Source organism: Sciurus carolinensis, chromosome 10 (genome assembly GCF_902686445.1).
Source record: "Sciurus carolinensis chromosome 10, mSciCar1.2, whole genome shotgun sequence".
NCBI lineage: Eukaryota > Metazoa > Chordata > Mammalia > Rodentia > Sciuridae > Sciurus > Sciurus carolinensis.
In genome coordinates, this window is record NC_062222.1 from 33337566 (window position 1) to 33409654 (window position 72089).

At 36.7% G+C, this 72089-nt stretch overlaps 1 protein-coding gene and 1 pseudogene across 3 annotated transcripts; one reads left to right on the top strand and one right to left on the bottom strand.

Annotated features, from left to right (window-relative positions):
• Window positions 1-5116: 5116 nt before the first annotated feature.
• On the bottom strand, window positions 5117-54909 carry Gask1b (golgi associated kinase 1B). Of its 3 annotated transcripts, XM_047567376.1 has the most exons (6): window positions 54806-54909; window positions 52303-52361; window positions 49925-51069; window positions 35145-35359; window positions 12526-12752; window positions 5117-8311 (listed from the first exon to the last, which is right to left on the bottom strand). In XM_047567376.1, exons 3-6 carry the CDS (start codon window positions 50832-50834, stop codon window positions 8104-8106), a joined length of 1560 nt encoding a protein of 519 aa, XP_047423332.1. In that variant the 5' UTR covers window positions 50835-51069; window positions 52303-52361; window positions 54806-54909; the 3' UTR covers window positions 5117-8103. The 3 variants fall into 3 exon arrangements, with proteins under 3 accessions (XP_047423332.1, XP_047423333.1, XP_047423334.1); XM_047567377.1 differs by lacking the exon at window positions 54806-54909 and having other exon boundaries at window positions 52303-52447; XM_047567378.1 differs by lacking the exons at window positions 52303-52361; window positions 54806-54909 and adding an exon at window positions 51758-51879.
• On the top strand, window positions 13594-17878 carry LOC124994779 (60S ribosomal protein L26-like; annotated as a pseudogene).
• Window positions 54910-72089: the final 17180 nt, after the last annotated feature.

Genomic DNA, 72089 nt, shown 5'->3' on the forward strand with positions numbered 1-72089 from the left:
AAAGGGGACAAAAGGTGAAATAAGTATAGACACTCAACTCTTTAAGAGGCCAAAGTAAGAAAGGGTTGCACACACTTCTTTGCATAAGTGTCAAGGAAGTGAGTCATTGGCAAAAGTTCATGTATTTATTTAGGAAATTATTTTATAAAAAGTGGGAACATTATGGTAATACCCAGTAAGCCCCAAGCAGTAAATCAAGTAACTTCTTTGAATACTATATATTAACTTCTCTCACATTCCAAAACACTATACAAATCATAGCAAATAAGTGAACTGAGAATTTTTAATAAGTTAAAGCATTAAACAAAAATAAACTCAAAAGGATTCTATTCTACAGTTTATTGAATAAATGGTAGTAGATTGGGGACTAATAGCATGGGCTGAAAATAGTTAAGTATCACTAAAGTGAATGATCCTTCAAATTTCATTGGTGAATAAAGTATTTTAATTAAATAATATTTGCCCAAAGTTTTCAGGTTGGTATAAAAACAAAACAAAACCCAGTGCAGTGGCAAGCACCTGTATTCCCAGCAGCTCAGGAAACTGATGCAGGAGGAACCGAGTTCAAAGCCAGCCTCAGCAACGGTGAGACTGAGCAACTCAAGGAGACCCCGTCTCTAAATAAACACAAAATAGGGCTGGGGCTCAGTGGTTGAGTGCCCCTGAGGTCAATCCCCATTACCAAAAAAAAAAAAAAAATTAAGCAAATATTTTTCTAGAGTACACAATGAAATTTCCCATCCTCCTAACTTCACTGGAAAGCAATAGACTGGGAGACAATAGCTACTAGAATGAAGATTTCCATAAATGAGTATCCACAGATCTGAGGATTCCTTGAAATTATATGGAAAACTATATAGGCAGGCTGTCCTTTTAATCAGCTTCTCAAAGTGACCCAGAGCTCATAAAAGGTTTACTGCTACTGATACAATACAAAATTTAAATTAATGCATTTTTGACTAATCATGGTATCATTATGAATATCTTTTGTCTCCAGCATCTACCACACCGGACAGAGAGATGCACATAAGATATTGTAGTGACTAGGTTGATTTGTTCAGTCACAAAAAGACTCTGAATTATTACTTTGAACAGTACTGGTCAAAAATAGACTACAGATACAGTGAAACTTCTGAGTACCAAAACACCTCTCTAGTCTTAAATTCTCTGTTATGATTTAGATATGAGGTGTCCCCCAAAAATTCATGTGTGAGACAAGAATTTTCAGAGGTTAAATGATTACATTATAAGATGTAGAACTTAATTGGTGGATTAATCCACTAATATGAATTAACTGGGTGGTAACTGAAGGCAGGAAAGGTGTGACTGGAAGAAGTGGTCACTAGTGGGTTCAGAGTTTATCCTTGGTGAGCAGAGCTCTCCCTTTCTCTCTCTTAATCTGCTTCGTGGTTTCCATATTCTGAGCTGCTTTCCTTCCCCAAACCCTTCCAACACCATGTTCTTCCTCACCTTACGCCCAGAACTATGCAGTCAACTGACAATGGACTGAGTCTCTGACACCATAAGACAAAATAAACTTATCCACCTCCAAATTATTTTTGTCATGTCTCTTGGTCTCAGTAATGAAAAGTTAACTGAAACAGAAATTGGTACTAGGAGTGGGACCATTGCTATGACTAACCTGACTATGTGGTTCAAAAACCCTGGGACCTGGTTTGTGAAGATAGGAATTGTGAAGTTTAGAGATGCAAGTTGTAAGAGTTTTATATTGTTGTAAGCAGAGCTTAATGTGTGATTCTGGTGGGAGTTCAAAAAACCTGAATGCCTTTAGGACTGTGGATAGTAAAGATTGGCTCATGAAGTTTCAGATGAGGTGGAAATTGGACTAAAGACCGTTCATGTTTCATTCTGGCAAAGAAGTTGCCTACATTTTCCCCCATGTCCTGAGACTTTCTGTGAGACTGAATTTAAAGGTGATGGACTAATTGGCAGAGGAAACTTCAGGTTATCACAGCATTCAGGATGGAACATGTATACTGCTGGCAGCTTTTACTCAAGTTTACTGAGATAAGCACGAGCAGAAAGCAAAACAGAGGTATTTGAAAAACTCGAAGTTTGGTTAGAAAAGTGCAAGTAAAACTAAAACTAAGAAAGCTGTAGTTGTTAAAGAGATTACAGTCAATAAAAATGCTAAGTACTTTACAGAGAAACAATAGGAAAGATAGGCTTGAGGGCATCTGAGGAATTGGCAAGAACTTATCCATCTCAGGCTCAAGGGTATAAAAGTAAAAATTCCTTTGAGAATAGGCCGTGTGAACACCCTGCACAGAGGGCCCAGGAAGTTGTTCACAGTGCTCAGTTGCCCAGGTACTCAGAAGCAACTGCAGCCTGGTCCCAGGAGACTTGAATATAGCTCAAGGTGATGACAGATCTTGATATCAACCACATGGTACTGGTTCTGCAGGAATGCAAAATTCTGAAGTTGGGGTCATGGAGACTAACACTGAGATTTAAAAGGAAGACCTAGAAAGTCAGGGAAAGTATAGCAGGGTCAGAGTCCCTGAGGGCTGTCCCTGAGAGGGTGATATATGAAGGTGTGAGAAAGAAGTTGAAACTGCAGTAGAGACCCAGAGATGCCAGTAACATGGAATGTCTGCCAAGGAAAACTGTAGGAATCTAGCAGAAACAAGCCAAGAGAGAATTTGTGGTTTATAACCAGTAAAACCATAGATGCAAAGCTACACAAGCCCTTTGGAGAGAACATTGCAATGCCATGTGCACCAGATGCTGGATATGGAGCCTTGGGACTTGTTTTCCTAGCTGGATTTCAGTCTTGCTTTGGTCCCATCCCTTATTTCAATGCCCCTATTTCTCCATTGTGGAATGAAAATTATATTTTGTGTAATTATATATTGGATATATGTAACTTGCTTTTGATTGTGTAGAGAGACTCACGGTATGAGTTTGTCTTGAGTTTCAGAGGAGATGATGGACTTAGACTTTTGGGAAATCCTGGAACTATTAAGACTATGGGACTCTTGGAAATGAACTAAATGTATTTTGCATTGCAAGATGGGCAGGAGTTTTCCAAGGCCGTGTGGAATGTTATGTTTTTGATATGACATGTTCCCCAAAAGCTCATATGAGACAATGCAAGAATTTTTAGAGGTGAAATTATTAAATTATGAGAGGTACAAACTAATTGGTGGATTAATCCACTGATATGAATTAACTGGGCAGTAACTGAAGGCGGAAGGGTGTGACTGGAGAAAGGAGATCACTTGGATTGTGGCCTTTGGGTTAATATTTTGTCCTTGGCTAACAGCTCTCTCTCTCTGCTTTTTGATTGCCATGTTCTGAAGTGCTTTCCTCTACCATGCCCATATTCTTCTCTTCCTTGGGCTCAGAGTTATGCAGTCTGCCAACCATGGACTGAATCTCTGAAACTGTGAGCCAAAATAAACTTTTCCACCTTTAAGTTGTTCTTGTCAGGTCTTTTGATCAGTTACTAAAACCTGATTTAAACAATTTCTGTTCCTGAACATTCCTCAAAAGAATTGCTTTCTGGGCTGGGATTGTGGCTCAGTGGTAGAGTACTTGCCTAGCATGTGAGAGGCACTGGGTTCAATTCTCAGCACCACATATGAATAAATATTCATCAACTAATAAAATTCTTTAAAAAATTGCTTTCCTACACTTTTGCCACTGAGGATGTAACTTAAAGCCTAACTACAGGTCTTACCTGATGGTTAATATATTAAAACTTTCCTGGTTAGTTTGTATATCTGTATTGTCCAGCACAGAGCATAACACATGGGAGATGTCCAGTCAACTGGGCAATGTGATTATCAAAAGTTTCATAGAATGAGTAGCTTCCATATTAATTTCATTCTCAACAGGTTCATAAAAATATGTATCCTACATTAATCACTACATGTGCTTTTGTAATACCTTCATGGTTGAAGTTGGAATTTTTTGTCTTGGTAGATAAAAAACTACCTCTGAGAAAGTTTTGGCATTCTAACTTTCTAAGTCATTTCCACACTGTATATTCTAGGTCAACATCTGTGTAATTTGGGGAGTCATTATGCTTCACTTCATCTAGAAGATGAGGGTGTTGAACAAGGTACTGATCCAATGGTACAATTCAGTTATAAAATTATGTAACTGTTTTTAAAACTTGGTAAAATAAAGTTTTCAAAAATATAAAATCATGACTCAAGCAAATAAAATTAAATGACCCTGGGAACAGATATTAAAGCAATTTTTTAATAAAATGTTAAAATGATACTTATACAAATAGGAAATAAATATGTGTCCAAGATCTATTCAAATAATTAACTAATGAATAGAATAAGATTATAAAATTATTTAAAGACTATCTCAAAAACTATTTATATGTAATATTAAGATAAAATTGCTGGACTAGATACAAAACTGGTTAATGTCCAAATGGTACTAAATTGTAAATGTTAGGCTTATTTTTCCACCAGAAAGTAATTATTTACATTTCTATGTAATAAAAATCCATGTTAACCTCTGCCCCCCAAACCTATTAAATAGCTCATTCAGTAGAAAATCAAGACCAGCTTCAGAAAATTTTTCTGACAAGTCAAATTATCTCCCATAAATGAAAGTTCTTGATTCTTGACTATACTATTTAATTTTTAGAAAAAGATCCCTATCATTTTTATTTGACCCAAGCACAATTTCCATGTTCTTCAAACTAATTCTATAAATGAACTTTATTTAATTCTATGCTCAGATGAACATTATAATTTCATAAGAGTGTACAAATGATCTAAAGCTAGGTATTTTATTTGTTAGATGCATAGTAATGCATACTTACAACAGAATAAACAGGCTATCATACAAGCCCAAAGATTCTAAATATTTTAAGGATAAGTCTAAGACATATTTTGATAAGCTCTCTAGGTGCCCAATAAACTTATGAGTAAAACTTTAAATATAATTGTAAGACTCACACCAAGAAAAGTGAACTTTTCTTAGAATACATTATATGTAACCAATTTGTTTGTCACCCTTATGTGACAATGTATATACATACACACACACACCACACTGAGAGAAAGCATAATGATCATTGATGATGATATAAAATATAGGCACACACAAATATTATTCAGTAAAGGTCTTGACTATTCAATTGTTTCTTTATTCGTGGATAGAGGTAACAAATGTTCTTCTATACTTCTATACTTAAATGTTCCAAAGCTTACCCATCTCCAAAAAAGAAAATGAACCCACTTACCAAAAATAACACACGTTTTTACTATCTAATGTTTTATTACAGATTTTTATGATATATATTTGCTTTCATTTCATTAGCTTAAAGAAAAAAGTCACACAGAGTAAGTTTTCGCATGTTTTCCATGAAAAATTATTCTATTTAAAATTTGTTATGTCATAAATAAACTACATAATTGTTTGTGAGGCCCAAATTACAGCATAATCTGAGTGATTTGAAATGCACAGTGTTCTCATTGTTTCAATTAGAGAAGTTACCTATTTTAACCTTCAGCTATCCAGTATTCAAAAATAATACATCATGAATTATTCACTGATTACAAAACACAATACATTGTTAAAATTCTGATGTTGCTAAAATAATATGTTCTTGGACCTTTCACTTTGTATTAGGTATTTTAGAATAACTAAAGGCAAATATAGTCAGATTCACATACAGTAGAACCAGCAGCAGTGTAGCTTAAGACCACATTAAAGACAGCTTCTAAGGAGCTTGCAGTTCCTATCCTCAGTATCACAAAAATGTGGATTAAGATGATAAATTCTATTTTTTAAAAAGCCTATTTGCAAATATGTTACCTTGATAAGACTAGGTATAAGCAACTTGCAAGATAAAAAAAAAAAACAGTTATTTCACATCAGGAGCTCAATTAAAGAGAATTTGAGTCTCCAAACTTTTGTTAGGCTAATTTTTCATTAAGAGAATGATTTATGAGAGAAGGTGCAAAGCAGAGAAGAGTGGGAACTCAATGGACCAAAAATACTATGAATCTGTGACAACAGAGGCCATATGGGGAAAATCAGAGAATAATTATCCAAGATCAACTTGCAGAAGATATATGCAGCAAATAAGAGTACTAAGTATTGAAGTTGAGTAGACAAGTTATAAATTGGTAATCAAATGAACGCTCTCTCCTTGGTCCATCTTCTCTTGTACTTAACATGCTATTTTTACAATTTCCTCTATAAGTTTTTATAAATTAAAATTTATATATTTGTTCTTTTAAAATCCAACCTGTAATTTAATGCCTTTAATGGTTCTAAATAACAGTGATATTGAGTTACCCTTGATCAGAACACAGAAAAGGCCTTGCATATTAGCAATAACAGACAGGACTGAGGAAAGAGACAATAGAATTTATTACGAACATTCATAATTTGTATTTTTCAATATTCAGGGAAAGAAAAACTCAAGAAATAACACTTACCCCTAGTTTTATTTGCTTTTTAAATTTTGCTTGCTTTGTTTTCTGTTTTCATTTGTTTGTTTGTTTTGTTTTTGCTGTTGTGGAACCCAGGGCAAGGGCTTTACCATTGAATTATATCCCAGCCAGTAAATTAACTTTTAAATAAGCAGAATGGGTGAGAGTGGGAGGGAAATGATGGTTTGTTCTACATTTGAAGTCTTTTTATGAGTACCTATGATACAAGATGATCTTGGGTAATTTCCAAGAACATGAAGATCCAACAGATGGATACGATTATGTTCAAGACCTTCCAAACTCATTATAAAGTTCTCAGAGGAAGTTTGGGGGTAATTAATTGTGGGTTAATATTGTCCGAATTCATTGTTTTGATTGTAGTTGTATTCTCTCATTGAGCAGAACTGATCAGAGTCAAGTTTTAAATTATTCTACCTGTACTTCTCATACTGAAATAAACTAGACAATAAATTTAAACACACTCAGTATTTAGACCTATTGTCCTTATCTGGGCAAAACCAATTAGATCAGATTAAATATAACTGCATAGAACAAAAACCACTACTATTAATAAAATATACAGAAATTATATCCTTCGTAAAATGACAAAGTTTTAAAAAGCATTTGTTGAAAAAAATACTAATTATATTTTCAATAGGTAACTTCAGACTTTAGAATTGTTTAACTTCACCAGGGCACAGTGGTGCACACCTGTAATCCCAGCAGCCCTGGAGGCTGAGGCAGGAGGATCATGAGCTCACAGCCAGTCTCAGCAACTCAGCGAGGCACTAAACAACTTAGCGAGACCCTGTCTCTAAATAAAATATTTAAAAGGACTGGGGATGTGGCTCAGTGGTTAAGCAGCCCTGGGTTCAATCCCCAGTACAAAAACAAACAAACAAACAAAAAAAGAAATTGTTTAATTTCTAAAACACTAGACATAAATTGGATCAACACAGAGAGCAAAGCTAACTAACATATACACGGTTAGATAAGATATTTCCATACTGACAACAAAGTAAATTTCTAAAACAACAATAGAATGCTATTCTCACTGCTTGGAGATGGCTGATTATTTAGAAACTGTAAAAAATATACCGGTGGTTTTGTAATTCATCCACCAAATCTATTTAGAACACATTTAGAGCCTTGACTGCTTTCACAGATCACATGCCTCAATTTCCCAATGTAGAATTGCCTTTGGCAGTGCTAGGACTGTGGTCTAAAAATCAGCGACAGAAGAACCTCAAGAATCATTCCCATTAGTAGCTGATCAGATAAGTCATTAGTAGTTGGTCAGCTAAGGCATAAAATATGTTTTATTAAAGGAGTCAGTACCTCTGGTTAATACTGCTGTATTAAGTGACATAACAAGTGCTTTTACAAACTAGTTGGAATAATAATTGGAACTATTCTATAACCAGGTGTTGAGACACACTTGTCATGTCATTCAAAAATATCAATGAATATTTTTGAGTTGAATGTGTTTTTAAACCTTTTGAAGTCTACAAATGGTGTTCATAGTTGTCATATCTACTTGGTTAAATTCATTTATGTTATTATATTCATATATACTGTCTCATTCCTAGAAGGACTTGAGGTTGATATTCTTGATTTAAAAACAAACAAAAATGCATAAACACATCTAGCACCCTAGACAGAGTCCTTTATGTCATTCATTCATAGGTAACACTTTGATCCCATGTGCATTGATGTAGGTAATAAGAATTTTGGCTCTCTGTTCTATTACATCAATAAGCTTTTCAATTCCTTGTCTACCACCTTGACTTTCCCAGTAAACCTTATCAAGAAACAGAGACTGAAGGAGTTTCTGCCGTAAATGCTGGCTCTTCAGAACAGAAACTGCAGATTCAGGAAACCTGAAAAGACAATGTGATATTTCATTCTTAGTAATTGCTTGGAAATATGAGTCCTTTCCCAATTGCTCTGCCATTCATTCATCTGGCATAGATCACATAATCAAATGATACCTAGAGAACGAAAACACTTCCATCACTGCCAAGCTGACACTTCTCTTAATGATAACATAGAAGCACATCTTTCAGGTGAACTGAATTTCCTAAGCCATTCAGAACCTGACATAGTAACATCTTACTTAAGGTCATTTATTTGTAGGCGAAGAGTGGCATAGAATTAGGCTTCCAATAGATAAGCAAGAATACTTTCCTCAATCTGAGCTCTATCTCGTCAGTATCCTCACAAGTGACAAGTTGGGATTTTGTGTAAGGAAATGTGAGAAGAAAAATGCTGAGTTTCAGAACGGAGCTCTCCATGAGTAGAAGTTACACAATTGAGAAAGGAAAATTTCTCATTTTACTAAATACATTTGGGATTATTGGGAGCATTTTATTTAGTGGAGGGTTAAAGTGGGACATAGTTTTGATCTACAATGCCCCCCAAAAGACCTACATGTTAAGGGCTTGGTCCTCAGGGTAGTACTATTGGGAGACAATGGAACCTTTTAAACATGGGACTAGTGGGAGGTTTTAGATGGTTACCCCTGCAGGGGATCGTGGGGCCCTGCCTCTTCCTTTACCTCTCTCTTCAGATTCTTGGCCATGAGGTAGATGGGACTACTCCTCCATGCATTCCCACCATGGTATGCTGTGCCACCACAGGCAACAGAACCCATCAGTCATGGAATGAAACCTCCAAAACCGTGAGCCAAAAGAAACTTATTTTAATAAATTGATTATCTCAGGTATTTATTACAGTAATGGAAAGCTGACCTGCACAAACTGTTTGCAAATAAATTTAGTGAAACAAGTGTTAAAACCAAGTCACTGCATAAAAGAAATCTCTCTGGAAAACCTAAGGCCAATTTAGAAGAGTCTTTGTTGAATTACCTTAAAAGGGCACGAAATTCCATTTGGTCTCTCTCAGGTTTCATTAAAATATTGATGAAAATATTATAAAATATTATGGTTAATAGTAATTTTAAAATAAACCCAATTATACCTTTAAAACTATGAAAAGAATATATACTTGCTTAAAGAGTATGCATTGCCAAAAGTTTCAGACCCTCTAAGCACCTCTTCCAAATTTTTTTTTAATACCAGGGATTGAACCCAGAGTTCTTAACCATTGAGTCATTTCCTTAGCCCTTTCCTTTTATTTATTTATTTACTTACTTACTTATTTTTTGAGACAGGGTCTCACTAGGTTGCTGAGGCTGACTTTGAACTTGCGATCCTCCTGCCTCATCCTCCCAAGATGCTGAGATTATAGGTGTACAACACAGTGCCCAGCCACCTTTTCCAATTTTTGATGGGTCACAGTGAGGATGGAACATAGGATGTATGGATGCAAGGGATCTATGAGTTTTAGCCCTTCTGATCCTGCTGGAAAACCAAAGGCCACAGAGCTAGGCATGCTTAATGAGTCTGAAACATGGAATGAATTAAATAATGCTTACAAGGTGCTCTGAGTTTCCCAAAGGCATTTATTATATAATCTAGTGAGCTACAGTATTAATTGAGTAGCGTTTTTACTCTATGAAGTATTAATAATCCATGATTTACAAATTCTATAGTGTTTCAACTAATTTAGCTGTGGCAGAATATATGAGATGAAACTGTTAAAACCATTAGTCTCTTTAGTGACTAATCATTTTCATAAAGGAAAATAAAAATATCACTGGTCATTGCATTACACTAATTAATAGAAATACAATGCATAAATCTGAAATTAGTAAAGTCTTCATTTTAGCTTTTCAATATGTGAATTATATATTCAAAGATTTAGCTTTAAACCCAATGTTCCTCACAACGTACTTGAAGTTAAAAATCTGCTACGAAAGAACAAACAAGAGTATCATATCTATATGAATGTTTGAAGTGGAAGGAATATTTTCTACAGGCACTTTTAATTCAGAGAAGAAACTTAAGGCCCTGTAATATCAATTAAGTAAGTGATGTCTTAGGAAAGTAAATTTTCCTATACATAAAATTCTCTTAATTTAGACACTCAAAAAACAGAATCTGTCACATATTCTACCTTCAATACAAAAACAGGACATGAAGTCAGGCAAGGTGGTTCATGCCTATAATCCCAGAAGCTCAGGAGACTGAGGCAGGAAGATCAAAAGTTCAAAGCTAGCCTGAGCAACTTAGCAAGACCCTAGCCAACTCAGCAAGACCCTGTCTCAAAATAAAAATTTAAGAAAAAGGTGGGGGCTGGAAATGTGGTTCTATGGTTAAGTGCCCCCAAGTTCAAATCCTGATATCAAAAATTAAAAAAAAAAAAAAACAGAGCATAAAGAACAGATATCAATAGTCAATAGGACAGGAGGAAATGACAAAACCTCATGAAATTTGTCTCACAAATTTGTCCCACAAAATTCACAGGAATAGTATTGCCTTTAATCTTTAAAGTACATAAAATCCACATTACCTAAGTCATAGCGTTCAGGAAGAATAATCAAAATGTGTTTCAGAATATTATGAACATGAAATTTTAGGTGTTTTTGTTTTATTTTGAGTTTTGTTTTACACCACGCTGGAAATTGAACCCAGGGTCTCACATGGTAGGCAAGCTCTCTATCAAGCTACATTCAAGCCTTAAATAATATTTACCAAGCATGAGCACCATTTATTATTATAAGAAAAAATACTGGGCTTGGATTTGGAAGAACTGGGTTCTAACCTCAACTTTATTCTATTTTTTTTTTTTTTTTTTTAGGTGATGTCTCACTGTGACCCAGGCTGGCCTCAAACTTAATGTCCTCCTACCGTAGCCTCTTTGCCAGGCTTAATTTTAGACTTGCTGGTATGCTTTCAGCAGTCATTTAACTTCACAGAACTGGTTTGCTATTTTACTAAAGCACCACTGTATTTGTAAGCCTCCAACTTACCTCAGTGCCCTAGTCAATTTGTTTTCTGACTAAGGTAGGATGCAAAGAGAAGGTGGTTCCAACTACTATAAGGTGGACCTTGAAATATAGTCAGTTACCATGCTAGGTTTGAATAGCTCAAACTTTATAGCTGGTTCCTGCCCCTATTAACTGTGTCAATTGCCCGTTTTCAAATAAATTGTAAGATCAAGTATTCCATAAGCACCCCATTGTGTTTATATTTACAATGAATAGAGCAAATTAATCGTACAAAACAATGGGGTTTCATTGTGACAGTTTCACATGTGTGTACAATGTGCTTTACTTCTATCCACCTTCCTATTGTATTTTTAACTTCTGCAAAACAGAACTCCTCTAGTTCCCCATATGTCCCCACTTCACTCTGCATTCTTTCTAAGTTCTGCCAGATGTCCCCAGATTTTTTAGGTCACCCCGGAATTCTTGGTCATTCCTGAGTATAGCAGTACTTCTTCCCTTATCAGTTCTCATCAGACTTCCCTTTTAGATGTTAAATACTTTCCTCCAAAATCTTTGTCTATTTAAAGAATTTTCAAGTGCCCCAAAACTCTCCTACCTGATCAAAGTCAGTATCAACAATTTACCAAGGCCCTGAGCAACTTAGCGAGACCCTGTCTCAAAGTAAAAAATGAAAAGGACGGGGGATGTTGCTCAGTGGTTAAGCACACCTGGGTTCAATCCCTGGTACAAAAAAAAAAAAAAAAAAAAAAGAGGCCTCCTACCTGACTTAAATAGCCAGCTGTCCTTTGATATTGTGCCCCTCACACCAGATTGGCTCTAGTTTTATACAGCACTCATAAAGTCACTTGAGTTTATATGAATCTGGACATCCTGCCATGGCAATATCTGCATTATCTGTTAGCTCCCCCCATGTCCTATCACATGCCCTAATAACATGACCTCTGCCACCCACTTATTCCTCCTTGGCCACTTCCTATTCCAGGCATCCTGTGGTCTTCCATCTTAACCAATATGGATTTTCATAATGAGGACCAAGCAACACAACCATGCAGGTTGTTAACTGATGCCCCTATGCACTCTGGACATCTTTCCCTTCTCCTGACCGCGACTCCCAGATTCACATTCACAGTTCCTTTCAAGAGTTAAATCCATTGGACATAGGGTGTGAGTTTTCTCAGACGCTTACCACTCATTTAACACAAATGCCATGTCCCAAGGATGTTATTCCCTCACAAAACTTACTCTTTGATGCCTTCTAACAATTTGAAGTTTAAGTTATCTTCACTTCTGTCAAAGAAACCCTTATTGTCTATAAAGACCAAATGCCTCGGGTCATGCTTTCTCTGGATAATGTGTGCTAGAGTCGCAGAATTTTGGTCATCGCAGTTTGGCCTCAATCCATTCCGTACACAGGCATCTTCCTTGCGTGGTCTGAATCCACAGCAATTTGTATCCAGGCGATTATAAATCTGAAAATGGAAAACAGAAACAAAATCCAAGAAGCTGAGCAAAAAAATAAAACTTGGGAAAGTCAAAAGATTTCCATAGAGATGGTACTGTCTGAATAGCTGACTTGCCAGAATCCTTCAATTAAAGGCAACTGTCAGAATAAGTCCAGAGTTCACAGGCTTCTGACTCAGCCATGGCTCTAAGCATTTCCAGCTTCTGCTAATAGCTCCAGGGTCAGATCATCCAAGTTAGGCATCTCCACCCTAAGTATTCAAAGTTCCCACTGACATCACACACAGACTCGTGGCCAGCAGGATCTCTGACTCCATTCAGGAAAGAAAAGACACTGCTGTACTTTTACTTACCCAGGAGGTAACATCTTGCTTTCTCCCTCAGGTTGGATTATTCAAAATCTCATTGACCTACGAGTTTATTGCATTGGACTTCAGTATGTCAGTAGCTAATCTGAAATAATATAGAAGTCTATTGGAAAGATATTAGATTCAATAATAAAAACTAAAAACATTACCTATGTGGAGTTAGATTCTGAATAGGAGAGCAATAATAAAAACTATTTTGATACTTGGAGTTTATTATGGGTAACAGGAACTGCTACTTTACAGAAGAGGATAAACAGATTAATTAGAAAACTATGTAATTCCATTTGGGGAATGAAAAATAAATAAATATTAATCAGGGTAAAAAAAAGCCTAAACTTAGGAATTAAGTAAATTTAAAGTCAATTCTCTGCTCTCACACTTAGCTCCACAGTCTTGTGCAGATTACTCTATAATACTCTCTTTCCATTTAATCATGAAATAACAGAAATGGTACTATCTTCATTGCATAGCTGGTAGGAAGATGAATGAAAATGTTTGTATACCTTCTAGCAAGCTTCTAGGAGACACTTACTATGGTTTGGACTTTGAATGGTCTCAAAGACTCATGTGTCAAAGACTTAGTCCCCAGCATGGCAAAATTGGGAGAGGTAGATCCTTTAGGAAATGAGCCTAGTGGAGGTTTTAGGTCAACAATGATGTGCCTTTGAAGTGGATATTAGGACTCCAGACCCTTCCTCTGCCATGCAATACCCATGATGTACTGGTTTACCACAGATCCAAAAGCAACAAGACCAACCATGGATTAAAACTTACAAAACCATGAGTCCAAATGAACTTTTTCTCTTATAAGATTATTGTTTCAGATATTTGTTACAGTACTAGAAAGCTGAATAAAGCAATGCCAGAAAAAATTGAAAACTAAGGCTGCTATTGTTGAGACACACATAGATAACAAGATTCCAAAATAAAGGGCAATGACCCCATCTTATAAGAAGAAAAACTGAGCTTCTGAGAGGTTAAGTAAACTGCCCGGGGTAGAATATTAGTAAGTAACAGAGCTAGGCTACAGGCACAGATTCGTTTGTTTCCAAAATTCCACATTTTCCCCCAGCACATTACGTTGAATATTTGAGACCAAATATTGTATCTATGTTTATAATTCAAAATATGGTTGGACAGACACTTCTATTCTTTTGACATTTAATTCCCATGCTTCTCTCTTCTTTCTGAGTTTTTGCTGCCCCCATAGGGCTGATTACTCTGGGAGGTGAGTTACTTAGAAAATAATACAGAAATGCAGTGCCAAAATTTAGCCTACTTGGGAATCATCTCACATTAAAATTCAATAAACATTGATTGAATATCTACTACAGCCCATCAGTGAACTGGACAACAATGCAAATGTTCCCCATGGCCAGCACCTCCTTACCTTCACTACTTCCAAAGAAAATGAAGCGGTCATTTACCTTTGCCTTTCCACCACAGCAAACTTCAATAACTGGTCAAATGAACTTCTTCTCTGTTTTCTGAATGTAAATGGATTTTGTGTCAAATTTCATGCTTTGAAGAGCAGGGACTAGAAGAGAAGCTATCACAGGCCAATTTTCTCAGAAGCTTCTATAAAGCTGATGATATATGGCAGGGGTGGTCAGTGAGCAATAGGGATTGTCTTCAGTCAGCTCATCTGTAGGCCATAAGTCTAACCAATGGTTTATCCAAAAGGTCACTATTCCTGTTCTCAGAGAATGCCACTTGATATGAAATTCATTTACGTCCAGAAAACAAAGGAAGATCATTTGCCCAGTTTTTGAACTTTGCAAAATTAAATGACCACTCCAGATAACAATAAGTTACCACCGATTAAAGCACATTTGTTTTGACATCAGCCTAGGTAGGATGAGCCCAGGTATCTCAAACAAATTACTAGAATAGAAGAGTACGTGAAATTAAAAAAAGCATAAATTTAAAACTATTAGAAAAATTTATTTAGCCTTTCTCCTCCAACGATTTCATTCATTTCATATAGTACCTCCAGGTCATTCAATGTATGAGAAATCAAATTATAAAAAAGACTGCATCTGATTGCCAACTATTTAAGGTCAAAGAGAACATGAAAAATAATTTTTCTAGAAGCACCTTCTTGCCCAATTTTCCCTTTATAAACATTAATTATTATCAAAGAATGTTTATAAAATTTTTCCAGCACCATATGCTCACGTTCAATTATATTTGACATCTGTAAATGAAGAAAAAAAATCTTTTTAAAATTTGGTCAAAACAATAAGATCTATTATATTAACTATATGTGTTTAGAATTTAATACTTAAGGACAAGAACCTACCAAATATCTTAAAACAGCTCTGAACCTAACCTCCTTCATTGTCCATTCATAGTGGTGGGGAAAGGACTAGGACATAGCTACATTTGTATTGTTTCTACAAAAAAGCTGTGTTAGTTCATTTTCCATCACTATAACAAATACCTTAGAAAATTAATTTATAAAGAAAAAAGGTTTATCTTGGTTCATTGTTTTAGAGGTCAATCAGACCTACTGCTTTGGGCCTGGGATGGCACATCACAGCAGGAGAATGTGTTGAAGCAAAACCACTCCCCTCATGTCCAGGAAACAAGAGAGAGGAAGAAGTATTAACTGGGTCCCAATATCCCCTTCAAGGGCACACCCCCAGTGACCTCACTTCTTCCATCAGGCCCCACCTCCTAAAGGTTCCATCACCTCCCAAAAGTACAAAGCTAAGGACCAAGCCTTCAACACATGGGCCTTCAGGGGGCATTTCAGACCCAAACTAGCAAAAGCCATGCATAGTAAATATATTAATGTTAAATAATATACTCATTAGGTCCTGACCTGATACTTTTATAAATTCTGTATATTGCTATTTTCAAATGACATGAAAATATTCAAAGTTAGAGGTGGAAAAGACTTATGTAATTTTTTTAAAAATTTTTTTGCTTTACCAACATTAGATTGTTTCCTACAGTATATTTTTAAATTCTTTCTGTGATCTAATTTTGAATCACTCAACAGTCTGTGATGATTTTACCATTTGCCTGGCCAACTGTTGTGCCATTCATGTCTAACAGACATTATTAAAAATGGGTGTGTGTGTTCAGCTCAACTTCTCTTCTACAAAATGTTAATGCTTACTTTACTCACATGTTGAATGTGTGTGTCTGTGTGTGTGTATACCCAGAGATGCAAAATCAGATTGTGAGGTCTCAAATAATCTTACTTTGTTTTCCTTATCTTCCAACTATACTAAATTATGTCTTTGTATTGTTGCCAGGGTCTAGCAAGTGCTTCTATACCTCTTAAATCATGCTAACTCTTCTCAGAATTTTTTATAGTCATCCTCTGAATTCCTATTCAATACACCAGGAATGATTTGACCACAAAACTATAATCCACTTCCTTAAATTCAGTATCATTTTGGTTGGCAGCTGTTTTAGTTATATATTGAACATATTCCTGCTTCCATTTAAGACAGCTTACCTATTTTTTAAAGCCTAATAAAGCATATCCTACATAGCTATGAATCCATAACATGGTTTCAATATACTTGTTTAGTGCACACATTAAAATAATCATTTCATTTAATTATTACAGAAGTAAGCATTGTAGTTCATATCTGTGTGCCGTATCTGTATGCCTCTGTTCTCTGTTAATTTATCCTACAAAGAAGGCTATTTGGATATGAATTTTGTCACTTAAGCAATTGTGAGTGTTAGTCACCAGTATGGTCGTACTGAATTGACATCTTCTTATTCTTTAAAACAAATAAATACTTTTGAAAAATTGCTCTTCCATATATGAAGAAGATTGCCAACCACAATTTTCCATAAAATCAGCCTTTCCTTTTTTAGTAAAATATATCTTTTCAGTGTTTACCTAACTAAAATTATACTAAGAAAAACCCGCGTGTTCCAATCAATTGTGTGGCGAGGGACCAGTGGATATTTTTTTTAGATATATTTCCTTCTGAAGTTTTTTTTTTTTTTTTTAATTCCATTTTCCTTTTGTAGCCCTAGTTTTGCCTATAGGAAAAAAGTATCTTATGAGTGATTCATGATTTGCTTAGAGTTTAAATGAGGGCACCCAGACTCTAAGGACTTGGCTCCCCAAGACCCATTAGAAATCTACAGAAACCCAGTGACTTGCAAACCACATGCATACCACCCATTCTAGCTGTGTTTCCAAAAATCAGTCTATCAAGTAATTGGGTTAGCTTCTTTACATCTTCTTTTTCCTCAAAACAATGTGATTAAACAATGAATTGCAGGCAATGCTCAAACAAAGGCAATAAAAATATATTAGCTCTTCCTTTTTGTGACCATCACTGAAACAGCAACATCCAAAATAAAGTTCAGGGGCTTTGTGACTTCTGAACAAAGCAAGAACCATAAAAGGCATTTTGATGTACCTCCCCACAATTGCAGGAAGATGTGTCTTCCACTTTATTCAAAGAGCTGAAGCAAAAGTACAGTGCTTCATTCATGCCCATCTGAAAGGATGGTGAAGTTCATATTGTCCAAAAACACTATAAAGGTCAGCATATTGGCAAAGAGTTCTGGTTCACCAGCATGTACATTGAATAGGTACAGCGGGAAAGGGCTAAGGGCACAACCATCCATGTAGGCATTCACCCCAGCAAGGAAGTTGTCACCAGGCTAAAACTGGACTAACCCACAAGAAGATCCTTGAATGGAAAGTCAAATCTCACTGAATAGGAAAGGAAAAGGGCAGATATAAGGAAGAATCCATTAAGATGAACAGGAATAAACTCATCTTATATACAATTTCAATTAAAAACTATGAAAGTGAAAAGAAAATATACTAAATATGTTGCTAATATTAATAATGGAAAATATAATAGCCATATATCAAGTGCTTAGTATGTACCAGGAGTCATGTATTATTTCTTTTACTCTTCATTGTAACTTTAAGAGATTAGGTTGTAGCAATAGTTCCACTTGATAAATCAGGAAACTGAGGCACAAAGAGGTTATTTGACTTCCCCAAGAACCCTCAACTCATAAAGGGCAGAACTCAGAATTCAAACCCAGATGTTCATGACTTTGAGATCCATGCGTCTAGTCATTCCTGACCCTGTCTCTTAGTTGGAGTGGCCCAAGCAATACTGCCAAAAAAGCAAGTACATTTGTACTGCATGTTAAATGATACTGCATTCAGTAAATATTGGTTGTAAGGGGTTTAACAGAAACACAAAGAACTCCATTGTATGAGTTCAAGGAAAAACTCATGAAGGACAGGTGATTACAGTTGGGTTTTAAGAGCCAGGCAGTATTAGCTAGAAAACAGGCAAAAGCATAAAGGTAAGAAATCTGTAGAGAAACAGTATATTAGACCAATGCTTCTCCATGTGGACTATTAATTTGTTTTTAAAAGTAATCATTAAAAATTAGAGAAACGTAATGTTCTACAATGCCAATTGGAATATCCTTGTACATGAGTTTCTCTGGATGTACATCAGTGTATGGTTACAAGTTTACAAATGTAATTAGAGTTGAGTCCTAGTAGCCTAAGGAGTGTGTAAAGGTACACCAGGTCACAGGGAAGAGTAATGTTGGACAAGCCCACAGTCCCCAGGATACTTGTCAATACAGATGGAGCCTCTCTGTGAGCTACAAAGAGCCAAAGCCCACTGTGTTCTCCCACACTGGCACCTGGACCACTTGGGAATGTTCACCTTGTGAAACAATGTATATCATTTTTGTTCCTTGCTGCCATGACAACAGGTGCCTATTACAGTAGTAAGCATGCAAATATGACCAGCAGAGCAGTTGATGAACAATGAAAAATGTGAATAGTGTCCCTCCCACGTATACATCTAGCAAAAAGCACAGGCTCCTTGTGCCTCTGCTTCTGTAAATGGCAATCATTGATTGCTCTTTCTCTAGATTCCACATTTACAAAATAAATATCAATATATGCCAATTCAAGAAAGAATCTCTACTTTCTTTAATATTACTGAATCACAAGTCAATTCATAGTGGTATTTCTTTATGGATAAGTACAAATATTTTTAATACTATGATATATTTGGACCTGGGAATCTGGTTGGATGGATACAATGCTTAAACCCATACACCACACCTCTGGATAAGTACCAGCAGTCAAGCATCACTCTATCTCAGACTCTAGGGAGAATCACTAAGCAAGTGGCAATCTATTTTTAAGACAGGAAAATTCATGTTCTATAATTTGAACAAACAGAACTGCATGAAAATAACCTCTTGCCAAAGGCACACCCGCCTTCCTATAAAGATTTTAAAAGAGCATACAAACAAAAACAATAATTTTTACATTTTATGATTCTGATTTATATAATGAATTTATACTACACAAATAAATCTTAAATGGGAATGAAATAAGCTTATAATAAAATTTTCTTAAATGCTTTCTTACAATATAGTGAGACACTATTTTAACTTGTCATTAAATAAGATTATAAATAAGCTAATGTTCATTTATATCTAAAAGAAAACTATCTCTAGAAACTTGTCTTTTGTTTAACTTACTGTGAATTAATAGTTCTACATAGAATTTCCATCAATTTTATTTTCCCCAATAATAGGGATTTTATTAAAAGGAAATTGACAAAAATAAGATAAACAATGGTTACAGCAAAATGCAACTCTGTTTATAGTTAACAGAATCAAATATAACAAATCCTAAAGCTATTTAAACTCACACTTTTTCATGGAACTCAGTTCCCTTTCAATAAATTAATTCTGACAGACTGATTATTTTTTGATCATTAAAAATATTTTAAACATTTTTCAAAAATTATTTTTACATATCTTATAGAATTTCCCATTCTAAAATGTACTGGTTTCTCTGCTCCTTGAATTAACAAGTTGCTATAAAATAAAGCCTTTTAGGTAACCTGATAAGACACCCCAGAACAATGCTAATATACTTCATAATATAAAGTCTCTAATCAAAATAATCCAAACTGGCAGCCTAAGAGGAAGAAATAAGTGACCAATGTGGATTTCACAGACTTCTGCCTGACCTACCCTACTGCCTCCATGGAAGGCAAGACAGTGTTCTTGGCTTCATGGAGATTACAGACGAATGCCTCCAATTATGATTCTCTGTGTTCCCTCTCCACATCATATTTTGTGAAGTGCACAAATTTAGTAAGTATTTATTGAAAAATAATGAAAGAATGCATACTGGCTTCATTTGGCTCACTTATTGGGAGCTCACTCACATAGTACCAATAGTTAACTGCTAAAAAGTCTTTAATTAGTCTGTATTCCTTATTTCCCCCTGAACAGTCTCTTGTGGAAATAAAATAAATCTCAAAAATCTTAAAATCTCAGAATCTTAGAATTGCAAAAATGTAATAGCTTTGAAGTTTCAAGGGACTTACTAGGCAGACAAAGGGGAGCCTATTTCTGAAAAGTGAACCTAGGGCAGTGGTTTATACACTTTTGGCTTCAGAACACTTTGACACTTTTAAAAATTAAAAATTCTTTAAGAGATATCATTTATGAGGGTTATGTGGCATATTAAACAGAATTTTTTTAAAAAGTCATTCAAAAATAACATTACATGTCAACATAATTAACCTCCTCAAGAGGGAATTGCTATATTTCACCAAAAATTTTAAGAGAAGTAAAATTTTTATTTCAATTTTCAATGGAATATAATCTCTAAATTCCAACAATCATGAGTGGTTTTTTTTTTTTGATACAAACACTGCACTGAGAGATGCAACAGATAAACTTCATACATTCCTCTCATCTTGTCACCTAGGATAGTAAAATTATATGTACTTATGGATAAACATTTAGTGATATTAATGGATTTTATTGCTTCATAAAGGACACTCCTAAGTGAATCTGGCATTTAGTTCATGTGTTTTTTCTCTGTGAGTACGGTGATAGCCAAGATTGTACTGACTACCAGTAATATAGTGCCTATCTTGATTCATACTGACATCGACAGATTCACCCACTAATGCAAATATCAGTACAAAATGAAAACAGAAAAAGTCTTTTAGTATTATTATAAAAATAACTGACTCCATGGGCTCCCAGAAAAGGAAAACAAAAAACTATTGTTACAAACAGTCCCATTCAATTTGACCATGATTCCGCAAAGCTCCATACATCTCTTAGTGAATTGTGTCCATAAACAACATAAATGTGGGAAGAACATGAGACTAACAGATTACTTATCCCACTTTTGCACTGGGTGAACCAGCCTTCAGTTAACCCTCACCACTCTGAGTCTAGACACAGTTAGTGAAGCCAATTCCAAAAGCTAGTTCAAGTAATGTTCAAACAATCTTTGAATCAAATAGCTTTATATAGAATCACATAGGCATTCTCAAATCCCTGATCTCACCAGCAGCATAATACATATTTGTACATATTTATTGGGTACAATGTGATATTTCAAAACAATATGTAATGATCAAGTAAGAGTAAGGGTAAATGGAATATTCATTCGCTACCATTTGTTTCTACTAGTTATTTTGAAGTGTATGCTTAATATCATTATCAACCATAGTTAAACCCTAGTGTGCTTGAGAACATAATAAATATTTAGATTTAGTGACTGAAGTTTACTAACTACGCTTCTCAACAATTTGGCACAGTCTAAAATATTTGTGGCAAGCATGGAAATAAGCAAAATAACATAGCTAAAAAATATATGCTGAACTGTGATTAATTATAAAATTAAAGAAAATCAAGAAATGCTTGATTTGTTGTAAGCAATATAAAATTATGAATATAATATATTTCACTGGACATTTCTCTTTGACTGAGACAAGAGCAAAGACCAAGGTCAACCAATTTCCTGGTCTCATTTTATACAGATGAGGTTTTAGAACAGTTAATGCCAATAATCTCTGTAAATGAATGGTAAACAGTGAAAATATATTAATCTCTATTACCATATGGTCTAATAATCCCACCAGTGGGTATATGTCCAAAGGAAATTAAATCAGTATGTCAAAGAGATATTTGCACTCCCATGTTTATTACCTCACTATTCACAATAGCCAAGTTGTGGAACCAACTGAGGTGTCTGATGGATGAATAGATAAGGAAAATGAGGTACACATTCATAATGGAACATTATTCAACCATATAAAATTAAATTCTGTCATTTTTCATTTTTCACAATATGGATAAAAATGGAAGATGTTATATTAAATGAAGTAATTTTTCACAATATGGATAAAATGGAGGATGTTATATTAAAAGATGTTATATTAAATGGAAAGACAAACACAACATGGTCTCACTCATCTGTGGAGGTCAAAAAGTTGATGTTATTGAAGTTGAGAGTAGACTAATATTATTAACCAGAAGCTAGGAAGTGTTAGGGGAAGGAAGAATGGAGAGAAGATGATTAACAGGCACAGGGTGTAGAAACTAAGAGGAGGAAGAACATAATGTTCTCAAGCACAGTAGGATTTAACTATGGTTGACAACAATTAAATGTACATTTCACAAAATATCTAGTTGAAACAAATGATAAATGTTCCAAACCAATGAATATTCCATTCACCCTTACCCTTACTTGATCATTGCATATTGTTTTGAAATATCACACTGTACCCAATAAATATGTACAAATATGTATTATGCATCAATTAAAAATTTTAGGAAAATATTTTTAAAAAGGAATACAGCTTCTCAGCAAAGGAAGCAATCAATAATGTGAAGAGAGCCTAAAGATTGGGAGAAAACCTTATCACATGTACCTCAGATAGAGCATTCATTTTCGGGATATATAAAGAACTCAAAAAACATAACACCAAAAAATAAATAACCCAATCAGTAATGGGTTAAGGAACTGAACAGACACTTCACAGAAGAAATCCAATTGATCAACAAACATGAAAAAATGTTCATCATCACTAGCAATTAGAAAAATACAAATCAAAACTACACAGAGATTCCATCTCACTCCAGTCAGAATGGCAATTATTAAGAATACAAGCAATAATAATTGTTGGCAAGGATGTGGGGGGAAAGGTAACTCATACATTGCTGGTGGGAATGCAAATTGATACAACCACCATGGAAAGCAGTGTGGAGATTCCTCAGAAAACCTGGCATGGAACCACCATTTGACCCAGCTATCCCACTCCTTGGTTTATACCCAAAGGACTTAAAATCAGCATATTACAGTGACACAGCCACATCAATGTTTATAGAAGCTCAATTCATAATAGCTAAAGTATGGAACCAACCTAGGTGCCCTTCAACAGATGAATGGATAAAGAAAATGTGGTATATATACACAATGGAATATTACTTAGCCTTAAAGAAGAATGAATGAAATTATGACATTGAAAGATAAATGGATGAAGCTAGAGAATATCAAACTAAGTGAGATAAGACAAATCCCAAAAATCAAAGGCTGAAAGTTTTCACTGATAAGCAGCTACTGATTGATAATGGGGGGTGGGTAAGGGAAGAATGAAGGAACTTTGGATTGGGCAGAGGGGAATGAGGGGAGGGAAGGGGCTATGGGGGTGAGAAGGTTGATGGAATGAGATGAATATTATTACCCTATATACATATGATTACACTACCAGTGGGACACTGCACCATGTACAGCAAGAGGAATGAGAAACTGTGCTCCATTTGTGTGCAATGTGTCAGAAGGCATTTTACTGTCATGTATAACTAATTAGAACAAATTAAAAAATTTTAAAAAATTATCATAAAAAAGGAATACACAAAATTCTGAGGAATCATGTGCTCCTAAACAAGAGAGATATGCGTTGAGTCACAGGTTGCTCTTAAAAAGAAGTGTGCTGGACTCCAGAGAAGTACATTCTGATTGCAGAGACCAGTTAGCTAGCAAGCTATGGCTCTATGGCAAACATAGCTCAGTGTGGCTCAACCAATTTTTCTCTTCAAAGTTCCCAGCATGATAAAACAAATAAATAGCTAAAATCTGGGAAGTGAGAGAATATGGTCCCCAAAATCATGTCTCAACTAGAAAAAACAATGTCAAAGCTCAAAAGGGAGGTTTATAGATCAATTCCTTTGTATTTACTTTCCCAAACTGTGATATTCTGGAATGGAATTTGAGCACTGGAGAAGGTTCTACTAAGTATAGGCCCATATAATTCTAATGTTGATTTCCCAATCTCCCCAAGGTTTTGAGAAGGCCTAATACTCAGAAGGAACTCCCTTCTGCAGAGAGAGATTTTTCAGAATTCCTAGATCAGACAATGTTTGAAAGGTTAAATTCAAAGGCATTTCTATGTGGAAATGGGATGTGTTCTGTAGACAGTTAAAGTGGAATGAGATGTGCAGATCAATAGAGTTAAGGGAAGGAACCCCACTGAGAAACAAGAGGACACTCATTCCCAGGCATGGAAATGACATTTTGTCAGATTCAAAAAGCAAGTTGCAAAATCTCAAATGATGACAGAGACCCACAGACTTTGTAGGAATTGTCCAGAAAGAACATAGAAATCCCTTCATGCAGATTTGTTTAATTGAATCCCTTAAACAATTTCCTGTATGTCCATAATTCCTGGTTTTGTTTATAAAGTAAAATAAGAAGTACTAAGCTATGCCAACAGGAAAAATAGAACAAATAATTATAAAGCAAACTATTCAAATAAACACCTGCAAAGTCAAAGCCTTTTATATGATGTTAAAATGTCCAAAAGCAATAAATATATGCTCTGTAGAATCCATCACATTAAAATTCTGGTTCTAGTCTGGAGAATATTTCTTGGCTGCTTCCTTATAGATATATGTTAGGAATAGATTTTCTCTAATATCTCCTACCACACCCTTACTTCTGGCATCCAGTTGGCTATACTAAGTCCTTCCCTAATAGCTAAAAACATAGGAACAGCAATTTGAAGAAAAATACAGATAGTCAGTTGCATTTACAGTAGGTACATTTTTAAAACACACACAGATATCCACTTATTATGCATGGATTCATGCATACATGCATGCAAAATGATCTTTAAATTGACTGGAAAGATGTGTACTGATTTTATTAGAGGGATGACTTATAGGGAGAAAATGCAGAAAAGCAGAGAGTGACATGAGTCCAAGGGAACTTCAACTTCTTTTTATAGCTCTAAAGACTAAATGCAAGTATGAAAATAATATTGACAGAATAATTCTGGAAAGGAGAAATATGGTATTTGTGTTTTTTTGTTTTTTGTTTTTTTTTTTTAAGTCTTTATGCTTTGGTATTTTTTTATCACTAATTAAAAAGAATAGAAACCTTGGAACACAATCCAGGAATGAAATATCAATTATTTTAAAAATTCTGTAGGCTGAGAACCCCACAGTTAACAAATACTTCAGGAGGTACTCTGCAGTTCCTTCTTTCTACATAAAAATGACAGTCCCTCTCCCAATCTGACTGGAATGAGAGGCTCAAGGAAACTGGTCTTATATGGTCCTAAGGTTTCTCTCAGCACCAGATGCTGTAACAAGTATCTCTACACTGTAGAAAATTCAAAGAAATACCAATATAATCCCTACTATTAAGGGATCATCATTCTTGGAGATTCAGAAAATAATAGCTATGATAGTTATATATATATATGAAATTCAAATTTTTATAAATGGACTGGTTGTAGATATGCTGATTGAGTTCTTGATATCTGCCAGGCATTACAATAAGAAGTGTGCATTATTTTACATTATTTTCATAATAAAGATGCAATGGAGGTAGAATTATTCTCCCATTAAAAGAAGAAGTAAATTGAGGCTAGGCATGTAGCTTAGTGGTAGAGTACAAGTTTAGCATGCACAAGGTCCTGGGTTCACTCTGCTGCACCAAATTAATTAATTAATTGAAGTTCTGAGAAATTATGAACGCTCTACTATTAAATAAGCTGGAACTTGAACTCAAATCTATTTTACATGTACAACATTCTGTCACCTCTCTATAAATTAAATACAATATGAACTCATTTGAAAAATTATTCGAGATGTTCAGAAGAAGCGCACTTGATCCAGTGAAGCGAGTCCCAGAAAGCTTTGCAGAGCAATGATCTGAGCTGGACTTTGAGGATGGACAGGTTGTGTTAGGAGCCGTGCTACAGTGAAGAACAGGCCAGAAACGTGACTTCAGATAGACCATGCTCTACAACACACACACAAAACACAAGGCAATGATGAACAGATGGAAAGGAAGTTAGAAGGTCAGGCTATGGCATTTCTTAAAAGCAATGATCTTTCTTTCTGTATAAACAATTCCACTGGACAATCAAACAGGAGATTAGGGGGAATTTTTCTTTAAAGAAAAATATTAAGTGAAAAAGTAGGATATAATTAGACTATCACCATTTTCCAATGCCTGGTGAATTTTTGGATCAATGTGAGTGATCCACATTGATGTTAGCATGAAAATGGCTAATATCATGAAATAACTAGATATTAAGTGTGTCCCAATAAAAGAATGCAGCACTATCTCTAATGAAGACTTGACAAAATAAATCAAAGGCGAATCTTATCAAGTCTCTAAATTTAATACCAATGTACATATTCCATAGACAAAAATATAGTACACGGGGAAGAAAAGTCACCACAGAAGTGCAACCAGCAAAATCCAGAGTGTAGCTCCACAAAACAAAGGGTCTAGTTTCTTCAATAAGTAAATGAGAATGGGGGGGAAGTGAGAGAAGTAGAGTCTATATATTAAAAAAAACAGCAGTCAATCACAAGGGTAGGCTTAATTTGATTCTGATTCAGATAAACTGAAATATATAACATTTATGAAACAATTAAGAATTTGACCACTGATTACATATTTGACTGGTATTGTTGCTACATTTTCTCTGGGGTATTACAATATGCTTATGTGTAATAATGTACTCATCTTCTAGTGATACATACTGAAATATTTTCAGATGAAATAACCTGATGTCACTGACTTGCTCCAAATTAACATGGCATAGGAAGTAAACAGGGTAGAGATGAAACAATGACTGTTGTGGTTGAGCGATAGGTACATGAGAGCTCATCATAATACCTTGTTATGTTTAATTTTTCCACTTGTTGGGGGGATGGTGCTGGGGATTGAACAGGGCTTGCACATGCCAAGCATGTGCTCTACCCCTAATCCTCCACAATAAATTTAATGCACTATTCTCCAAACCAATGGAAGTCCTTAGAGATTTTGATAAAGGACATATGATTAAAAGGGAAGTAGGAAAGATCAACTGAGCAATGATTTGCACTTTAAATGACATCTGGTGAAGACTACAGACAAGGAGATCAGTTGTGAGTCTCCTACAACACTTTGACCATATTGATGAAAGTCTGATGCGGGTAGCATTAATAAGAATGAAAAGGAAAAGGTGACAGAGGTGATTTTCAGGAACTGTCAAAGTTTGCTGCTACTTGACTATGAGGCACTGAGCAAAGGAAGATTAAAAGGTGACTAGTTTTTCATACCTGGCAGATTTTTAAAAAGTAATATCATAAATAGAAATAGGTTAAGTCAAGAGGGCAAATCATTAGGGAATGAGGTGACAGATTTGCTTCCAGACATCAAGTTGGAGCTGCTGAAGTGACCACATGCTATTTAAAGGAAACTGTTTAGCTATGCATGCATAAAAACGATAACCTTTGTGCTTTTTACTCAAAAACGATGACTCATTTAAAAATAAAGAATCATAAATTAAACATACTATAATAAAATTAATTAAATAAAGACAAATCTTCTTGGATCTAATATTAAAATAGCTCAAATCCTCCTTTAATAACAACAATTTCTTGGTATGGTTTAGCTGTTTCATTTACACTCTTTTCTCTGCAATAATCTGTTTCCTCTTCTCATAAGTTGATCTGTATACTTCTTCTCCATCACTTCTTTATCTACATACACTTAAACATAAAAAGCCAGAAAACATTCTAGGCACCCAATAAATATCAAGTATTTTGTCCAGTTTGCTGTGTTATTTTGAGCAGTACTCAGAAGAATGAAATTGTGATGTTATAATTTTGAAAGTCTTCTTAGGCCTTTTTAGATGAGATAAACATGATCTTATTAAGTAGCATCATTCATTATCTCAAGTAGCATCATCAATACTGAAATAATTTTCAATTTCACTGACAAAGTTATCTGTATACAATTAAAATTCTATAACAATTAAAATTCATTTCAGTTCTTAGCATGCCCACACCCAAAAAGTTTGAAGTTTGTCATTTGTGATGCCTAGAATCACACAGTCCCGAGATCTTTTACCTTAGTGAGAAACTCCCTGTAACGAAGCAAACCACTCAGAGTCTCTGATTCTCTCATACAAAGAAAGTGGGAAGATACCTTAACAAAAAAATAAAAAAGCAGAAATACATAATTCTCTAAACCCTCTAATCCTCAGCAATCTTTGCTCACCAAATCCCAGCCATTTCATCATGCTGACCAATATTGCCAAAGCTAAACCCCAAATCTCTTTGCCACTCAGAGTCAAGACATTATCTGACTACATCTCTTGTCATTCGTTAGCAAATAAGTAAGAAATGATAGCAGTTTCTTGCTTGGATTGATCAATAAGTACATGGCTGGAGGTCATTTAGATTGGCAATATTCTGGTTCTGTGAAACAATAAGACTGACCCAACTATTTGAAATCCCAATGTCTGAGACCCTGAAGTCCTATGCATCTGGCTGTCAGAGTCCCTCCTGTGTCCCTCCTCCTTCTGAAAGCTAGAAGTGAGACCTTTATCGCTGAGTAGAACGAGGAAAAGGAAGGAATGTGTGGGAGAATTTCAGAATCTTCCAGAAGGCCATAATCAGACTCTTTCTTTAGTACATAGAAAATTCCTGAAGAAACAAATATCCTTTTAGGAAAAAATAATAAGTTCCCTCATATTTAGAAGATAGTTGGTTGAAATTTTAACTTTTATTTTATCATAGCATTAAATGGAAAAAACAACCCACAGGATCAAAGGAGAAGGGAAGAGGTCAAAGATTAACACTTCTTAATCAAATTCATTAGATTCAGGAAATGATCTTTACAAGCCAGATTAAGAGGAAGGAAGAGGTAACAGAAAAGAGACCACTCTGAGGAAAAAGGCATACCAGTTCATATTGCGGTTTCTTGCTGAATGTTTGAACATAAGTTTATTACTCACAATTATCTGAGACAAAACTACCTTTAGGAAACAGGAAGTTTATGTAGGCATCATTTTTCCCATTCAATGAACTTTTTCACACTTTTAGCCCTTTTCTAGGATCCCTCTCTCTTAAAACTCTCTTCCTGTCCCTTGGGCTCACGTGATTTCTGTGTGTTCTTTCATTTCAACATTAAGTTTCACATTCTCAGTTCACATTCTCTAACCTCTAATTCCACAAGAATTGACAGCACCTTATTTCTTTCTGCAAAAGTTTAAGCTTAATTATGGTACTCAATATAGCCTATCATTATTTTTCTCTTATACCTAGATTGTATAACTCTTGAGGGCAGAGAGATGGTTTGGTTGATATTTTAACCACCAGCAGTAAAACTGCTCAGTATCTAGGACATATAACAACTGTTAAATTTAAGTGGAAAGAACTATGTAATGCTTTTTGCTGATGGTGAAAGCAAGTATCTCCCAAGATTGTTGGTCCCCTCTATGTGAATACCCATTAATTTCTCATTGAATAAAAAGCTATTCTTGGAAAATATATTTTACTTATACCATTAAATAGCAAAAATGTTGAACATTTTCTATTCATTTTAGTCTTTTATTTTCTAATCTTCTAATTCTCTCTCTTTAACAAAATTACTTATTCCTGTATTACAACTAAACTTTTATTTCTTCAGATTTTAACATTTCATATTTGGCACCTGGGGTTTAATATTTTAATATAACTAGGTAATTTTCTTTCATCCAAAAATGATTCCCTGAGTACTTGTGACATTTTCAGACATTCTTCTCTAACAGAAATGTTACAAAGTTGAAAAAGACAGGGTCTTGCCTTTGCGAAATTCACAGCTTACTGGAGAAAACAGACTAGTCAAATATAGTTAAACCCTAATAGACTGAGACCTACCATATAGGTATAAAAGACCATCAGAGTATTAAAAAGTGAACTTATTGGAATGACTTGCAATTTAAAGAATAAAATAAGTTTATTTAATTTTTATTTGCCTCTATTGTTATTTTTGGACGATCAATTTGTTTAAGTCATATGTTAAAATTTATTGACCTCCTATGTACCAAGTATTATTCTAATTGCTTTATTTACATGTAAAAAATTTAATCCTCTCGATAACCTTGTATTTAGGCATTATAATTGTCCTGTTTCTACAGATGAGGAAACCAAGGCAGAGAGAAGTTCAGTAACTTCTCAAGGCTAAGAAATTACTATCAGACAGGATTCAAATTTTGCCCCAAAACTCCCAGAGTCTCTTTTAACTATCGTACTACAATGTCCCTTAGATCAGAATACAATATTCTACATCTTGAATTTGTTCCTCTTAATTTACATAATCTTTGGAGAGAAGTTTGACCAAATCTTAGAAACTCGAACATTCTCTAGAATCCTTCTGTTTGTCTTCCTAACAGTGGAGAATTTTAGTCTATGAAGTTCATACCCCCTACACTTCAAGAATAAAAGGTTACTTGTGTCTCTCTCACATTTTACAGAGCCAGTAAATGGCAAAGCCTTTGTGAATGTGGATTTGTTAACTGGGTGAGACAAAAAAAAGGCTGTATACAGAAAAGTAACAACTGGGTTCTGTATTCCCTTGCACTTGCTTGAGTATCAGAGAGGAAGTGATTTTACTTTGCTTTGGGATTAATTTGTCTAAGATTATTCACAAAATTCATCCAATACATTCCTGAATACCATTTTCAAAAAAGCATATATTCTGATATTAAAATAAAATTTGCAGTGTCAATGATAAGAAACAATCTTGTGTACAAAATAATAACTATTTATAATGATACCATGACAAATGACCTCTTTGTTGCTGCATTCATTTGTTCAATAAACTTTTTCAATTAACATATTTCTATAAACATTTTATGATGCTAAATGTTGAAGTAAAAAAAGAAGATATGGTCTTATAACAACAAATTAATAAAAATTAATAAACAAATTCATAAACAAATTCATAAAAATTGAGATATGGCTATTGTTTGGATCTGTAATGTCCCTTAAAGGCCTATATGTTTAAGTCTTGGTCCCCAGGGTGGTGCTACTTGGAGATGGTAGAACTTTTAAGAAGTGGGGTCCAGTGGGAGGCCTTCAAGTCTTTGGGGATAATCTTCCAAGAGGATCATGGTACCCCAGTCTCTTCTTCTTTGACTTTTGGTCATGAGACAAGTTCTACCACACATTTCTGTCATAATGTGATTCCTCACCAAATGCCCAAAGCAACAGGATCAATCAGTCATGGACTGGAACCTGTAAAACTGTCAGCCCAAAATCAACTTTTTCTCTTCATAAATTGATTATTTCAAGTATTTGTTATAGTGATGGAAAGCAGATGAATGCAGACCTATAGGATTGATTTTCATGAGATATAAAAAGATTTTGTCAAACAATAAGAAAAAGTTATGAAATGAAACAAAAATGGCAATGGTTTGAATGAACAAAATAAATATTTGAAAACTGATATCCTCAATCTCACTCATCATGAAAAACTAAAAACTAAAAACAAGACCTCAACCACCTCCATAAGATTAGCAAAAACATTAATTATGCTTTCCACTTCTCTCAGTTGGCAAAAAGAGGGAAACAGGCACTTTCATACCTTACTCGTGGAATTATAAAATACCCCCAGTTTGAGTGAATTGGAGGGAGTCATCCAGGTAAGAAAGGACAACACATTAAAAAGACGGGTGCACATTCATTCCTATAAGGAGGTAAGAGATATCAAGATTTTGGTCACCAAATAAATGTGAGGTATCACAGAAGCATCTGTATGATTCTAAATGTTTTTCCGTAGAAAATTAAATGATGAAGGTACTATTCCCCCATGTAATGAACAGGAGGCAGCGTTGCTTGGGAGGTTGATTCTTGTTTTCTTTTGTTTCAGTCTTCCTTTCTAAACATTTTTATTGGCTCATTATAATTACACATACTAGTAGGATTTATTTTTACATATTCATACATGCACAAGGGAGTTTGATTCTTAAACCAAAATTCTTAAACTTGACTCACTCCTGTGCATATTATCTGCGTGACCCTAGCCAGGTTACCTCGTTTCTTTTTGCCTCAGTTTCTACATCTTTAAAATACTAAGAATGACAGTACTAATATCATAGGGTTGACAGAAGGATGAAATATGTTATTACTTTAGTGTTTAGAATCAAAGTACCTAGAAGAGTGCCTGGCACACAGCAAGCATTCTATGAATGTTAGATTATTAAGACTATTATTTCTCAAGGGATTTGAAATATTAATCTTTGTTGAAAATCCATCATAGTGATTTCACATGCCCAGATTCATCCATGAGATCACAGACAACCGCACAATGATGATAAAAGTTAATGATGCTCTCAGAAGGAGATTGTGGCTCACCTAGAATTAGTTCTTGCTCAGTCGGTGTAATGAATAGAGTGACCGGTAAATACCCGTCTTGTGAAAGCAGGTCTCTTCCTTCATGTTCCATCATATGCCTTAGAGGCAGGAAGCACTGCTGCTCCCTCAAGCAACTCTCCACTTCAAATATTATATTTATAATGTCTTAAATATTAAATGGGTATCACCAATCCCATATTCTGCCTCTTGCTTTCCCCATTCTATCTACAACCGCCCTATGATGCTACTTCAATTCTTCCTCCTTCACTATTTAATGGCAAAGTATTCTCCCCCATTTGACCTCAGAACAATAAAAATTTATATTCATTCAATCATTCATACATATATTATATTATATTTTCCTAACTAAACACTTAAAAAAACACCTGGAGTGTGGTAGTGGGAATAATTATCTTATTGAACTTTGCATTTCAACCAGTTTGCTATCTATTCATTATAGGTTAGTTTTTATGTCCATTGGTTTCAAACTTCAAGGTCATTACTTTCCATAAAAGTTGCTCCTTGGAGTCATTGATTTCTTCTCCTTTATACCTCCAGTCATCATTTTCAGGAACCCTAACATCTATACTAACCTATTTCCCAAACATCTGACCTCAAAGTAAGTTTGTTTACCTACTTTAACCCCAAGTTTCTTCACTTGTACTACATTTTATTGTTATTTTTTTTATTATACCAATTTGCTTCATTAACCCAAGGATAGTTTGGTAATTATTATACAATGATTGTGAAGAATATGTAATCTAGAGCTAGCTAGACTTGCTGAGATCTTATTTAGGAAATTCCTGGTTATATAACACTAAACAAGTTAGGTAACTACTGAAAGATATTTCTCTATGGCATTCCTGCACATCTCCTATCAAGTCTTGTTCTGCATTATTATTTTTTTCTTTTTTGCAATACTAAGGATCAAACCCATATGTCATCTATGCTAGACAAGCACTCTACTACTGAGCTACACCCCTGGCCCTTATTCTGCACTTATTTTTAAGAATGCTATTATAGTAAACAGCTTTGAAGGATCCCTCGTGCATCTCACTCTGGGTAATATAGCAGATTTATTTCCCAACCAAGATAGGAAAGATCATGTATCCTTCTAAGACAAATGGTGAGCAGGTTTGCTAGCAGCTCCTTTTAAGATGAGGGATTTCTTAAGCTTCAGATTCCTCATCCTTGACACAAACATTATCTGAAACATTTACTGCAGCCATTCTATATCACCCCCATGGAACTAGAGGGTCAAGGAAGCATGAGGCACATACCACTCGCTATGTCATGAGTAATAAAGTCATGTGTTTCCAACCCAGGATAGTGTCCCTCAAACTATAGCAGGCTATTTCACTTGCAAACAAAGTAAAACCTCACTCTTCATAGTTCTTGATAATAAATTATGCCTCAGTTTCTGTTCATGTAAAATGGAGAGAAGATGCCAGATCACAGAGATGACATGTTAATAAAGAGAAAAATGAGATAATGTGTATGGAATACTTAAAACCAGTCTAAGCCTCACAGCTGGACTCCAATTGCTCTTCAAGGGTGAGGTATTTGGTGACTACTGGCTGCCTCCTCCTCTGCTTCCTAGCTCACTCCTCATGGATCGCTCTGCACCACTGACTCCAGAGGTCCTTCTCTCCTACATCAAGTTCCTATTTCCTAGACTCTGCACTAAACTTGTTTTCTACTTAATTTTTGGTCCCTCTGTATCCCTTCCTTCTAGACACACACACACACACACACACACACACACACACACACACAAACACAAACTATCAAAAGGAGAATGTTTTGAAAATGTCCTACTAACAGTCCTAAATTTCCAGGAGATACTAATTAGCAGAACAACAGAAAACCAGTTTTCCAAATTGGAAGAAAAGAAAGGTAGTAATCAGAATGATAGGGTAGAGAGAGTCATGAGATCATCATTGAAACAAAGAAGAGTTATAAGTAACATATAAAATGTCAGGAGTCATCCAGTTCCATAGATGGTCAACATTTATTATTTTCCAATGTCAAATCTTAATAAAATATTTCCAGAAAACAATACTGAAAAGAAAAGAAGGGAATTGGTGGTTGTTAGTAGATGGCTGCTGACCACTGAAACACAGTGTGAGATGATGGAAAGCAGACAAACTTATACCACCAACAGATCCCAGGGTATCTCAACCTCAGCTTTTAGTACTTATGAGAACTTGGAGGAGGTACTTAATCTCACCAAACATCAGTTTACTCACCTTCCAAATGGAAAAGACTATTCCACATAGCTCAATAAATCGTAGCTATGATGGGCATGACTATTGCAGGATGATCAGTAAATTACCTCTTCACAAACTCATAAAAAGACTAAGGCACATTTATGATTGTCCCAAAAGAATGTAAGACTTTATAATGTGTACACTACACTCGCCAAATACAGCATTATAGAACTTAAGCTCTGGCTTCACAAAAACTCCAGGCATTAAAAATTTCTTAGTGCCAGGCTTATATAACTAAGGATCAGTCTTAGATAATGACCTGCTGACTTGATAAACTTACCTGCAGCAAAAAGTCAAAGAGCGCCATCTTGGACCACTCATGGTGATGGATTTCAGTGCAGCCCCATTCAGGTTTGGGTATCCGGCCATTCAGCCAGCACTTCTGTTTCAGCAACTGCTGATAAGTTCCCCAGGTGAGCTTGACTGAAGAATGGGTATCATTACTTGCTGGAGATAAAGATGAGTCCCAGAGAGTGACAGGGCATGGGCGGCCATCTATGGAATCAGATGGACAAATATGCTTTCAGCATTCTGTTATCGACCCTGTGCCTGCCCTTTATGCAGGATATTCACCGGCAATGCCTCCCTCTCTCACCTGTCCAAAGCAAGAGATTGATTAATCATATTTTATGGTCCCTTTGTCTTCTAAAGTTTCAATAATTTTATCCCTCAGTGATGCTTCCTGTTTTAAGTCTTACAAAGTGGAAAGTTATTGTTAGACAATGAAAAAAATTTTAAACAAAATACTGTATAGATGTGGAAGGAATAGGTTACTAACCACCAATAACAACGTCCTCTGGTTAATGTGGTTTTATTCCACATCTAAAAGCAGCCACCACAAAAAAGGAAAGAATCCAGACATTTATAATTGTCTATTCAATGTCTGAGTGGAGCTGCTCTCTATTTGTAATAACAACTGTCTGATTTTTCTGAGAACACATTATGATGTCAGGAAGAAAAAGAATTTTTAGAAGTCAAAAATTTCAAAGTGAAATTGTACGGTCCACACCAATCACTATAATCTCCAAAAAAGGAAGGAAAAAATTAAGAGGGTTATTTTTTTTCTTTTCTTTTCTGATAGAAATAGTGCAAGTCCGACAGTGCTCTGGGTAATGGATCATTTATCCACACAAAATCTCATGAAGTATATTTATAAGCAAATGCCATTTCTTCATGTATATGTGCACACACGATTTTTTCTCAAATATGTCACCGAACTGTAGTCTCACTCACTCCTGATAGAAGAGATGCAATCTCTTTCATTGCTAAACTGTATAAAGAATGATAAGCCCCAGTGAAGTCCTCATAAACAAGAAAGACATGATGGGGCACACTGAACAACACTTCAGGCTTACAACCAATAACATCATTCCCAAGGTCCCATTTCTGCCAAATAAAGTCACAGAGAGATGGAGTTGAACAGCTCTGCTTATAACTCAAAAATCAGTATCATGCTCTTGGGGAAAAAAAAAAAAAAAAACTGAATTACAAAGATCTGAAAAAGCCTACTTAACAGGCCTGAACAACGGAGACATCTGAAATAGTGGCTGGAATGTCCAGACATGTCCCAGGAATTTTTAAAAGCCCTTTTAAATAGCCTCAGATGTTCTTAACCTGTAACTTCATTCATTGCTAGCTAGAAACTTTTAATTCACCACCTTTTGGCCTTCTTCTGACATTCTTATCTATAAGAAACAGTCTTGTTCACTAACCATTCTTGTAACCTCAATAATTTTAATTGCATTCACATAATTGTTCTAATCACCTACATTCCAGCTTTATTCAAAAGGAAGTTTGCTCTCCCTTCACTTTGCAATTGAGGCCAGGGCATGTGAAACATCCTTTGAATTGTGCAATATCTGCCACAGTCATTGACACACAATTAAGAGAAAAACAGAAAAAGAAATATGAGCTGTCACTAGAGAATTTCACTTGTAAGACTCTCTCTCCTTTCCTGTCTTTTCACTTTATTAAATGATTTGGAGCTTCTGGGACCTAATTGTTTTCTTATATAAAATTATGTTAAATATGTGGACCCCAAATATATTGCCAGTGAAAAGGGAGAGAGACTAAATCCCAGGTGAAATCAGCCCATCTTATGGTGGCAGATCCTTCTGGATCACTTTAACCAAATAAGAACAGAAAACAGCTCAACTTTCCAAGACCTGTGCTTCAGATGTCTGAAGATGAGCAACAGTGAATGGGGGTGGAGGCTGTGCAACTCCATCCTTGTGACTTTCTTTGGCTGAAACAGGGCCTTGGGAAAGATGTTACTGGCTTTAAGCCTGAATTGTCGTTCAATATGCCCTATCATGGTCTTTCTTGTTTACGAGGACTTCACTGGGGCTTATCATTCTTTACACAGTTTATCAATGAAAGAAATTGCTTCTTTCACCCTACTGTGATTCCCAGCACAGCTAAATAAATAGATAAACACCAAGAAGCTCTATTAGTATATTTTCACCAAAGTTATACACAAATAGCACTTTATAGTTTAAGGAGTAGGAAGTACTCAAAGGGAGTTGAAACCTAATACAGAACTTTGACAACACAGATGAATACACAGGACAGACAGGACCACAGAGTTTCCTTAGCAATTCATACAAGGCCCTCAGCTGAACAAGGAAATGCTCAGCATAAACAATTGAAGACTTGACTTTTTCCCCCTCCCTTCAGAAATATCCAGGGTTTTTTTGTTTTTGTTTTTGCGGTGTTGGGGATTGAACCCAGGGCCTTATGCTTGTGAGACAAGCACTCTACCAACGAAGCTATCTCCCCAGCCTAGTATTCAGATTTTATTGTAAAAGTAAATTCCCTCATTTCAGGAAATGTGGAAAAACTTAAAAAAGCATAGCTAAAAAAAACAAAATCACCTATAACCCAGTAATTGGTTCTGTTATATGTATATTTACATCTAGTACTTTCCTATCCCTTTCCTTCTCACTTGAATATATAAAAAGCTTTTAGAAGTTTAAGAAAAAGAAATAACTTATGACTGGAGCTCAGACTCTGAAAACCAACAGACTTTTGGAATTCTGGTCACTTTACTTAGATGTGTCACATCAGATGAGTTATATAACCCCTCTGACCCTAGTTCCCTTCTTCTGTGAAATGGAGCTGATGCCTATCTTGTTGGGATTAAATGAGTTCACGCCTTTAAAATTCTCTCCTCCTTTTATCATTTCCTCATGGTGAAAACATTCAGAATTTTTTCATCTAACTTGTTGAAGTATACAGTACATAATTGTTACCTATAGTCAACCTACTGTGCAGTGGCAGAGGTGGGATCGATATATGTAATCTGATGTGAATATTATGCCAGGTACATATGTATCAAAGTACTACATGGTTTTTACTGATATGCATAATTTTTATGCTTTTAGGTATCAATTAAATAAGAAAAAATTTAAAAATAAAAAATAAATGAAGCTTTCAACCTGGTGTCTAACATAAACACATCCCCAGAAATATTTTGTGACGACTGTTACCACATACATACATTATTCAGTCACATAATACATCAATAATTCATCAGTCTTCAACTGATCTTTATTGCTTCTTGAGCATTTACTGTCAATGTTTTAGAATCCAAAACTAAATGCATAAAAAAAATAAATGCCAGTATACTTTTGCTTTCATGGAGTTTACATTTCTACCAAGGAAAAGAAGCAAAACATATGCAAAGAAAAAAAACTATTTGGAATTATCTTACAAAAGTTTATTATGAATGCTGAACTGGAAGTTCATATGGTTTTCAAGTGTCAGAGTAATCTTATTTTCTTGATATTTTTCAACCATTTAAAATTGCAGAAACCACTCTTAGTTCATAAAATAAAAATAAGGACCAGGCCACCTTCAGCCCACACCCGCTACTAGGCCATGAGTTTACTATATTTCATTTACCATTTCTCTACTTTAGACCAGCAAATTTCTTTTGGAGCAAAAAGTGGGTAGTGGAGCTCAATCCCAGGGCCTGTGCATATAGGTAAGGATTCTATTTCTGAGCTCATCAAAGTCTTCGCGTGGCACAGTTTTTGAACCAGCAATTAAAAAAATGTTCTCAAACTGCCAAAGGTGATGTTCAACTGAAAAAATAATAGCTTTTCAATTAATATCCTGTGGTTTTTCTCTATAGCCATCCATGTCCTCTCAGCAAAATATTTTGAATGCTGACGACCACATAAAGACATTCGTCCCTGGCCTGGCAGGAATTCATGCACCTCAGGAAAGGGAATTTCCAGAGCATATGAAGGACGTGGGGAGAACACCAACATGCAGACTTTGAGTCCAAGATGGCGAGGTTTTTTTTTTCCACATTCCTTCCCAGGGTTTCTTGCTACATGTGAGTATGTCTGGCCCTTGTAGGGAATAGCATAAGTCAGTATGGCTCAGGATCTCAGAGAAGTACTCAGTACTATGAGAAGAACTCCACTTTATATAAAATATGGCTTTTAAAAGAATTAAATGAACTTTGATAGATTTGAAGCAATGACAGAAAAATACCTCTGAAAACAGGTATCTGGTTCAAGCAACTTGCCCTGAAGTGTTTGGGGGATGAGGCCCATTCATCTCCTCACATTCAGGTTTGTCAGAATGATGCAGTACTGTACTCTCTGGAGAAATTTTAAGAGTGAAGAGATAAAATTCTAACTGTCAGAGTGGTGAGAAAGCAGGTTTTAAAAGATATGTGGGTGTTCATGTGAATTAAAGGTTACACAGCTGTCTTTAAAAATGAGACTTGCCAGTAAAACTTTTATCCGATATCTGAATATTTCCCTTGAATTCTGATGTTCTCTCAAGTCATGTTTTTATTCAAAAGCACAAAGAAGACATCCTTATGAAAAGATGAACATGAAAATTAACCGGGAATGAATGCTTTGCACAATCTTCTTTGTCTAGATTTATTAAGTGCCCTTCACTTTGAACATTGGCTGACTGGTTTTGTTGAACTATAGGTGAATGCTAAGCATGTTGGGCAGAGTGCTAAATGTCTGTCAGTATTTGTTATTTTGCAAAAGTGAGTAAAAATGTACTGAGCTCTGAAATCAAAAGTCCCTTCTATTGCATGAACCAATTTCCAAGACTCCCCCTGACCAAGATATAAAGGAAAGGACAGTCCAGCTCAGATGGTTCACCGTCTTTGAAAACAACTCTATAAAACTCATTAAAGAAAACAAAGACTAGGCAAAACTTGTGGAGCATCTTTGCTACAGGAAACAAAATCTGTCGCGTTCCATCACAACTGTCAACAAGGCACTGAGGGAAACTTCTCATGCTTCAGGTCTCCTATTGGAAAAGTCAATTATTAACAGTGAATCAACTCTCATGATACTGTAGCAGGTGTCTAAGTGTTAAGTGAACCCTTAATACTATCAGCTCTCCTTTTCTACTATGTTTATTGCTATGGTTTGAATATGTTGTGTCCCTCAAAAGCTCATTTTTGAAACAATGCAAGAAATTTCAGAGGTGGAAATGATTGAGAGATATAATCTCATCGGTGGATGAATTCACTGACATGGATTAACCAGATGATAACTGCAGGCAGGAAGGGTGTAGCTGCAGGAAATAGGTCACCAGGGCATTACTTTGGGCTATATATTTTGTCCCTGGTGAGGGGAGTTTTCTCTCTGCTTCCTGTAACCATGTCCTTCAGTGCCTTCCTTCACCATACTCTTCTGCCATGATGGTTTGCCTCACCACAGGCCCAGAGCTATGGAATCAGATATCTATAGATTGAACCTCTGAAATCTGAGCCAAAATAAGCTTTTTCTCCTCTGTATTGTTTTTATTAGGTCTTTCAGTCACAGTGGCAAAAAAAAAAAATCTAACATAAACACTTATCACAATAAGACTTTGGCAATTAAAGAAGTATTAGACTGAAGTGAAAAAGCAGATTAAGCTCTCTTGGCATGAGGATGGTGAACATAAGCAAGTTAGTATGAGGAAAGACAGAAGAGGAATATAAGGTTTGTGACAGTCTTGAGGGAGGAGTGACTGAAAATTAGATGAAGTTTTATATATGCTCAGTATTTTAGGTATTGTTGATTCACTTATTTAATAAGTATTATTCACTTATTCATCAGGTATTGTAGACTTATAAGGATCTACAAGCATCCCTTGATACTGATATGGACCTATTTGTTCTCAAGTATGGAATAGAAAGAATTCAGACAGATGGCTGTACTGAAAATGGTGGCCTTGTAAGGTCCCACTCCCAGGCAAGTTTGAAGCCTTTGAGTTTAGTAGGAGCAGACAGGTACACCCAGAAGTCCAAGGTGAATGAATGTTTTGAAGGAAACAAGTGAAGAACTAAAGATGGAGCTCTTGTCATAAAACCAAGAGATCCAGAAGTGCTGAGTCTCAGTAAGGTGATCAGATGCCCAAAATCATAAGGGAAAGAATGTCTGCTGAAAAGGAACTAAAAGTTGGGTGGAGTCAGTGGAGTTAAGAAAGGAGTCACAAGTCATCAATTCCAGCCCTGGTGTTCTTACTGGTCTCCACAAAGGCACTAACTTCCCCCAGATGAGAAAAGAGTACCTTCCAAATGCACCTGGGCAGGCTCTTTTGACAACCCAGTAAAACGGTAAATACTTAATCAGTTCTACTTTAAAAAAACAAAGTGTCCTTCTTTGTTCTGAACCTTTGACGAATGGGCAGGAACTTCTACTTTCTAGGCCTGACCTGGACATCCGCTACAAAAGACTTCTCCTATATAAATGGAAACTCCCAGGCTCTTCCTGTCACAATGTTCCATTAATAAAAAAAAAAATAAAAAAAAAAAACAGGAATTACATTTGACTTCCAATGGTGACTATGCCAGAATACAAAGACAATCACTTTTTGCAGACAAAGTCACATTGCTAGAATGATCTGTTCCTTAGGGATGTAGTGCATATTACAGTAATTCAAGGAGCCATTAATTCCTGACCTGAGCAACCCTCCAACAATGCAAAGCCCATTACATCACTCCCCTCTTCCAACCCTTCAGTGATTTCTCATCATCTGCAAGATAAAGTCAGTGGTCCTTACGTGAAAATAAAACATAACTCACTCTTTACTTACCACAGTTATCTCACTTCATCCCTGCAAAGCCCTATTTCCAGTTATTCACAATTATTTGCAGTTTCAAACACATGCTTCCTTCACAAGTTTTCAAATCTATTCTCTCTACTCTGTCTACACCCATCGCATCTCTTACTCCGCCCACATTGACCTTTAAGAGCCAATTACCTCTACCAAAAGTCAACTTATACATTCTACACTAAATTCTCGATTGCTCTCTGGGCCTGTAGGACCTCCTAAAAGTATCTCCATTGAGTTTATCATATCCTTCTAGTATGGTGAGTTTGCTTAGCTGTCTGTTGCCTTCCAGGCTGACAGCCCTGTGAAAACAGACATCGTTGCTTAGTCATCCTTGCATCTCTTAAGTTCTGAGCAATATCTAAACCAAAGAGAGCACTCAAAATATTTGATAAATGAATAAAATTTTCAGAACCCCACAATGTTCTTGGCAATGACCAATTGACCCAGAATAAAACTTTAGTTGTTGTGACATCCTGGAAATCTGTGATTTCAGGGGCCTTACTGTAAATGAATTGAGAAGGATTAGAGGAAAAAAATAAACAGATCCTGGAATGTAGAGAGGTTTCCATGTCCTCATTCTGTGCAGCTTGTGTTCAATCATTCATTCCCAAGTATCCATGATTCTGTGAGATATGGGAACAAGGAAAAACCAAAGTGGTAGAAACATCCCTGCCTCTCACCTCCTGACCCCAGATCACCGTCATGAGAAAGAGAAGGGTTAAGACATCAAAGACCTGTTCAGTAATTAGACCACAGATAATAGAGAAAGCAGGTTGTAATCTGGATAGCTGATTAACAGGGAAAGCCACAGGCACCATTCTTGGAGGTTAACATGGGATGTGAGGGACAACCAGAGGCAGTAAGGCACAGTGAGGAAAAGCAAGACTACTGGGTCCTCCCAACTCAGGTCTGTCGCCCAGCCCTACCATGCACTACCTGTGCGCCTTCAGAGGACATATGTACATCTCCAAGCCTTAGTTTCCCCACTGGAAATCTGTACAAGAATATCTGATATATGGGACGATTGTGAAATTGAATGAGGTAAAGAATGTAAAGTGCTTAGCACTCGACAACTGAGAGATATTACAATTCACTATTCCAAGGAGTTTGTTTACATAAAATTTTTTAGGTGCCCATTTAGTTCAAGTAAACATCAATCCAGATAAATAAACTAATAAAATCTAAAGAAACATATCACAGAGCTAAATCAGTTTCAAACTGAATGAAAATAAAAGGCAATATTTATGAGTATGTGTTAGGCCCTGTTACAAATATTTTACATATATCAACTCAATTCTGACAACATGTCTAAGTAGTGTTATTATCACCATCCCTATTATACCAATGAAGAAAACAAAAGTACAAAAATTAAGCAACTTACTTCTGGTCAAAGGGCAGAAGTGACAGAATCAGGATTCAAACTCAGGAGGTCTACATTGCCAGTCTACACCCTTAACCACATAGCTATGTGAATTAGAAACTGCAATGCTTTTCCCTAGTACCCAGGACAGTGCTTAACACATAAAAGTAAATGCCATTGTCCCTCAACTGACTGCAACTGAATTGGACTGAAATTGTAATATTTGCCCATTAACTCAGGAAGGAAGTCTTACTGCACCTGTGTGGTCTTTAGACTAAGCCAGATCTGCAGCAGAGTCAGTCCTCTTTGATAGAGGTCATGCCCTTGAACTCAGAAAGTACTGAGTGAATTCTGAAATCAGTGGCAGTAAGATTCCGTCCAGGCCACTGAACTCTCCCAGTGCCCATTACTGTCAGTTCCATGAGGGTGGGGATTCTTGACTATTCTGTTCCTTTATGCAACCCCAGTGACTAGAAGAGTGGCTGGGACATAACAGGTGCTCAATAAATATTTGTTAAAGTAATAAAGATAAATGTGATCCTATAGAAGGAAACAGATTGCATGGAGTTAAGGAGCAAGCATTCTTTCACTGTGGGTGCTGTGACAACCATTCATTGCCCCTTCTATCCCAGCCATGTGTGAGATCAAGGGACAAATTCCAGAGGCACAGCAGAGAAGGTTGCTTGGCTCCCCCAGTTTGCTTATGAAGGTATGTAGTGAGCAAACAAGATTTCTCTGCAGCAGAGCGCTGCTGAGAATGGATGCTCAGTAAACTTTTGTTCACTGATGAATGCAAGTATTAAGCAGACCAGCTCAATTTGATTGCTAAAGAAATAGCCTTGGGGCTTCTCTGATAAAGAATACAATATGCATTCAATCCCAGTTTTCAAAATTAAACATGTTTATATACTTCCAAATAAATATTTTAAGAAAGTTTGCAGATGTGTTAAAGATTTCTAAGATTTGGAAGCCAGCATGTTTCTAAAGTCGTAGGGGCATCTGAGTTATTCTCAAAACTCCCTTCTCCCTTTTGGGCTCTGTCCTCACCTGAAAGACTAAAACTATGAAATGTGAAGCTGCCATCCTATCCCATCTCTCAGTCTTGGCAACTGTACCATCCAGAACTCACAATGCTGCTCAAATGGACTTGAAAAGACAGTGAAAAATACACAGTGTCTTTTTCCTACTCTATAATAAGGAGCAGCAATGCAAGTTGGAAAACAGTGAGCGACTTGGGATCTACAATGAATTTAAATGGAAGTTTGTGGGGTGCCTGTAGTTTGTCATCTAAGCAGCCTGCCACACAGAATTCCTGGAACTAGGCTACCTTAATTCAGTATGACAGTTCTGTGGCAATAAAGCAGTATCCTAAAAATAAAGCCTACATAATGCATCTTCCATGCTGGGCATGAAAAATAGTACAATGCTTAAATGCTACCCAAATGGTGTCCCTCGAGATTCATTCACATTTCCGTGACTATGAAAACGATGGAGGAAGCTTTGGCAAAGATACTAAATCAAAGATCACAGAAGGGTACTGGATTTTCTTTTCTTATGCTCTTGACTTTTACATGGACATAGTCTGCTTTGCCTTCGTCTAGACAAATAACTTTAATCTATTTTGTTCAAAAAGGTTATCTAAATGTATCAGCACCATACAGTGTCTGGTGGCTTTTGCAATGATTTGAGACCCTTACAAGGACAGAATGGCAGAAAACAAACTGATACAGTCAGTCACATTTACATACATATGGTTGTTCATAGTAAACAAAATCTGTTAAGTACTGGAGCAATGACTTGCATTAAAAAAAATACTTGTAGCAGTGTTCAGAGTCCCTTGAGTAAGAAAATTAACAAAATTATATTGTGGAGTTGAAAAAAGAAATTAAACAGAAATCTTGACAAACTAGTAAAGTCAGAAACTACCATGCTAAAATTTGGACATTTTTTCAATATCCCATAATTACACCAAATTATACTTGAGAAATGATGTGGGCTAACAGAAGCAACAAGTTGAGACATTAGTATATAGAAGAGTAGGATAAAAATTGCAGTTCCTCTGCTCACTAACTAGGTGATGGGGAGATTTTCATGACCTTGCTGAGCCTTAGCATGCCAATATTTAAAATAATAGTAACATCTGTTGTACAGATTTGTTAAAGCATAATAGACAAAAGACATCACATATGGTATAGTCACAATCTGATGCATAACACTGTATTCTTTATAGATTTATAAATTTATAGATTCACAATTGAATATAGATTCACAATTGAATCTTACTGCAAAGAAATGGAATTGTTTTTTGAAAAAGGACACTTGAAGATGCTCAGTTGTGCATGTCCCTTATACACATGGAATGAGAATCTGCACCAGTGATAATGGCTGGATTTTATACTGTGGTACACTGCTGTCACTTCCTACCTAATTACAACCTTGCCTTTCCCCAAGTATACCCTTCTCCTTTTCCAGGATATCTTTGAAGTAACACCTGTTAGAAAATGATCTGATATACAGTATGAAACTCATCAGACCACCAATTTTAAATATGTCTATTTGTATATGCAGAAGAATCATCTAGAATTCATCATTATAAAACCAAGAACTTGTCCCAGATTAACCTGAGCTAGTGACACTGTGATGACTGGATCACCCACATGAGTTTTATCAATTTAAAAAAAAAATCTGAAGATGGATGTCACACTGACACTCCCCAACTTACCATGATCCAACTTACAACTTTCAGTAGAAAGTATGCTTTGAATTTTGAATTTTGATCTTTCCTGGGCTGGTTATACATCATCTATATTCTGCTATGATTCTGGGCAGTAGCAGTGCCCAGAATCACCAGGATAGACAGCAGATACCTGACAGTGTCCTGCATTGCTAGCATTTCTGGATACTGTATGGTGAATTTCATATCCCATCATGCACACAAAATGCCCAAATGTGTATATACCTGAGCCAGTATTATAAAACAGGCTTAGATGACTGCCCAATTATTGACTCATGTGGGTGATCACATGGGCTAGCTTATCATTTTTAAGTTCAGACAGGCCAAGCTACACTGTTCAGTGGTTAGGTGCTATGGTTTAGATATAAGGTGTCCCCCAAAAGCTCATGTGTGAGATAATGAAAGGTTTAAAAGTGAAATGAATGGTTTATGAGAGCCTTAACCCAATCAGTGAAATACTGTTAATAGGGATCAACTGGGTGGTAACTATACTAAGATAGAATATAACTAGAGGGAAATGGGCCCTTGGGGTATATACACATTTGTATCATAATTGCTTAACCATCTATTCCTTACCACTAGTCTCTAGGTACAGAGATATTACCTGTTTTATTTATTGTTTATAATTCTGGATCCTCATGGAGAATCTGGCACACTGTAGGTTTCAATAAATATTTTGAAGTAATGCAGAAATGGATTCTTGGGTTATTCTACTAACTCTGAAGTATAAATCTATAAGTGTCTCCAGTTCCCAATACTCAGAATAAGTACTACCAGTTTTGGTCTAAAATACAGGCTGGGCTTTCTCCTAGAGAACTCATGAAGAGTTGATTGTGAAGGTAATGATAAATGTCCATGGCTGTCTTTTTAAAATGCTATGGTCTGTTGGCATTATCCTGTAGTATTATTCAATAATGGACTTTCTGTAAGAGGAACAGTAGGATTTAATTTAATATATATTTCTTCAATGATCTGGCTTGATGTAAGAATATATCTTTAAGTATCAGGGAGAATAGGTAGCCAGCAAATCCTCTACGTAATATGCCCTAAATATTATTTCTGTTCTTTGGCTTTTAATGTTTATGAAAATCAATTCATTTCTAATATAAAACAAGCAATTATGATACAAATGTGTATTATACAACATGATGATATAGAATGAGCCACAAATTGGAGATCGATAAGATCTATTTCCTCCTTGGGTGGACAAACAGCTAAGACAGAGAGCTAAGCTTGGACTAAGAGAAAAGTAGAAGGGTTCTGGAGGGAAACTTCATACTTTTGTGCAAATCAGGAGAAAAAAGACAAGTTAGGAAGAGTCCAGGAAAGGATAGGTAGAGAGAGGTACTGAGAACCTATGATTGTCCACATCATGACCAGAACTGGTCTATGTACTTTGCCTAAGAGTAACAGTTTAAATGCATAGAATTATATTGTACAGAGTGTTTAAAATTGTATACAAACCACTTCATAGGTTCCTGAGGAAATCGGCCTGATTTCATGACTCAAATAACTAAATGGGAGAAGACACCCCAAAGAAAACAAAGAAAGGTCTGGCATTGTTTGACATGTAATCTTGGAGATTTAACTCAAATTGAGTCACATCACTATATGACCTTACTGATTTCTTTCCATCACCACTTAGGTATGAATGGAGAAAGGAACACTCAGAACATATTGGAATTATAAACCCCTCCTTCAAATTGAATCTTTATTCTCCACAATGCTGGAAATTTAGAGCACAGAATCAAATATCTAAAATCTAAAAGGAATCTTGATAACCAATTTTTGATTAAGCCATCAAGAAACAATGGCTTTAGTCATAGGTTTTTAACATAAAGAAATAATCTTTGAGGTTCAAAGGTTATGTGAGAAATTCAATTAACTTGGTCCTTCTTGTGCTTCATGTAGTAACAACCATAGCCAATACTTATTGAAGATTAACTCTATGCCAAGAACTAAGCGTTTTCCATGTCTGAGCTAACAACCACCTTCTGAGGTAGGCAGTATTGTCAAGCTGAGGAAACTGAGGCGAAGAGAGATACTGCAACATTTCCAGGTTATACAGCTGGAAAATTCAAGCCCAGACAGTTCAGGTCCAGAGCCCAGGCTCCTAACTATTACTTTATCGTCTCAATTTCCATTCAAGAGTGTCCTCAGGAAACTCAAAGGATATATCAGTTTACCCAGCCTTGTGATATATCCAAAAGTCCACCTTCTCTTCTTTGGAAACTTTATGATATGAAAATGAATGGCAAAAAAGCATTAAAAGGGGGACACTGTGCCCTGCTTTGCTAGGACAGCCTCCATGCATGCTTGTCATCCCAATGCCCACCAATAGTCCTTTTTACTCTCAGGTGTTCCAATTTGAACAAATTATACAATCACCCAAGTCTATTGGTTAAGAGGTTATGTTCTGAAGTTTGTTGGCCTTGTTTGAATTCCAGCTGAGCCAGGTTCTAAGTGTGCAAGATGAAGCCAACTATTTTGCCTGATAAGCCTCAATTTTCTTATCAACTAAGTGAGGATAACAATAGCACCTACTTCATGGCATCATTGTGAGAATTACAGGCATCCATGAATGTGTGCACTATACAAATCAATTAGTATAGTGCCTAGCAAATGGTGTACTCATCAAAAATTAGCTTTTACCAACATTAGATTAAATGTTTGATATGAGTGACATTGAGATTATGGTAGACTACTTTGTGAACTTGAGATATCAAAATGTACCTGTGAATCTTGAACACTTAGCCATGAAGGAGTATAAGAAAGACCAATAAGCAAATCTTTAGTACTTTAAGAACTATCCATTCTAAAACTAAATTATAATCCCAAAGTTAATGGAATGGTGGTTTGGTTTTCAACTATTCCCAATAACTTTAATATGTTCCATTCCAGCCTCCCTGGCAACCTCCCTGAAAAACTAAAGGTGATGCTAACAGGAAGAAAGGGTGCATCCTGTGAATTTACAATCTCCTTGGGGGAGCTTCTCAGCCTCTTGGGTCAACCTGAATCCACAGGTATAACCTCTGGGATGATTCTGCATTCAAGCACAAGCCACTCACTTGCTATACTTTGGATTCAAATCCTGGAATAGCTTCAACATTCAGAGAATATCCTTTATGTGGTATGGCAGGATCACAGACCAATACTTTCATCTACAGCTGTAGTAACTGGCTATCTATCCTAGAACCTATCAAAATATTTGTCTCCCAAGTAGAGAGAATCTTGGAAAACAGGCTCAATAAACCCTAGTATGAAACTTGAAGAAACCACATGGCTAGTTAGTACGGTTTCTTCCTTTTCTTTTCTTCCTTTTCTTCCTTTATTTGTTAAATAAAGGTGTTAAATCCATTTGTGGAGCGGGGGAGAATCAAGGCATTGACTCTAGCATGGTCTGGCTCTGGACCTCTTGAAAAGATTCTAGCTACTGAACAAAGATAATTCATTTCCTCTTACTTTTAAAAACTTCCAAAGAACAAAATTCTACTTTCATAGTATCTTAGAATAACATGCCTGACTGTCAGCAAGTTCTGTGCCTCCACCCCTCCACCCTGGCTTCCTCTCCTCATCATGCAAATTGCCACTGGCTTTAATTAGATTTAATAAGCCACTGGGAAGTGCAGCAGGGAAATGGAGAGCAAAGATTACACAGTGTGGGCTTACTCTTGCATGTCCAGCACAGCATTTCGCTGGAACTCTCATATCCTCCCAGGCTGGGAAAATAATGAATGCCAAGCGTATGGAAAGACAGGCTGCTGCTGCTGTCCAAATGTGAAACGTGGGTGGAGAGAAATCATTTAGAAAAAGAGTAAGGGAAAAGGGAAAAGGAACCCGAATCCCCAACAGCTGCAAATAACGAAACATGTGAATCTTTTACCTCGGATGAACTCTGATTTCCTGCTCACAGAAGGCAGGGTTCTGTTGAGTCCCAGGATCCTGTCCAGGTGGAAGGCAAACACCTCACTCATGTCCAAGGGCTGCTTGAGCAAGCCACAGGGGTTAGGGCCACAATGAGGCAGTGAGCCAGCTGTGCTCCCCTCCAGCACCAGCAGGCGGGCACCACTTCTTGAGGACACAGGCTGAAGGCCCGCTACTGCACCATCGGCCAACAGGCGCATTGTGCGGATGTCTTCTCTGCTCAGCCACGAGGGGGCGCTCTCGCTGTAGATCCGGATGTTGCTCTCTCTGGCCTTGGGCAACTGGAAGTCCAAGACCCCAGCTCGGACTCCAGGACCCCGCACCAACCTCCAGGGTCGTTCTCCAACCTTGGCTAGGATTCCTCCCTGAGCATACGCAGGCCCTTCAGCATCAGCTGCCCTTCCAGCTTCCTGTGGCTGAAGGGATGGTCCAACCAACGCCTCATGACCAGGGATGGCAGATGCAACTGCATATTTCTTCCTGCGCTTGGGTTTCACAGTGCCACGGATATTGGCAGGCTTACTGCGCTTGGAGCGTAGGGTAATGTACACCACATTGGGCTGCAGGGTGGTCCCATTGCCCTGGGACTCGGGAGGAGCCAGGGTACCATCCAGGGGGATCTCGGGAAAGGGTGCCTCTGCAGAGTCACGGCTCCGGGATGGCCTCTTGTCAGCTGCTTGTCCGTGCTGGATTGAGGCTCGCCCCACCTGGCTTACCAGGAAACCCAGGTAGATGGCACAGGCAGTGCCCAGCAGGAGGTTCCTCCTGGTCCTGGGACGCCGGCTGCTCCAGAGTTTACGCACCCTCGGGACGCACAGGGAGCAGATGAACCAGTTTATGAGTTGCCCTGGCTTGTCTGGACAGGTCATTTCTCTGCTGTATCCACATGTTGAACAGAGTTTAAGGTCTTCAGTTGACTCCTGCTGATAGGATGCATGGTTTCCTGAATTCAGCTGTCCTGTCAGGTTGGTTATCTAAGTGGTCTCCAGTGGGTAGAAGTGGAAGGGAAGTCTTGGTGATAGAGCTGGGAATGTTTTTGACACTCGCCACAACAAACCTTTTTAAACTCCTATCAACCTCCCCAAGGAGAAATAAGAGTTGATTCTGGGAATGAATGGAAACAGAGTTAAACAGAGTTGAGTCACATCTCAAGCCATTTCAGTTCCTCTACAAGAGGACAGAAAAAAGTAACCCTTTCCTCCCATAAATTTTACCACTAAATATGTAAAGTTTAAAAAACTGAAAGCAAAATAGATGTGTAGGTTTATATTCAGCTTAAAGTTGTGAAAACAAGTCACAAAAAAACCAAGCATATTTTATGACTTGTAGCTAGAGTCTTTTAATTTGATCTGAAGCAAAGCAGTAAAATTCGACCAACCTGGTCTTTTCCTTTTTGCACTTCAGAAATAACTTAAGACAGATGGCTTTTTAAAAATTTATAGCTATCCTATATTATTTTTAAAAATCATGCATTAACTAATTGGGCAGAAGCACAAAGTATTAACATTCAAACTCAGAAACATTATCTTAATCTAATATAATACAGATTTTTCTTCACAATATGTTCCATTATCTTACATTAAATGTTAGTATAATATAAAGCCATAAATATCTATATAGCAAGGGAGCAGTTACATTTATTCAGTCACACACAAACACACCAAACACAAATCCAGCTACTTTTCATTTATTTTCTTTCCACCAAAGTCGGCTGAAAGAAAACAAAAGAATCTCTGGTACAATTGTTTTCACATTATTAGAAAAGAAGAAACTCATAAGCAATCTTACTTACACAGCTGGACTCATGCTTGGCTCCAGGAAGAATGTAATCCCTGACTCTAATGCAAAGAACTTCTAAAGGCTGAGGCATGTAAGTAGAACATATTTCATGCTCAAGAGTGTTCCACATTTCAAACATTTCAGATCAGCTTTAAAACTCCCTTGAAAATTACTGATGGCAAGGCAAAATGGTTGCTTGTAACCTAGCTACTGCAGTTTCCAGACGTATAAGGGTTTTTTTTTTTTTAAAGAAAATTTAAAAAATAAACTTTAATTTTAAATTCTATAAAAAACAAACGCCGTACAGAATCAGTTTTCATTCAAACAACTTTCCACTTATTTTTAACCCCTGGGAGCCCTCTAGTGTCCTGTTTGCAAACAGACTCAGAAATGTGAGTCTTGTGAAGTTAAAAAGTATCCGGAGTGTTTGCTTAGTTTGGTGGAGCAGCCCATGCTGAATAAACACCTTGTAAAATGAGGAATGCCATCGCCCGCCCCTCTGTCCATCCCACTGTAGCTGAGGAGTGGAGCACCAGGGTTCCAGGACCTACTACTTACCTCACCATCCTGGCCATTTGCAGAGTAGCACTTGTCTCCCAGTTCTGGAAAGAGAAGGCCTAGAAGTTCAGAAAAAGTTAAGAAAGGGTTACTATGAATGAGAGAAAAATAGAACAGTGAGATAAGAGTGCACAGAGATAGCGAAAGACATTTATAGTGTGCAGTTGCACAGTGCAGCAGTTCACAAAAAGCAGTCACGGGGCTTCTCCGATTGGAGGTTTTTTAAAAAAACAGGTTAGGGATTGGCCTAGGTTGTTTGCATGTTCTGGTACAAAGGCGGGAACTGATGACCTTGGGTTCTCACTTTGGCTTATTCTCTTTGCTTCTATGGCAAATGGAATCAGAAGTCAAAAAGGCACAGAGGGAAACAAGGACATTTTTCCCCTACCAAAAAAAATAAATGGTTGTAACACTGGAAAATGAAGTGGGAAAGAGATTGCAGCATGGAATATGGTCTTAAAAGTGCTACATTTTACAATGAAAAAAAAAAAGTGCAAGGAATTGGAATATATAGCAAAGGAGAGAGAAAACTTCCAAGTGGTAAAAAGCCACAAATTATAATAGGACTGTTATTTCAGCTCTCTGAAACTCAGATCTTTTTTTCCTTTTTAAAAGTTCTCCTACTGGAAAGAGAAGGAACAATTCCAATATTGATAGTAGCCTAGATGTACCTGTAGGTTTTCACTAAACTTCAAGAAAATTCAGGCATCAGAGTCATTTTCTGTATGAGTCAAAACTTTCAAAGCACACACTTCTGTAAGCACAGAATTATTTTCTAGATAGTAAATATGAACTTCCTGAAAGGAAACCATGATACAGCTGCTCTTTATAACTAGTTTATGATTTTCACATATTTAAAAGAATAAATGACCTGAGTCTTTTAAAATTAAAAGGGCTGGGGTATAGCACAGTGTGAAGCACTTGCCTTGTATGTGGGGGTCCTGGGTTCCCTCCCCAGCACCACAAAAGAAAAAAAGAAAGAGAGAAAAGAAAAAGTCTTTGTAGAGGCCAGATTATGATAAGCAGAAGTCTCCTCCAACTAATTTTTTGGGGGGACGGGTACTGGGATTGAACTCAGGCGCACTCAACTCTGGTCTCACTGAGTTGCTTGGCACCTCGATTTTGCTGAGGCTGGCTTTGAACTCACTATCCTCCTGCCTCAGCCTCCCAAGTTGCTGAGATTACAGGTGTGCATCACTGCACACCACCAATTATTTTTAAAGCAACTTTTAAATTAGAGAAATGACTAAAAGCAGGTAAGACTTGTGTGAGTTGTATATTTGGTTGAATCCCCACAGAAATGTCCCTGTATTAGAAAAAAGAAATACATTGCCTCCACTTACAGAGGAGGTTACAGCATATGATGATTGGAGAATGGGTTCCAGAGGAAGAAGCCCAGCTCCCAGTTTCCCTTCCTCTTTCACTTGCTATATGTGGTCCCTGGGACATGTAATTGTATGCAACTGAGCTTCGTTTCCCTGTCTTTAAGGGAGGAAGAATAATAGCACTGGGGCCATGGATTTCTTGTGATGATTAAAATGAGATAGTGGCAAGGAAGTGATCATTTGGAATAGTCACCCCGCAATACACACACCTTATCGAACTCCTCAGAGACCCTCCTCCCTGTTCTATTATACCAAGGTATTTTGGTAGAATTGAGAACAAGAATGGAATTTTCCATGAAATCAATATGTTGATAAAACCAATACAGCAGATAAACAGGACTCATCAGATACAACTAGGAAACAATTTTATCACTCCTTCCACTTCCCAGTCAAACCTGATGTGGAGTGTGTGTATGTGTGTGTGTATGTGTGTGTGTGCATGGGGGGGGGGCAGAGAGGGGCTGGGAATTGAACCCAAGGCCTCACAGGTGAAGCACTGTGCTACTCAGCTAAGTCCCCAGTTCCTTACTTTTCAATATCCTTGGGCGAAAGCTCAGGCAGGCTCCATGACTTTTCTAGTTACACTTAGATTTCTTCAAAGTTCTCCAGTCATTATCATATCGTAATATATATATATTATGGTTTGGATATGAGAGCAAAAGCTCCTGTGCTAATATGGGAATATTCAGTGGTGAAATGATCAGATTTTCTTTCCATAAAAATAATCTGCAAGGAAAACAAGGTCAACTAACTCAGCAAGGCCCTGAACAATTTAGCAAGACCATCTCAAAATAAAAAATAAAAGGGCTGGGGATGTGGCTCAATGGTTAAGCATTCCCAGGTTCAACTCCTGGTACCAAAAATAAAAAGAAGACGACATTGTCATCTCATTATAATTACCTGGGGACCTTTTAATACATCTAGAACAGAGGGAATGAATAGTCACAAAGAAGGAATATGAGTGAGGACTGGGGATTGTGGTAATAGGCTATTTCTTCACATTTGCATATTTCCATATATATCTGGTATTTTAGTCAACTCCCCACCTCTCCCCGGCTGTGACTAAATGATCTGACCAGTAAAGTTCTAGGGTAGGAAAAGCTTATTTGAGGGCTCACAGTTTCAGAGGTCTTAGTAGAAGGCTGGCTCCATTCCTCCAGGCTCCAGACAAGGCTGAACCTCAGTGCAGAAGAGCTGTGAAAGTCAAGCAGCTCACCCTGTGATCAGGCAGCAGACCTCACTGGCCAGATACAAATATATACACCATAGCCACGCCCCCAATGAGCCACTTCCTCCAACCACACCCCCACCTGCCTCCAGTTACCACTCAATTACTCCCATCAGGGATGAACTCACTAATCAGGTTAAGGCCTTCAACCTGATCATTTCTCCTCCAAACCTTCTTGCATTGTCTCACACGTCAGCTTTTGGGGAACACCCTATCTAAACCATAACATCTGGTCATTTAATAAAATTTAAAGAGTTGGTGAATAAAACCAGTATTCACATTATATTGTTTATACTTTAGGCATTTTATACATGTATGTAAGAGGAGAAGTGAGTAATGTCTTCTACATCTTTTATTTATAATACAGAGTTCATATAAGTTTGGTTATTTTAAAATTAAATTTTAAAGAGAAAATATATGAATGACTAGTCCACATCCACCTTCCCAGAGGTCCAGATTAAATTGATCTGAGTGGACCCCAGGAATTCATAGTTTTAAAAACTTGTAATGTTCAGGGTGATAGTTCACTATTCTAAAAGTTAAATAGCTTATTCCTGAAGCTAATTAACACCTTTTTACAGTAAAATGGTAAGTCTTAGTTTTCACTGGCAATTAAATCTGTAAATCCTTCAAGATTTCCAATTTTAAGAACCAAGTGTGGTAAAGGCTGTTTCGCCTTCAGCCTGGGAGAACTCCTGGACCAGATTAGATAGTGAGTAAACCTTCACATTCCCCACCCACTGCACCTCATTTCCTCCACTCCTGTCATGGGTATCACTGGCCCACCTGCTGAAAGCCACTCGGAAAATGAGAAAAAACTATATAAGGACTTAATTTGTTGAAAAACCAAGTACTGAGTTTTCCTTTGTTGTTGTTGACCCATGCTTGTTATGCATATTACAGACAGGCAGGTGGAAACCTGGTTCTTTGCTGCTTGAAACCTTCCACTGTGTCCCTAATCCTAGCGCACCACCCTACTGACCTCTAGAACCCATACGCCTTTCTAGAACAATAATCCCAGCTTTAGACTAACATAACCTCTGTCCTGTTTGCCATATGAAATTTGCTAATACTTTTGCTATTCATTCTAACTTCAGGCCTGGATGGCATCAAAGTGCCCTGTCCTGCCATTGAAAGCCCTTAGCCTAATAATCTTTGAGATTTTTATCATAAAGGCATTTAATTGATACCAAAGAGTTTGTAATGCTTAAACTAATATTCCCTGATTGATTTTTCTTTAAACTCTATGCAAAAGAAGTTACATTGCATTATGTTTTATTGAAATATGTGCATATTCATGTGTCTCATGATTGCTCAGCCCTAAAGACATCTTTCCTGTTGACCCATATGTGTATTTGCAGTAGGAGAAGTACGTTAGGAGAAGTCTCCCTATTTCAGAGCTACAAATTCATGAAGCAACACTGAGTGCCATAGCTTAATCCCTCATATGTGACCAAGAGAGCACCAACTAGGAATAACTCCTGGCCTTTGCTTGTGTGGGTGTTCTTTCCTCTCTCTATTCTTAAACCTGGCTAAGAGAATACGTAGGCTCCTTGCCCTTTACCAGTATGGAAATCTCCTGCAATAATCCATTTAGCCTCATCTCCCAAGGAATGCATGTTCCATTTCCTGAAAAATGTGTGTTACGATGATTCTGCCACATGACCAGAAACTGAACAGAGGGTAAAACAATAAATAGATAACAAGTATAACAGACACTTTGACTGATATTTGAAATGACAAGTATTTTAAGGTTATTTTTTCATCTCTTAATAATTACACAATTTACTCACACTAGGATAATTAGCATTTTCTCAAAGTTTTAAGAACTGATAATTCATACAATCATCAAAGAGTTAAAGACAAATATGTAGCTTGATGGTTGACTGGAGCTTCCCCTCAGCACCCCCAGACAATCTAGACAACTAAACTAGCAGACCAAAGAGGGCACTTGAGGCCTCATTCCCCTGCCCTCCATCCTGGCCACCAAGCTGCACACAGAGGAGAAACCACATAGGACAGACAGCTGGTCCCTGGTCATTCTTGGTCTAGACAGAATAACATGCAGCAGTGTTTTGTGCCTTTGTACTGTAGTAAGCAAATCTGTCTCAATCCTTGGGATCTTGCAGGAAAATTAGCATCAAGCTGCAAATTCTCTCTTTTCTCCTTAGGTACTATTCATATAAAAAAAAAAAAAATAAGCTGTAGTGTTACATTTCAAGGAAGGAAGGCCCCTGTTTTGGTTTGGATGTGAGGTGTCCCCCAGAAACTCAAATGTGAGACAATGCAAGCAGGTTCAGAGGAGAAGTGATTGGGTTGTGAGAGTATTAATCCAATTAGTGAATTAATCCCCTGACAGGGATTAACTGATGGTGTCTGAAGGCAGGTAGGGTGTGGCTGGAGGAGGTGGGGCTTTGGGGCATGACTTTGGGGTATGTATTATATCTGGCTAGTGGAGATTTCTCTGCTGCCTGATGATGAAGTGAGCTGCTTCCCTCAGCCACACTCTTCTGCTATGATGTTTTGCCTCATCTTGCACTCCTAGGAATGGAGCTAGCCCCTTATGGACTGAGATCTCTGAAACTGTGAGCCCCTAAATAAACCTTTCCTCCTCTACAGTTGTTCTGGTTGGGTCCTTTTAGTCACAGCATTGAAAAAGCTGACAAAAACAGCCCCTGGTTATACCAGTCTAAATCTGGCACATTAGAAATGCATTGGAATTATAAATAAATACCATAAAAGTGAGGAGAAGAAGACAGAGAAGTTTGTATCCTTTACTTATTTGTGTCTAGTGGTTTTGAGACTCCACTTTATCATCCAATATGATTCAAACATACATGGCATATCTGATAACTTGTCAGATGGAGTATATTAACCCTGAACATGTTTATGAACCAACAAAGAAAATGGTTAGAAAAGAAAGAATGGGTTAATATCACATAACCTGCCCAATCACCCATTCCCACCTACCCAGGTTCCAGCAGGTTCAAGTACCACAAAATATAGAAAGACAGTGATGAAGATACTTTCTTGTATTATCCTGTGAGATATCAAGGCACTAGCAGGTGAGGAAACAGGATATGGAGTCTGGCAGCATCTCGTTCTCTCCCTCGATGTCCGGGCACTGCTATGTGTGGAACTTTGGGAGCACTGCTGTGTAGCACCCTGACATGAATGGTATGGTCCCACAGAAGGCAGCAGCTGTGACAGCAGGCACAGTAGTAAGTTGCCCTGATGTAGCTGCACAGACAGAAAACATCCATGAGTGAGGCTTATGCAAGGTAACTAGAACTCGGGTTATAAACATATGAGTGACAAGCTCTGGCATCCCTGAGACAAAATTGAGTGTTTTATTGAGATATGCTAGAGAAAAAGAGTCAGTGCAATTTGAATCACTCCTACTAAAGAGTACTTGGAATCCATAAGCTAGTGAGATTTGGGGAAATATAGATGGAATAGTCATTTAACATTTATTAAAAATTTATGAAATGCCAGTCACTGAAGGTGGGTTCCATGAAGGGTATTCAATGTCTAAGGCACTGACTAGCTCAGTATTATCTCAATAAATTTGAGATGAATGAATTGAATGAATTGAATGAATGAATGAATGAATGAAAATATTAAGAGATAAAGACTAATCCCTAGAACAGTGATTCTCAAAGCATGTCCCTGGACCCACAGCATAGCTTCACCTGAATATGTGTTAGACATGCAAATCTTACATCACCACCCCAGATCTACTGAATTAGAAACTCTGGAGGAAAGACTCAGTAACCTGTATTGTCACAAGCCCTCCAGGTGATCAGAAGTGTGAGAACAGCTGCCCTAAATGAGAAAACCCTAAAAGAATGGGGCAGGCCAGAAGGAAAACAGGAAGATGCCAAAAGAGGAAGGGTAGAAAAAGTAAAAAGCCATGAGAAGATTTAAATTCACATGTGCAATTTGTCTATGGTTCTAAACCTAACCCCTCTTTCTAAGAGTTCCATTTCTTTCTTGACATCTCAGTCATTGGATTGGCAAAAACAGAATGTGTCAATATCACATGCCCTGTCCAGTCACCCACCCAACCTCACATACCCATCCCTACAGACTCACGCCCCTTTCTCAAAGCAATGTCATGGTGCGTAGATGCTAGGAAAGATGAAATTTGAGATAGACTACAATTCAAAACTCATGGATTAAAAACCAGGAGCACTATGGCTGGGTGGAGGAACTATCTCAGGAAAACGGCCAGAAGAAACCGAACCTCTCCAGGCCATCGCCAGTTTTGCATCCATAAAGATGCCTTTTATAGTAAAATCACACTGTTTTCCAAAGGGCAGTCATCAGATCCCCATGGTCATGTAGCCTGTAGCATAGCCAAAAATTATAAGCCTAAAAGCTTTCGGTTAGGAGCCTGGAGTAGGTTCTAAAATGAAAAAGAGGAAATGATACAAAAGAGTATAACAGAAGAAAATTAAATATTTTTGTAAGAATGAATGTATCCTTTTTCTAAATATAACACACACCAATTATTTTTCCACAGGAAATTACCAGTGCTTTAGTATAGAAGGCACATTAGATTTCAGTTCTTTAGGGAATGAAACCATTAAGGTAATCACCAGCTCAGAGGCAACTCCTTGTTTTATTTTGGCACTAACTGCTTACCACATAGAACTAGCCAGACAATGTAGTTTATGACCACAAATTTGCATTCAATTCAATTCAGTTAAGGAATTTGTAAACGAAAAATTCTTAGCTTGATGCTTATCACAAGATGCTAAATTCTGCTCAGTTTCCTCATCTGAAAAGCTAGGATTATATCTAGGTCACAGGGTGATTCTAATAATTAAATTACTCATTACATATCAAACACTTTCTATGATGTTTGATAGACTGTAAGTAATTGCTTATTCACTTGTCTCCATTTTCTTGCAAAGATTCTGCCGAAACCTAAGTACTCTCTAAGGAAACCAAAAGAAGGCATTGACAGATAAAACTTAATTGATTGGCACACAATTTCATGTTAATGAAATAATTGTTAAACTTACTAAATTACTAATGCAGTAAATTATCTAGAATTTGCTTTGCTATCTCCTTCTATACTTCAAGGACTTAAAAGATAATCAGGAGTGTATTTCGAATGCTAAATTGAATGCAAATCTTTGGTTATTTGCTTTTGAAATATAGAACTGGTCTACAGTAACCTATATGAGACTACTGTGAAGTGAATTCTTGGCCATATAATGGAAAACCAAGGCATTTCTTTAAAAAGATATTATGTGTGGCAAAGAAATTAGACAACTTCCTCTGGACACTGTTTGACACCTTCATGCTGAGTATACACACTTCCCCTAGGCCTCTGACAGTATCACCAGAACAAAAAATATTGAGGACAACGGTAGGAAAATAGATTGATTAACGTCAATTTTACTGTTCTTAAAAGTAGCACCTATCTCATAGGGTTCATATAAAAGTTGTATAAATTAGTACATAGTAGTCCTTATCACCGGGCGCGGTGTTGCATGCCTGTAATCCCAGCAGCTTAGGAGGCTGAGGCAGGAGGACAGCGAGTTCAAAGACAACCTTAGCAAAAGTGAGGCGCTAAGCAACTCAGTGAGACCCTGTCTCTAAATAAATACAAAATAGGGCTGGGGATGTGGCTCAGTGGGCGAGTACCCCTGAGTTCAATCCCTGGTAACCCCTTCCCCCCAAAAAAAGTCTTTATCATGAATACATGAAATTCATGAATACTTGAAATCCCTCATCATACAAAAAAAAAGTTAACTTTGTCATTACCAGAAAGAACACTGTGATAGGGAAAATTCAAATTCATAAATATTCATTTATTATGGCCAAAAATTAGAAATTGACAGTTGTTCAAGCCCATTTATGCATTGATGAGGGGAAAGGTCACCCAATTATTGGATCCTTTTAGTTAGCCAGTTCTGAAGATATCTCTTCCTATTATGGGGAAACATGAGGCAACCTATCAGAGACAGAGGTATTTGTTGTTATGTCTTTAGGCCCACCTATTATTCTTTAATATTTTCGCTTAAGATATTTTTGGAGCTACTACTATGTGATAAGCTGTCAAGTTTCTTTGGATGTAGTAGTGAAAAAGATAAACAATGGCCTATCAGTCAAGGGGTTTATAGTCTCCCTCCGAAAACCTTCAACTCTCTTCTATTCTCCATCTTCTTCCCCATCTACCACCCTCAGCATGTGCCCATACCTAACAGAGATGTCCAGTTTCAGGTCTCAGTTCTTTTTATTTCACTGTAATTCAGTATATTATATCTACATAAAGCCTCAAATATAATAATTTTAATTATAACCAATTTGTCATCTGCCAAGTGACAGTACTGGAATAGTTTAGATAGTTGTGTAGATAATTCATTTTACTCAATAAATAATTCACTTATCAATCTGTCATAAGTTTTAAATGAACGAAAACTTATTTTCACATATTCACCTACTGGATCCTAGAAGGGAAAAAGACATTCTCCTTTTCCTTAAGAAAGGAAAAAAAAATCCTAGCCAGGCATGGTGGCACATGCCTGTAATTCCAGAGACTCAGGAGGCTGAGGCAGGAGGATTATGAGTTCAAAACCAGTCTCAGCAATTTAGCAAGGTCCTGTCTCTAAATAAAATACAAAAAAAGGACTTGGGATGTGGCATAGTTATTAAGCACCTTTGGGTTCAATCCCTGGTTAAAAAAAAAAAAGAAAGAAAGAAAAGAAAAAAATCCTTTAAATTTGATTAAACTTGAGCTAACAACTTTCCTTCTAACATACATAACTTTTAAAAAATAAAAATCTCTAATAAGATGAATTTGGAATTTCTGTAGGTACAGCTTATAAGTGAGAAGCTTAGTGAAGCTAAGGTTATTAAACATTTTTATTACTTTTCAAGTTTTCCATGGAGAAAACAATTCAAAATTAAAGTGTATAAATTTCTGCTTCAGTGTGCCAATCTCGAAAACCTCAAAGGCTCTGTTATTTTAAGTCTAGACCCATAAAGAATAAGAAAAAAATGCATCTAATCAATCATTTACAATTTCCCTGAAAATGAAAGATTCTCAAATTTAAAACTTTCACAAATTGGCATCAGTTTATATGAGATGAACACAAGAAATCACAACTATACGAAGAAAAAGAGAAACAGAATTCATATATAAATACACTCATAAAATGTTTAAAGGAAAACAAAGGGATTGTGCAACATGTACCATGTCATTTTTTATTCTTTTTGTATGTTCACTTTATCTTCCTTTAGTTAAAAATGTCATTTAGAAATTATAAAAGTAACTGTTGAAATTAAAATTCAGTGGATAAAAAACTGGGTCCTCGACCCAAGAGTAGAACTTATACTGAACTAAATCTTCTACCAAAAATAACTTTAAAAGTTGGAAAAACATATAAACAATCCTCTGAAGGCATTGGAGAGCCAGCGCCAAGTAACACTGAGCAGCTAAAATCCTTGAGAAAGGGAAACATACAAGATGTATTAACCTTGACCTCGGAATTTTCCTGAGGGTATTTTCCAAATTGTAGTGAAGGTGAGAAAACCCCAAGAAGAGAGCAGCAGTCACACCCATCTAAGGAGAGGAACTGGAGGTTAAGGATTCCAGCAGAGCTGATACTAAAGGAGCAAACTGTTGAAATGAAAGGAACATGGGAGAGCACCCAAAATTCTGCCTTCAACTTTCCCTTAAATTGCTAGTCAACATCTGAGCTGCGCACAAAGCAAGCCTCCAAGAAATATACAGAAAACAGCAGACAGAAAATCTAATGCAGTGATTTCCACAGCTGAAGGACACTGAGGAATTCAAGAACAGAAATCAAGGTGGAAAGGACTTGCTAAACCCAAGAGACGGGAAAAAACATGTCCTAAAAATGATCATATCCTATAATTAGCAAAAATGAAATAGGTCAGACATAACAAAGCTTAAAAATCAAGTCTTGACTGGATCAGGTTATCCACTGAAACCCTTTATTACTAAAACACAAAAATTAACATTGTTTTGTAGAAACATCATATAGAATCTTTACATCTTATCATCTGTAATCTGAAAACTGATTATAAAACGTGTTTAAAATAATAGAAGCAAACAACCAAAATGAATAGAAATGAAAGGCATGTAAAAATGTTTTTTAAAAAAACACCAATGCATCATCTGCCATGCCTCCCAGGAGGCCAGCATGCTGCCCTTCAGACTGCATGAGAACCTTGTGCATCAGTTTCCACAGAGATTTGTGTTACTTCCTGTTGCATCATTTCCTATTCCTGTGCATGCATCTGACTTCCAGGCCAACTTCCAGTACTGAGCTACTGGAGTCCTGGGCTTCTGCTCTTTACCGGCACCATAGGCCAGGTCTATTGAAAGGTGCTCAGTTTTATGCTACCTGTGAAAGTCACTGACATTTCCCAGAACTATGCCAGTGATCAACTGAAAGTATCATTCAAAAGATATCTTGCTGACACGTCTATAGTTCTATGAAATACATTTATTCAAAGTTAAATGAAATATGAAAACTTTGCCCCCATTTCTGACTTGCACAAATTTACTTGGTTGTATGCTAGAGAATGTTCAGACTTCTTAGAAAATCACTTACCCACTGTAAAAAAAAAAAAAAAAAAAAAAAAAAAAGATGAAGAAATCAGGAAGGACAGTAAGAAATTTCAAGTAGTAAGTGATAAAAAGTATCTTTGTGGTGTCCATATAACTATTCAAAAAATAGAATGTTTATCCTAAGACCTATTGAAGTGATAGTTGTTTGTAAAGTCCTGCTTATTTGAAGGTGCCCTATATGAAGTAGTCCTAATGAATAATGAAGATTATTTAGTCTTGCTTGAAATTATGCCTATGAAAGTTAAGTACAGTCTTATTTCAAGTGTATTGTGGTATTCTCTTGCTTATTTTAATCTTTAAACACTGTAGTATGCACAGCTATAAAGTAGTAACGATCTATTTACTAAAAAGAATAATTTTGTTTTATTATCTCAAAAGTGAAAATAAGATGTTCTTCTGCCATTATTCTAACTTTTCAGGGTATTTCCTAATGTGTTTTGGAGGTGGATCCAATAATTCCTTAGATTTTCTGTTAGAATTAATGTAGGAGTTTCTGATTCAGTGATGAAAAAGAAGTAAACTTGGGTAACTTTTAAGTGATAATGTCTTTTATGTCTTTAGTTTGATGATTAAAATCCTGTTAAAACTAAATGGCAAGGAATAAAGGCCTCTCTGAATCTGTTGGGAAAAAAAAAAAACTAAATGGCATTAGTTCTTATCTAATTAGTTAGTTCCAAATTGGAAATTTATTTTAGTCAGTATTGTAAAGAAATATAAAGCCATAACAAAAGTCATAATTATTTTTACCCTAGAGTGCTAGTTAATGAATGCAAATAGATTGAAGAGATTTAGGCTTATTCATCATTTAATGGTACTTAATGATGTTTCTTTTCAGTGCATTTAATACAGGTAATTTCTTCAACAATTAAGAGGAATAATGCTCATTGACTATAGATGAGATATGGTGGTTAAAATACTAGTTCTATTTCAAAATTTTAAACTATATTATGCATGGTACAAAGGATTAAATTTTTCGTGAAACTTCTTAGTTTTCACATTTTATAAATAGAAAAAAATGGCTTAAACAGAAAATGGAGATCCCCAGGTGATTCAGACTCTAAAATAGTGAGTTTAATATATAAAAATAAAATATGGACAAAAATGAGGAGTGAGAGAATTTCAACAAGATATTGAACTTTTGAACATCAAATGGATGTTCTAAATCTGAAAAATTGTTTAAAAATCTGAAATTAAAAAGTTGGCAAAGTTGACAAAGCAGAATACAACAGGACTTAGAAAATATGAAAGTTAAATATCACAGAGAAAAATGAATAGAACTGAGTGTGAGAAAAAAATAGAACTGAATGTCTCAGAAATGTGCTGAATACAGTTGAAAGATCAAACATGTGTGATTAGATGTCCAAAAGAAAAACAATATGGCAGAAACAACATTTGAAAAGACAATGACAAAAAATTTTCTAGCTATTAAAAGACATCAAAGATTCAAGAAAATCATCAAAGTCAATGTAAGTTTAACTACAAAGGATACTACCAATAAACACCTCAGAGTTAACTTTCTAAAAAAACAAATAGATACACCTGGAAAGAGCATTTTAATCTGAAAAGTTGGTCAAAAGAAAATATCCAAATTGACCCACGGACAGTTAAAAGTGTAGAGAATACAGAAAGGAGCATGAAAGACATCACATATGGTAAAAAGGTCTATATGTGACACAGAAAGAAAGGAGAGAAAAAAAATGGAACAAAAATAATATTTGGAAAGAAAATAACCAAGAATATCTCATGTTAAAGAAATGCCACAAACCCCAATAAGGATAAATGGACTTTGTAAAATGGAAACAATACAAAGTTTGGAAAACTGAGGTATAATTGTATTTTTTTTAAAAAAATCTTAGTACTGGATGAGTTCTGAGAAACAAACTAATAAAATTCAGTGGTTTTTATAGAGGGAACAGCTTGAGAGTTATACAAGTAAATTACCTAAGGAAAGTCAAACAAGGCACAACCAGAATCAGAACTCTTGAATTCAAATTAAATGACCTTTTCACTTACAAAACTTTCTCATTTGATTTTATTATGTCAGAATCATTATCAGATGATATAGATCATCCTACCATTTCAAAGATAGATTTTCCTGAACTATTTTTAAAGCTTTCGTGCTGACTTTTATATATTGCCTAATATGTTGACAGTGAGAGTATCAGGTGAGTCACTTGCTCAAGATCACATAATTTTAAAGATATAACAAGGATTAAGATTCAGGTCACTCAGCTTTCAAGTGACAATGTTTCTCATATCCAGTTTCTCCAGTTTGGTTTTTTGTTTGTTTTTCACTGTTTTTGTTTACAAATGGTTTTTGAGCACTGCAAAACTACTGTTCTTTCACTTTTTGTTAGCTTTAACAATTACTTGCTTTGAGATCCATGCAATTTCTAATTCACTCCCTGTGCTCTCAGAGGGGAAGGACTATAAGAGAGAATGGAGAAAGGAACTGTAATTTACTGATAGCAGCCATCTAACTTTTGTCTACCTAACACCTTCCCTCCTTTATTTTGGAAACAGACTCCATGGCACCCCTCATTTGAGAATACACGACTCATCTATGACACAGACAGTAGACCCCACTCTTACTCAGCCCTTGGTCCAGGGCTGGGAACTTCATTCAAGCTTGGAATATTAGGTTTCTCCTTATGACCTTTAAGTTGAAAATATTCACTCTGTAGTCATAAAGCCAGGAGTTTCTAGTCATGAAGCCAGAAAGTCATAAGGGTCATCATCTCAGCCAGTTTAAGAAAATAAAGCCAGTAGTCAAAAATAAGTGAAGGACAAGGAAGAGAATGACACAGATTAAAGGCCTTAGTTCTACGTTCCATCTTCCCTGACTTTTCCACAATTAAGCCTATAAATTTACCCTTCTGCCTGATAAGCTTAAATTGAGTTTCAATCACTTGAAATTTAGAGATTTTTATCTGATGCAAAGATTTGTACTTAAGACTCAAATCCTGTGGAATATAGACCCTACTATGTAGAACTGGCTGAGTCCAGATGGAATAGGGTCAGTGAGAATACTGTATCCCCATCTGAATATTTAATATCCCTGTTATGTACTGTATTGGTTTGAATAATGTCTCCTAAAAACTCTTTTCCACCTAAAATCTCAGAATGTGATCATATTAGTAAGCAGGGCCTTTGCAGGTATACTTAAATTAAGGTCATTAATGCATGCAGTAATAAAACTGTGGGTTAAACCATTTCATTTTAGGTGTCAGACCATGTTCCTAACAAGGCTAAGGTTTTAGAAAATTAAAAGAAAAAATAGACAAGTACTTGACCATGTTCCTACTTCCTAAAGACTGCAGGAAAATGCTAGGGAGAGATAAATTTCGGTTCAAACCTACTCATCTGAAGAAGACTAAGGATAGTTTAATCATACAAACAAGGGGAAAATTCAGATTTTGTGTGTCTTACAGTTATACAATTTAGGGGACCCTATTTAAATTAAAAAAATACAAAATTAGATCTTAAAGTGAATACTAGAAAAGACATAAAAATTGATTACACATTTTTAACAAATGCTATGAACAATGTCAATTCAAAAACTTTAAAAATTTTTGTTATTAATGCTAACAGTTAACCCCCTGATACAGGTATTAACCTATGCTACATTTTTGGGGGCAGGTATTCTTTGATAAGTTCTTAAAATGGCAATGATTTTTAATGCTTTCTCTAAAGAGGATAGAAAAATAATCTAGTCTTTAATGTAGCTTATTGCAATCTATTTTTTTTTATTTTTTGAGGTTTAGAAAATTTCTTTTCATTTTTCACATCTAGTTATAACATTTTGATGCTTCTAAATCTCTCCAGTTTCTTAACCAGGTGCCCTTTTGCTAGAGATTAAGCCCCCAGAAAATTGTAGCTCTATGATATAGCTGAGTATGCTTGTCCCCAACATAAACACACATACAAACACACACACATAAATGACTCCTCCTACAGCTGGCTCAGCTTATCAAGGTTCCACCTACTTTCTTCACTCCTTTAGGTTTTGGATTTGCGATGTTAGTTTAGTTTTGAAACCTAGTTGTTAGTTCCCAGACAGAGAAGAGAGCAAGGAGCATTTTATATCTTTCTCTTTGGGGTTAAAGACAAGGCACAAATACTCAGTTGGGTCCACAGGGGCTGTTACTGGAGGGTAGGCAAATGTACAAATAGTGCTGATGGTACACTCTCACTCCACCCACAACCTAGGGACACGAGCAGGCCTTACAGATTGACCTTTAGGCTGGCACAGTCCAGAAGCTACTGTGCTACTCCCACACCAAATTAAAAGATTCAGAGTGACCAAGGCACATTTGAACCTAACCATTTTTGATTTGTGATAAATCTACCTATGCACAGAGCTTGGATTAAGAGAGGCCCATTTTACCAGCAGTCCAACAATTATAGAGAGTTGGACAATCAGGAGCTACGCTGGACAGCTAAGCTGAATTCTCTGCCTCACAATACAGGAAGTCATTCTCTGGTTATTAGTTGGAAGCTTTTCATTTTGTTTGTTTCAGGCAACAGAAAACAAAAATTTCAACTCAAGCCTCCACCAAAAGCAACTTTATTGGTTTAGTGTCGCATGAACATCCAGAGACAGAGTATGTTTCCAAGCAGTTCAGTTAAGTCTTGCTATGTTTCTCTGTGATTTTTGCCCTTGTCCAAGTTCCGGCTTTGTCCCCAGACTGACTGATCACACAGTGACTTCCTGAAGCAGCGAACACTGTGGTCTCCCTCTTTCGTGTTCAGGTAAAAGAGATGATAAACATTTCACAAGCCTCAAAGACTTATGAGCTTTGTGCAGAAGTCAGTTCTATAGATAAGAGTGTCATCCAGATTTGTACCTTGTTTTTAATCATCCCTGGAACTAACTGTGGGGTCAATCCCACACAAATCCTTAATTTCCTAGCTGCTAAACAATGGAGAATGGCTAGAATGTCTCTTGTACAGGCAAACAGAATGTCTTTGGTAATCATGGTGGATTTTCTTGCATTTTACACCAATAAAACCATGAGATTCTGGAAGACAGAGACAGTACTGACTCAGCTCTACATCCTCAGGTCCATCCTCATGGCTGGCATGTAATCCATATTCAACAGTCATCTGAATGAATGAAAAAAAAAAAAAGAATACTTTTTAAAAATATATTTGTCACCAATGATTCCTGTAATTCCTAAAGCATATTACACTTGTAATAATATTTGCACAATACCTTATTGTTCAATCCCACCTTACATAGTTATAATTTTTACCTATTGCTTCCTAGGTCTTTCACTTGATTTCAACACATTACTGATTATTTTTAGAACTGCCATTAACACAGACTTCAATTGCTGTCCTGTTTTTCCCTTGAGCAGTGAAGCAGTTGCCATGGAAACAGAATCCAATGCCTCTCTCTAGAGCCTCACATCAATGCAATTTGATGAGAGGAACTAACATACTACCTCCTACCTGTACTTCACAAGTCTGCAGATATGTTACTCAAAAAAATGCAAGTCATTACTGGGGGGAGACATATTTGATGAAGCATAGGTTTGACAGCTTGTCTGAGAAGATGTATCAGAGCTCCCATCTGGAAATAATGCTTTAATCAGAGTGAGAGAAAGGTTTTAATGCTTGAATTGACTAAAAATGCAAAGTCACAAGGTAGATTTTATTGAAAGGTTGGAGGAAGAATTATTTTAGTTGGCACTACTCAAAAGCACGAAACCACAGATTAAGTAGCCTTCCTCCAAGAATCGTGTATGGTGATTTTGTGGAAGTATCCTTTCCCCCAGTTTTACCATGCACAAAAATTTGGATTCGAAATCTCATCCAGGTACACTAATGAGGGAAAGACCAAGTAGTTTCCCAGTCAACACTTGATGAGGCAGTTCCTGTCAGCCAAGGGAGATTCTCTGGAGACAGTGGCAGTTGCTATATCCTTAGCTTCTGCTCTCTCAACAACTAGGCAGGGGGGCTACACTGGCTATGTGGGACATTCTATAGGGAAGCAACAGCACCAGATACACATAGTAGAAATTATCCATCACCAAAAATTTTATTACCCTTATTAGGACATTTTAGAACTGATTCATAGGAGGGTCTCATCATGGAACTGGTTCTAAACTCTCAAGTAGAACAAATTTTCATAGTAAGACTAAGTTTGGGCCTTTTCAACACAACAGGATATTTTATTTGGTGGCTGGATAGGCTATGATCCATTTTCTATCACATCATGAGATGTTTGCACAAAATACCCTGTAGATCTCCCCCCGAACTAACCCAAGGATGTGATCCAGAAGACACCAGATACATGTAACAAAGGGCCAGCGGATGGGGAAAGGGAAGATTATAATATTAGAGTCAACTGTATCCACCGGAACCTCAAGCACATGGACCTAAGCAAAGCAGGTAGAGTGAGTAGAAGAGCCACTGCTATGTAATGCTAAACAGAGCATTAATTCTTAGCAACAGAAAGGAAACAATGAGCTAACAGATGAGAAACAAAGCTGAACAGGTATATGTGCAGACTAGACATGTCAATCAACAGAGATTAGTACCAGTAAAAAAAGAAGGGCAGGAGATGAGGCAGGCTCTAGGATGAGTAGTTAGGATTCTACCCCAGAGATAAATTGTGAAATTTTTTTATGGGATTTTTTTTTTTTTTTAGTCTAGTGTCTAATGTTTTAAATTGAGTGATCAAAAGGCTCAGTTTTGGTTTTGTTTCATTTTTTTATTATCTGCTTCTTTGGCTTGAAATTCTGGCCCTATGCTCCTCCTCTCCCCAACCCCCCAATGCTGTGGGTCAAACCCAGGACTTCACACATGCTGGGAAAGTGCTTTCCTACTGAACTACATCCCTAGCCCAGGGTTATATTTTAAAGATGACACTCTATATATCTGTTCTTGGTCCCTGCCTTCTCTGTCTCTAAATAAATAGGAAGGTATCCATGAGCCAGATCAGGGCTGACACTCCCACGTGTCCTACCTGCCACAGTTTCGCTCTTTGTCCTAGCCACATCCCAGCTTTCAATGATCTTAAGCCATTTCATCATTTTTCTAGAAGAAAAGCAAATCAATGCTATTAATGGAGTTGCTTCTGCATACCGCCAAATTTGGAAAGACTTTTTTTTTTCTATCAAAATATGCATAGACTTCCTAACACTGGAATACCTCTGCAACAAAGCCAGACCACACTTGGCAGGTCCCTAGGACTCAAGGTTGCTAAAGGTTGCCAGATTCTCTTCAGGGCTCTGATTGGAGTTGGTTTATTGTCTTCTTCATACCAAGACTATTTCCAAAAGCCTGGGTACAGATCTTGTTCTTACCTGTTTTGATTTGAACAAAATCCCTAAACTGCTCCCACTCTCTCTTGACTCTTCCTTTTTGATCTTCACTACTTAAACCATAGCCTCCACTATGCGCTTTCTTGTTTTTGTGTATATTTTTGTTGTAATAATCCTATTGCACCCCGTCACTCATCTGTTAAAGAAAGGGTAGGGGAACCACACTAGCTTGAGTGAAGGAGTGTCACAGATGATGTCAGGGAGAGCTCAGAGCTGAGCCTAGGCTTTGTAGGTCTGCTATGATTTAGATATTAGGTGGCCCCCAAAAGCTCATGTGTGAGACACGCATGAAAGTTTACAGGTGAAGTGATTGGGTTTTGAGAACCTTATTCTAACTAGTACATTAATCCCCTGATAGGGATTCACTGGATGCCACGCATAGGCAGGTAGGGTATAGCTGGAGAAGGTGGGTTCTTGGGGTGTGTGTTTTTGGGGTGTACAATTTGTTCTTGTTGTGTGGAGCTCTCTCACTGCTTCTTGGTGGCCATGTCCAGATCTGATTTCCTCTGCCACACTCTTCCACCATGATGTTCTGCCTCACCTCAGGCCCTGAGGATGGAGTCAGCTCTCTATTGACCGAAACCTCTGAAACCATGAACCCCAAGAAGAACTTTTCCTCTTCTAAAATTGTTCTAGTCAGATCTTTTGGTCATAGCAGAAAAGGAAAGCAGACTAAAACAAGGTCCTTGAAAGAATTTTGGTGGGGAACCTCTGGAGAGTTTTCAGCTAAGGAGTAGACAAGGTCCAAAAGTGATCAGAAAGAATCCTTTTTGTTCATTATTTTAGAAAAAGACAGTGGAAAGAAAAGAGTGAAAGTGAGGAAAGCATCCTTGGGACATCAATATAATTTAGATCAACATGAGAGAGACTTGATCCAGGATGTCATGGTAGAAGTGATAAAACAAGTTCAGATTCAGATACATATTTTGAAAAGTCAAAGGAAAAAGATTTCCTGACAGATTAGGGATGATATGTGAGAAAAGGGATGGAGGCAAGGCTGACTATTGGACCTTGTCTACTCCTTAGCTGAAAACTCTCCAGAGGTTCCCCACCAAAATTCTTTCAAGGACCTTGTTTTAGTCTGCTTTCCTTTTCTGCTATGACCAAAAGATCTGACTAGAACAATTTTAGAAGAGGAAAAGTTCTTCTTGGGGTTCATGGTTTCAGAGGTTTCGGTCAATAGAGAGCTGACTCCATCCTCAGGGCCTGAGGTTTGGGTCTCAGCAATT

Excerpts from the sequence above, each read along its gene's own strand:
- Gask1b (XM_047567376.1), bottom strand. The coding sequence starts at position 50,834 with ATGACCTGTCCAGACAAGCCAGGGCAACTCATAAACTGGTTCATCTGC. Across the intron at positions 12,753-35,144 it reads TCTTTGACTTTTTGCTGCAG|ATTTATAATCGCCTGGATAC; the intron begins GTAAGTTTATCA and ends TTCCATTTTCAG. Across the intron at positions 8,312-12,525 it reads TTGTTAGAAGGCATCAAAGA|GTTTCCTGAATCTGCAGTTT; the intron begins GTAAGTTTTGTG and ends TTGTCTTTTCAG.